The 60948-nt window shown below is 39.9% G+C and overlaps 3 long non-coding RNA genes across 3 annotated transcripts; 2 read left to right on the top strand and 1 right to left on the bottom strand.

Annotated features, from left to right (window-relative positions):
* Positions 1-13887: 13887 nt before the first annotated feature.
* On the bottom strand, positions 13888-16036 carry LOC128444661 (uncharacterized). The gene is made up of 3 exons (XR_008339170.1): positions 15695-16036; positions 14806-15012; positions 13888-14108 (listed from the first exon to the last, which is right to left on the bottom strand). It is a non-coding gene; the product is annotated as an uncharacterized LOC128444661 (long non-coding RNA).
* Positions 16037-16129: 93 nt separating this feature from the next.
* LOC128445089 (uncharacterized) lies at positions 16130-19533 on the top strand. Its single transcript, XR_008339245.1, has 2 exons — positions 16130-17197; positions 17823-19533. It is a non-coding gene; the product is annotated as an uncharacterized LOC128445089 (long non-coding RNA).
* An 11580-nt stretch (positions 19534-31113) lies between these two features.
* On the top strand, positions 31114-32782 carry LOC128445090 (uncharacterized). Its single transcript, XR_008339246.1, has 2 exons — positions 31114-31605; positions 32489-32782. It is a non-coding gene; the product is annotated as an uncharacterized LOC128445090 (long non-coding RNA).
* The last annotated feature ends 28166 nt before the right edge of the window (positions 32783-60948 follow it).

The following is a 60948-nucleotide window of genomic DNA, read 5'->3' as shown; positions in this document are numbered from 1 at the left end:
ACTGATAACTATAGTTTGACTCGTTGGTCCCTGTAACCAGGGTGGTGCCCCACTACGATAAGCATTAATTACAGATTGTTTCATTCTTAATTGATAATTTTATTGTTTTCATTAATTATTTAACCATTATTAATTGATAACCGTATCATTTCTAATTAATTATTTTACTATTCTTAATTACTAGCTTTATAATTTTTAATTATTTTTAACAAATAATTTCTACTTTAATAATCATTTCTCATGATTATTAATAATTAGCCAACGTCAAATCTACTACTACTATTGCACAACACCTTCTCTGCCCATCTTCTAAAACCACTGTCTTATTTAGCAGGCAGAAAATCACTTAGACTAGCTATTTTTGTTGCCCTAGACACAGATAACGGTAGGTTTAATACCGCGATGCTATTTTTAACTGTTGCAGCTTTTGTAGTCGTTTAGCGGATTAGGAAACGCATTGACCAATTGCATGCAAGTTAAGCCATCAAGCCTTTCCGTGATACTACTCAGCCAATCAAGTCTGTTCATTCCAGGCAGTAAGCATTGCGACTCTCTGTGAGCCTGAGAAACGGAGGAGTGAGCCGTAGAAAAAGAGAGAAACGTAAGGAACAAATGGCGCTCTCCAAAAAAAAAAAGTAGAAAGCGAAAATAGAGCATTTAATCTGGCATGGACAGACTCATTTCTGTTCATACTTCCCACTGGGAGTACTAAACCTGTGTGTCTCATATGTTCAGAAACTGTGGCACTTATTAAAAGTGCAAATGTGAAACACCATTATGACACAAAACATAAAGGTTTTGAACAAACAAACCCACTTAAATCTGAAGTGAGATCACAGAAAATAAGTGGTCTTAGAGCCCAATAGTGCAGTTAGTGAAACACTTGAGGGAAAACAAAAGGAAGAGCTTTGTGATAAAATAAGGCAAATACCCATGTCAGCATCATCTGCCACAAAGAAAACTATTAACTATTAACTGAGGATTAGGGGTGCAAAAATTATTCGACGTCGTCGACAGAAAAATCGATGACAAAAATAGTCGCCAACGAATTTACTCGTCGATGATTCGTTGGTTACGCCATAGCGTGTGTTTTACGTGCTGTGCAGCTGAACTAAACGTTGATTTACGGGAGGTGCTGATGGAAGTAGCTGAGGAGTGAGCCATCTCGCTCCCTTCCTATCTCTGAAAGTCGCGCATGTGCAATAGCAACAAAACATGGACCAAGGCGGTGTCCGTTGCAACAGCATCGCGTACCACAAAGTTGAAAGTTCGGGAGAATTACCCTCTTAATATAGCCTGAAAAAAACTACCTGCAATATTTGTACAGCGGACCTGCTTTCCATGGAAGCAAGACAGGAGCATTTGAGGAGAAGGCACATTTGACATTGTAACGTAGTCGATGTAAACTCGCCTCAGGTGGATAGCCTGTTAGCTAGCTTGCTATATAAACGCTAGCTAACAGGCTGTGCGCAGGATTCTAGATTCCATTACAAAAATATGGTTTAAACTTTTTTTTAAATGGTAAATGGTTTTCTATTTATATAGCGCTTTTCAGTACAGTTTTACATTCACCCATTTACACACACATTCATACAGTGCATCTAATCGCAGCACTTTGTATTCTATGGGGGGCCATTCAGGGTTCAGCATCTTGCCCAAGGACACTTCGGCATGCAGTTGGAGGAAAACCACTCTACCCCTCAGCCAAAGCTGCCCCTTTTAACAAGTTTAAAAGCGTAATGTTATCCTATTGCTTGATAAACGTCTTTTTTAATCACAATAATGCAGCCCGAAGAAGACTGTAGTTTAATATGTTGATGTTTTTATTGCTGATACTTTCCCTGTCCTTTTGTTGACAGGAAAAATGGATACTTGATTTTTAATTTATTTTGACTATCAGCACTTGGCCTGTTCTTGGTTCACAGGAAAAAGGGAAACTTCAATTTAAATTAAAAAAAAGTATTAGCACTTTGCCTGTCCTTGGATTTAAATTGAGAAAACTTAATTTTTCGTTGTGTCAACAGTACCCTAATATGCAGCAAAGTTTATAATTTTTTTTTTTTTAATCAAGTATAGATTTTTATTGTCTTTATTTACAGTCATCACATGCCTCGAAGAACCTCAAGCAAAATTTAAAAGCTGTTGGCTAAATAAGAGCAATTGAGAATATGTGTCATCCATAATCCGATCAGCTAAATGAAGCCATGCATAACGCACCTTGTGTAATCAATCATCAATCAATCAAATTTGATTTGTATAGCCCATATTCACAAATCACAATTCGTCTCATAGGGCTTTAACATGGTGTGACATCCTATGTCCTTAACCCCCAGGAAGAGTAAGGAAAAACTACTAAAAACCCTTTTACAGGGTAAAAATACATAGAAACCTCAGAAAGAGCCACATGAGGGATCCCTCTCCCAGGACGGAGAGAAGTGCAATAGATGCCATGTGTAGGAAATCATCATCAAGATTAAAGTTTTTAGCAGCATTGATGAGCGTAAACATTTTGAAGGATAACTTCAATACGATATGTCAAGCAGTCCAGCTGCAATCATAGTCTATGGTCAGCAACCAGCAGGATCATGATCCACCATGCAGATCAGATTCCATTTTAGTCCACAGTCATTGTCCACTGCCTCTTATTACGATTCATCATGAGCCGCTGCCGCGGTCCTGGTCCACCGCCCTTATCTGATGCCAACGCGACACAGGATCCGCCATTACCACTATGCTCAGCCCACACGATATAGAATCCGCCATACTGGATCCACCATTGCGACCTCTGATGCGCGATCCACAAATCGTGCCCTGGATCTGCGGGCGATAAAGCAAAGGGATTCCGGGGAAGGAGATAGGGATGGAGAAGAGGAAGGAGAAGCTCCGTGTGTCATGTGTCATGAATTCCCTTTGTGTCAGGGTTTTTTGCCCTGTAATCAATGATACCATGATACAGGCCGAACTTGAAGCTACACTGAGGCTCAAGGTAAATCTGACCGGCTACTGGTTTGTATGATAGTACGATGAAAACCATGTGGCCCACTCTGTAGATCAACCATCAATACCTCTATGCCTTTTTAGACTAAACGCTTCCTATTTTAGAAAATAGAACAAGTTACGTTCTGCCGCACTAATTAGCTCTAACTATAAGCTTTATCAAAAAGGAAGGTTTTGAGCCTACTCTTAAATGAACAGATGGTGTCTGCCTCCCGAACTGAAAGTGGTAGATTATTCCACAGCAGAGGAGCTTGGTGGCTAAAAGCTCTGGCTCCTACTCTACTTTTAAAGACTTTAGGGACGACAAGTAGGCCTGAATTCTGGGAGCGGAGTGCTCTAGTGGGTTGATTAGCGTTCTGTGAAGACCTGGTAGGTGTCACTCCCCTTCAGACCAGTACAAGATGAGAAGACATCTACCTGGCTATTAAGGAGACGTAAACAAAGAGAGGAATAGAGCCAAAACAAGTGGTTTCAATAACCACAGATGGAGCCCCTGCTATGATAGGGAGAGAGAAAGGAGCTGTAGCAAGACTGAAAGAGGACAATCCTGAGCTCATAGCCTACCATTGCATCATTCATCAATCTGTCCTCTGCGCCTCCCTGTCAGATGAGCATGCTGAGGTGAGGAATACAATGATGAAAATGATACATTTTCTCAGGGCATCCCCTTCCTACCAGCATCACATGCTTAGGGAATTTGATGCAGATGCTGATGATCTTTTGCTGCACAACAATGTGAGATGGCTCAGTAAAGGCAGGCTGTTAGAGCACTTTTGGTCCATCAGGAGGGAAGTAGCAGCTTTTTTGGCAGAGCAAAGAAGTCAGAAGGCAACACAGTTTTCTCTCTTTTTAGAAAATGAGAAACAGATGGATAATGTGGCCTTTTTGTTTGATATCACTTCACATCCGAAGGAACTGAATTTGAGGCTACAGGGCAAGGACAATTCTATTTGTGAACTGATGACAGCTGTCCGCTCCTTTCAGAGGAAACTTGAGATGTTCAAGGAAGACCTGCAGGGAGACTGTGCACACTTTCCAGCAGTGCAGAAACAGGTTCAGGGACAGAGAGATGTGTCTGCTTTTGTTGACTCTATTGATAAGCTGATTGTAAACTTCAGGAACAGTTTAGACAGCTTCAGCTTTGGACAGCCACTCACCATGTTCATTCAGAACCCATTTATCATCACAGATGTCAAGGGGTTCTCAAAGGAAGTCACAAGGCACTTTAAAGGGGTAAACGCTGAGCCTCTCCAGATGCAATTGGTTGATCTCCAAGCAGATTTGGCCCTGAAAGAGCAGTTTGCAAGAACTGACCCTTCCACTTTCTGGCTCCAAAGTAGCCCTGTACATCTTGACCATGTTTGGCTCAACATACAACTGCGAGGCAGCTTTCTCCACAATCAACATTATCAAAAATAAATAACGTTCAAGGCTATCTAATGAGCACCTCCACATGTGTATGAGAATGGCCCTGACAGTGGGATGTAAGAGGGGAAGAAATTAATTCTAAAACTGTTCAATTGTTATTATCTGTGAAATTGGTTGAGAATGTTAGGTCAAATTGTGAAACAGAAAAAGGGACATACAAGCTTTTTGCTTCCTTTATTTTATACTTGAAAGTTTTTGGATTTACTGAATTAATTTGATTTGACAGTCAGGTATTGCGTACATGCAGTTCCTGATACAACTACTAGGCTACTTAAATAGATATCACACTAAATAGTTAGAAATTATGATCTTCCGGACCTTTGCTTCAAGAAATTTTCTCTAACTGGACCTCTTTAAAATTTAGTTGAATACCCCTGTCCCAGATGATGCTCCTCGTGGTTTCAGATAAGAATGATGACCATTCTCAAACCCTTTGTTATGGTGGAAGTCAGGTTCGGACCCCGAAGCAGACACAGACGGGTAAATAGTTGGAGGAAGAACAGAGTTTATTAATGTAAAGGCAGGTGGAGGTTGGAGCGGCCGGGTGCTGGCTGGCTGGGTGATCCGAGACTAAACCAAGAAGTGATGCTGAGCTGAGAGTCACCAGGAGATTCGTAGTGTAGAGAATAATCCGGCACTGAAGTGGTGGAAAGACCAGGCCTTTATGGGGTGGATGATGAGTGGAGATTGATTGCAGGTGTGTCTCGTCAGTAGCATCCAGAGCCAGCCACGCCCCCTGCCACAACCAACCTGCACAGGAAGGAGGAGACAACAACAAAAACACAACAGTACACACACAATCCTCACACCCTTGCTAATACCTAAACTGAAGTTCTAAACAAAGGCTTTAAACCAGGCTACAGTCATCTTGGCATAACTGAGAAGCACTCAACATTGCCAACATTCATGCATAGTTATGCACTTTTGGTACTATTCCTTTTTGGCCAAACATTGCCATAAATTGCCACAAGCAGTATTGTTGGGACAAAAGCAGTATTGCAATATATACAAAACAACACACAGAGGCTCTAAAGCATAACAGGATTAATGTGTCTCCAGATATGAAATACATTTCATTTGATTGTGTGCATTGACTCCATGATTTTAACACTGTGCTCTGGTCCAACCAGAGCTAGGTCAAAAGCTGTGAAACGGCTGAAATCTGAAGCTATTTAAAAAAAGGGCTGAGGAAAAACTGATTCACATAGAAGTTACACTTCTCATTTGAAATCAATTCACATATTCCCCCAAATTATTTGGGGAATTACAGTAGTAGTAGGAGTATTAAGAAGTAAGCTTATGTTGATAGATGAGAAACAGTGTAGCATCTGGACAATATAAATTGCAACTTGCAAACAACTTGACAATAGGGTGTGTGAAAGAGAGTTTCACTTGTGTTGACAATCGCTACTAGAAAACTTGTCCGTAGATGAGGATTTGTTCTTATTTTCTAAAATTGTTTAAACTGTAATGCAAAGAACGCCTTGACCATGATTGACAGAAAGAGAGAAAGGGAGAGTAGTTTTTTGGATATATATATATATAATCTGTAGTTAATAATAACATTCTGATACTGGCCTGACCTGAAGTTACAGATGAGTTTTATTTCACAGTGACATCATTACAGGCCAGGATCAAAATGGTGTTCTTAATTACTGACTAAAATCTGTCATTTATCTGTATAGTTAGTGATAAATCATGGCTGAAAGACAAACACCACTCTTCTCACATCTACTATTCCTATAAATGTAGACCTATATCTTATGGTACTGTATCGTTATTTGTACTGTGTATAAGTTAAGATGATCTTCCTTTCTTCTGTCCTTTTCTCTTCATTTTAATTCTCCAACAATTCTACTAATTAGGGCCCGAGCACCGAATGGTGAGAGGGCCTATTGAAATTGAAAGGATTATTAGGGACCGAGCACCGAAAGGTGAGAGGCCCTATTGAAATTGTAAGGATTTTTATTATTATTAGGGCCCGAGCACCGATATCGGTGAGAGGACCTATTGAAATTGAAATGATTATTAGGGCCCGAGCACCGATTTCGGTGAGAGGACCTATTGAAATTGAAATGATTATTATTAGGGCCCGAGCACCGAATTCGGTGAGAGGCCCTATTGAAATTGAAATGATTATTAGGGCCCGAGCACCGAAATCGGTGAGAGGACCTATTGAAATTGAAAAGATTATTATTAGGGCCCGAGCACCGAAATCGGTGGGAGGCCCTATTGAAATTGAAATGATTATTAGGGCCCGAGCACCGAAATCGGTGGGAGGCCCTATTGAAATTGAAATGATTATTATTATTAGGGCCCGAGCACCGATTTCGGTGAGAGGACCTATTGAAATTGAAATGATTATTATTATTAGGGCCCGAGCACCGAAATCGGTGGGAGGCCCTATTGAAATTGAAATGATTATTATTATTAGGGCCCGAGCACCGAAATCGGTGGGAGGCCTTATTGAAATTGAAATGATTATTATTATTATTAGGGCCCGAGCACCGAAATCGGTGAGAGGACCTATTGAAATTGAAATGATTCTTATTAGGGCCCGAGCACCGAAATCGGTGAGAGGACCTATTGAAATTGAAAAGATTATTATTAGGGCCCGAGCACCGAAATCGGTGAGAGGACCTATTGAAATTGAAAAGATTATTAGGGCCCGAGCACCGAAATCGGTGAGAGGACCTATTGAAATTGAAAAGATTATTATTATTATTATTTTTCTTCGCTCAGTGAATTGGCTTTTTGAGGGCTTTAACGTGCTCAAAAAGTTTCTAAAGTGTACAGTAAATTAGAAATGTGCGCAAGTTTACGTATTCTGAAGTATTTGGGAACGGGTGTGTCAAAACCGCTCAATAGCGCCACCTACGGAAAAGCCCCTCATTTAGCATTCACCGATCATCAAAAAAAACAAAGACTATTGTGTATCATGACTAGATGCACAAAAAAGTCCATCAGTGCATTATGAATAACGCAACAGGAAGCCCGCCAGTTTGACTTTAGTGGCCATTTTGGTCATATTCGATATTTTTTCTTTTAAGTACTCCTCCTACAGCTTTCATCAAATCAACTTACAATTTAGACGATCGTCATCACAACAAAATGGAGATCTAAAGTTATTGAAGGATTAAGTTTTAGCAAAACCGTCTGACCGTGGTGTGGCCTCAAAGTTTGATTAAACGCCATCAAAACACAGGCTCCTGTATCTTGGACATATTTTGTCCAATCGAGTCCAAACTATACACATAAGACAAGAGTCGCGACCTGAAGACATCGGTACAGAAATCGTGACTTAAAATCACAGCGTCCCCTGGTGGCAACAGCAAATGTCTTGTTTTTCTATGTCTTACAGTTTGACTCACTTCTCGTAGGGCCTTCATCAAATCAACGTAAAAATTTGATGCATGTGTACAAAACAAGATGAAGATCTAAAGTTATCAAAATTTAAACTTTTCATCAATCTGTGTGACCGTGGTGAGGCTTATAAATTTGATAAACAAAATGAAAACACCATGTCTGTAGTTAATGGTCCAACACTGCTCTCTAGTGACTTAATATTGAATTACACCTGTAGTGCCAATATTAAGGCACCAGAGGTCAGTGTAACACCATGGTTTGATCAAGACACAAAATGTAACTATTGAAAAAGCCATTTCGTCCCCTCTTCCCCCAATTTAAATCTGTCTGGAGCCGCACAACATATTTGATAACACAGGTTATAAAGTTATATATATATACATATATATATATATTTATTAGGGCCCGAGCACCGAAATCGGTGAGAGGACCTATTGAAATTGAAAAGATTATTATTATTATTATTTTTCTTCGCTCAGTGAATTGGCTTTTTGAGGGCTTTAACGTGCTCAAAAAGTTTCTAAAGTGTACAGTAAATTAGAAATGTGCGCAAGTTTACGTATTCTGAAGTATTTGGGAACGGGTGTGTCAAAACCGCTCAATAGCGCCACCTACGGAAAAGCCCCTCATTTAGCATTCACCGATCATCAAAAAAAACAAAGACTATTGTGTATCATGACTAGATGCACAAAAAAGTCCATCAGTGCATTATGAATAACGCAACAGGAAGCCCGCCAGTTTGACTTTAGTGGCCATTTTGGTCATATTCGATATTTTTTCTTTTAAGTACTCCTCCTACAGCTTTCATCAAATCAACTTACAATTTAGACGATCGTCATCACAACAAAATGGAGATCTAAAGTTATTGAAGGATTAAGTTTTAGCAAAACCGTCTGACCGTGGTGTGGCCTCAAAGTTTGATTAAACGCCATCAAAACACAGGCTCCTGTATCTTGGACATATTTTGTCCAATCGAGTCCAAACTATACACATAAGACAAGAGTCGCGACCTGAAGACATCGGTACAGAAATCGTGACTTAAAATCACAGCGTCCCCTGGTGGCAACAGCAAATGTCTTGTTTTTCTATGTCTTACAGTTTGACTCACTTCTCGTAGGGCCTTCATCAAATCAACGTAAAAATTTGATGCATGTGTACAAAACAAGATGAAGATCTAAAGTTATCAAAATTTAAACTTTTCATCAATCTGTGTGACCGTGGTGAGGCTTATAAATTTGATAAACAAAATGAAAACACCATGTCTGTAGTTAATGGTCCAACACTGCTCTCTAGTGACTTAATATTGAATTACACCTGTAGTGCCAATATTAAGGCACCAGAGGTCAGTGTAACACCATGGTTTGATCAAGACACAAAATGTAACTATTGAAAAAGCCATTTCGTCCCCTCTTCCCCCAATTTAAATCTGTCTGGAGCCGCACAACATATTTGATAACACAGGTTATAAAGTTATATATATATACATATATATATATATTTATTAGGGCCCGAGCACCGAAATCGGTGAGAGGACCTATTGAAATTGAAAAGATTATTATTATTATTATTTTTCTTCGCTCAGTGAATTGGCTTTTTGAGGGCTTTAACGTGCTCAAAAAGTTTCTAAAGTGTACAGTAAATTAGAAATGTGCGCAAGTTTACGTATTCTGAAGTATTTGGGAACGGGTGTGTCAAAACCGCTCAATAGCGCCACCTACGGAAAAGCCCCTCATTTAGCATTCACCGATCATCAAAAAAAACAAAGACTATTGTGTATCATGACTAGATGCACAAAAAAGTCCATCAGTGCATTATGAATAACGCAACAGGAAGCCCGCCAGTTTGACTTTAGTGGCCATTTTGGTCATATTCGATATTTTTTCTTTTAAGTACTCCTCCTACAGCTTTCATCAAATCAACTTACAATTTAGACGATCGTCATCACAACAAAATGGAGATCTAAAGTTATTGAAGGATTAAGTTTTAGCAAAACCGTCTGACCGTGGTGTGGCCTCAAAGTTTGATTAAACGCCATCAAAACACAGGCTCCTGTATCTTGGACATATTTTGTCCAATCGAGTCCAAACTATACACATAAGACAAGAGTCGCGACCTGAAGACATCGGTACAGAAATCGTGACTTAAAATCACAGCGTCCCCTGGTGGCAACAGCAAATGTCTTGTTTTTCTATGTCTTACAGTTTGACTCACTTCTCGTAGGGCCTTCATCAAATCAACGTAAAAATTTGATGCATGTGTACAAAACAAGATGAAGATCTAAAGTTATCAAAATTTAAACTTTTCATCAATCTGTGTGACCGTGGTGAGGCTTATAAATTTGATAAACAAAATGAAAACACCATGTCTGTAGTTAATGGTCCAACACTGCTCTCTAGTGACTTAATATTGAATTACACCTGTAGTGCCAATATTAAGGCACCAGAGGTCAGTGTAACACCATGGTTTGATCAAGACACAAAATGTAACTATTGAAAAAGCCATTTCGTCCCCTCTTCCCCCAATTTAAATCTGTCTGGAGCCGCACAACATATTTGATAACACAGGTTATAAAGTTATATATATACATATATATATATATATAGTTATACAATATATATAAAAACTATAGTTTGTTGCATTTATTAAATAACAGAACGACAATAAAGACAACTGTTGACATTTAACTGGTATTTTTACCTGCTACAAAATAGGAAAACACCATACTCTGACCATGGCGTGGAGTCAAAGTCTGATCACATGCCATCAAAACACGAGCGTCTGTATCTTGGACATATTTGGTCCAATCAACTCCAAACTAGACATGTAAGACAAGAGTCGCGATCTGATGACATCTACAAGGACACCATGACTTAAAATCCTAGCGCCACCTGCTGGCTACAGGAAGTGAAGCGTTTATTCTTGCTGCAGAGCTTAAAACGCACGCAAGGCAGAGACGTGCGCTTGGTCATCGATCGCTCTCTCTTCCCCGACCGCAACAGACTTGAAATTGCCTGTGCTCGGGCCCGTTAGTGCTACAACGTAGCCCTAGTTAGGGCCCGAGCACCGAAATCGGTGAGAGGACCTATTGAAATTGAAAAGATTATTATTAGGGCCCGAGCACCGAAATCGGTGGGAGGCCCTATTGAAATTGAAATGATTATTATTATTATTATTATTATTATTTTTCTTAGCTTAAATGAATTGGCTTTTTGAGGGCTTTAATGTGCTCAAAAAGTTGTAGGAGTTTGCAGTAAATTCGAAGGCGGCGAAAATTTACGTATTCTGAAGTATTTTGAAAAGGGCGTGGCAAAATGGCTCAAGAGCGCCACCTACGGAAAAGCCCCTCATTTAGCATTCACCGATCTTCAAAAAAAACAAAGACTATTGTGTATCATGACTAGATGCACAAAAAAGTCCATCAGTGCATTATGAATAACGCAACAGGAAGCCCGCCAGTTTGACTTTAGTGGCCATTTTGGTCATATTCGATATTTTTTGTTTTACGTACTCCTCCTACAGCTTTCATCAAATCAACTTACAATTTAGACGATCGTCATCACAACAAAATGGAGATCTAAAGTTATTGAAGGATTAAGTTTTAGCAAAACCGTCTGACCGTGGTGTGGCCTCAAAGTTTGATTAAACGCCATCAAAACACGGGCTCCTGTATCTTGGACATATTTTGTCCAATCGAGTCCAAAATATACACATAACACAAGAGTCGCGACCTGAAGACATCGGTACAGAAATCGTGACTTAAAATCACAGCGTCCCCTAGTGGCAACAGCAAATGTCTTGTTTTTCTATGTGTTACAGTTTGATTCACTACTCGTAGGGCCTTCATTAAATCAACGTAAAAATTTGATGCATGTGTTCAAAACAAGATGAAGATCTAAAGTTAACGAAATTGCAACTTTTCATAATACTGTGTGACCGTGGTGTGGCTTCCAGTTTGAGGAATGAAAACATCTATATCTGGCAGATGTGCTGCAATATTTAGTCACTAGATGGCAGTGTCAGACCATGCTTTGTGTTATCTATGCATTAACAGACTGTGTTTACAGGGTGGCCAACTTTAGAGGAGAATTAAACCTTTTACAGCATTGCTCAAACTTTGGTTTTAGTCTCAATCGCTAAGTTCTTCCTTCATGACAACTCTGAGGGGGGTGTATTTTATTTTAACTCCCTCGTTTAAGCGATATAGATGTTTGAAATTCACGTGACGTCACAGTGTAAGCTGTGTTGTGTGTTGTGAGTTCGGCTTCAACCAGGTACAAGTGAACGCCTCATGAAATGGCTTACACCCACATACCCGGTAAATTACACACTTTGATGTTCTGCTCCTCTCCTGACGGTCACGGTAACGATGTCTGCGCCTCCGTTTCTGTGGTAAGTCACGTTAAGTATTTTATTTCGATGTGATTCGCAGGGTGCCTTTGAATAAGCCGTGATATCTAAGGGACGCTAATCCGGGAGCTACATACCAGCTCAGTGTATATCAACGGGTTCGATGCGAATGCCAGCTGTTACCGAAACAACCGCCATGAACCGAGGTCCACCAAGCAGAGATAGGCGTTCGTTTATAAGGATGAATCTGAGACAGGAGACTGTGTGTCGGCTTCTTTTTCGCTAGCGCCGGAGGCTAACTAGCTCGCTAACAAGCAAGCTAACAATATCTTCGCATGGGTGCAGTAACTGCTCTTCGATTCGATTGGGGTTATTACCGACAAACACCGACATGAAACGACATGAGCGGGTCCACCCAGCAGATATAAGCGTTACTTTATGCGGATGACTCTGAGACAGGAGACTGTGTGTCGGCTTGTAAGTTAGTTTCGCTAGCGGGCTAGCGATGCTAACTGAAACCTGAGAAACCTGAGTGTTTAAAGTCACATCTGCATTGCAAGAGCAGCTGTTCAAAGGAGCATTACGTGTCCTAAAGCTCTTTCTTCAGAGTAGTGTTGTAACGTGTTACAGTGAAAAGTAACCGTGTCTCCCACCTTCAGTATTTAAATCGTTAATCTCAGACTGACTTCACTGAATTCTTTTGTTAAATATGAGTAAATCATAGCCTTGTAACTTTACTAGAACAGACAGTGTCATACAGAATTGTAGGCTAATATGCACTACCTATTTCCTAAGCTGAAATGATTATGATCTGATTAACTTTGAATTAATATTTTATTATTACCATGTAAAAGTCTGTTAAGCAGATAACATGGCACATGTATGACTTAACATATCTGTGTATTTGTGTTCAATGTTCCTCTAGGATGTCCAGCGTGAGACACAACTTGAATCCAACCAGACTGAACACTGACTCCAGGTACAGACCTGTTTTCATTACTTACAAAGTATTGCACATAATACATAATGTGTTAAATTATAATGCAATACTTTTAATGTGAAATAGCTCCATACTAAACATTCATTGTCATGGTAGTGCACGTTTTAATCCAAAAGCATATTCAAATACATAGTTGAATATCCACCGAAAATAAGAATACACACTTTGTTCATATGTAACTCTAATAAATACTGTATAAGTTATATTTTGCTCCGGAATTGAACTGTGTTAAAGCGGTTCACATGGAAAATATATGTTCAATTATGTGAAGGGTGATTTTCATTACTATTATACTAATGGAGATTTAGCACTTGCTACACATTGTAAGAGCAGCTGTGCAAAGGAGCACTACGTATCCTAAGGCTCTTTATTCAGAGTCACGGTGTTGATGTCCTGTCACGTGTTACAGTGAAAAATAACCGTGTCTACTAGTGTTTACATCGTTAATCTCAGGCAGACTTCCCTGAATTCTTTTGTTAAATATAAATACATTATAGCCTTGTAACTTTACTAGAACAGACAGTGTTCATAGAGAATTTGAAAATGATGTACACTACCTATTTCCTAAGATGAAATGATTATGATCTGATTATTTTTATGTTTCCTCTCATTTTATTAGGGACGGACGAGCCTGAAGGACACAGCTGTGATGACCAATTGACCATGTTTTGTCTCTTATGGCAAAGCAGAAATATTAAACACTGGGTTCTTATCTAAAGTGTATCACATCAGAAAGCAAAAGATACACATTGTTGTTATAAGTTTTTATTATTTTAACCAACCATAATGAAGATAGAAATTAATTCTTATCCATGCCACTTAGCAATGACTGCCACCACCAAACAGTTGCAGGCCATCTTTATTTAAGGGAGGAATTTAGAAGTGTTGTGTAGCTTCTGATGATTATGCAGTCGTCCACGTGTTGACCACCATGTTGCTGCTGACGACGTCAGGTGCTGCAGTTCCTCATCTATGAAGAGAAGAAACGCACTGTTAAAGAATGTTTTGAGTTGTGTATGAAGCACAACAGATTTCAGATAGAACCGTTGTACTGTGGTCTGGGTTTGTATCCTAATGGTTAAATGCACATATTTTAAGTCGCTTTTGATAAAAGTACTGAAAGAAATACAACATTGTAAAAATAGATAAAATGTCTTTCTACCTCATCTGTAATATTCAAGGTGATAATCTCCCACAGAGCTATTGATAACAGTCCACATCAAGTCTCTCCACTTCCCTCGGTGTGAAAACATAATTATATAATTAATTTGAGAACTGTTTACAACACTGATGTGTGGAGATTATAATCATATCTAAACTGTCATATTCACTGTAAAACTCCATGACAGGCTAAATAAACGCGGTGGGAATAGTAATGGTGGATATAATATATTGTAACTTTACTAGAACAGACAGTGTTCATAGAGAATTTGAAAATGATGTACACTACCTATTTCCTAAGATGAAATGATTATGATCTGATTATTTTTATGTTTCCTCTCATTTCATTAGGGACGGACGAGCCTGAAGGACACAGCTGTGATGACCAATTGACCATGTTTTGTCTCTTATGGCAAAGCAGAAATATTAAACACTGGGTTCTTATCTAAACAATATCATATCAGAAAGCAAAAGATACACATAGTTGTAATAAATTTTTAACCAACCATAATGAAGATAGAAATTAATTCTTATCCATGACACTTAGAAATGACTGCCACCACTAAACAGTTGCAGGCCATCTTTATATAAGAGTAATTTCACAGTGTTGTGTAGCTTCTGATGATGATGACATCGTCCACATTTTGACCAGCATGAAGCTGCAGATCTCCACCATGTTGCTGCTGAGAACATCAGGTGCTGCAGTTCCTCATCTATAAAGAAAAGAACCGCACTGTTAAAGAATGTTTTGTGTTGTGTATGAAACACAACTACTTTCAGATAGATTGGATGTACTGAGGTCTGTGTTTGTGCCCTCATGGTTACATGCACATCTTTTACGTTGCTTTTCCTAAAAGTTCTGAAGGAAATACAACATTGTAAACATTGATAAAATGTCTTTCTACCTCATCTGTAATATTCAAGGTGATAACTCCACAGAGCTGTTGATAACAGTCCACATCAAGTCTCTCCACTTCCCTCAGTGTGAAAACATAATTATATACTTAATGTGAGAACTGTTTACAACACTGATGTGTGGACATTATAATCTTATCTATACTGTCTAATTCACTCTACAACTCCATGACAGACTAAATAAACGATGTGAAAATAGTAATGGTGGATATACCAGCCTGTATCAGAATATTGGTGAAACATAGTTACTATCACATGCAACGTACACGTGTAGAGTATTGATAGTAACTTATTAAAAAAATAATTAAAGTCACAACCAAAACAAGACTGTGGAGTTAACTTGCTTCAATCTGTTCATTAGACCTGATAAATAAACGGTAACTTTTATAACAATTACATATTACACAAAACTTGAGGCATGTAACCATATGATGATAGATAAAGCAATAGGTTATGTTGTATAGTTTGAAGGTTACTTACCTCTAGTTCAGCACCAGCGGCTGGCTACAGGAAGTGGAGCGATCATCCTTGCCGCAGAGCGCAAACGCATGCAATGCGGAGACTAGCGCTTGGTCATCGAACGTTCTCTCTTCATCGACCGCAACAGACTAGAAATTGCCTGTGCTCGGGCCCGTTAGTGCTACAACGTAGCCCTAGTTATTATTATTTTTCTTCGCTCAGTGAATTGGCTTTTTGAGGGCTTTAACGTGCTCAAAAAGTTTCTAAAGTGTACAGTAAATTAGAAATGTGCGCAAGTTTACGTATTCTGAAGTATTTGGGAACGGGTGTGTCAAAACCGCTCAATAGCGCCACCTACGGAAAAGCCCCTCATTTAGCATTCACCGATCCTCAAAAAAAATAAAGACTATTGTGTATCATGACTAGATACACAAAAAAGTCCATAAGTGCATTATGAATAACGCAACAGGAAGCCCGCCAGTTTGACTTTAGTGGCCATTTTGGTCATATTCGATATTTTTTCTTTTAAGTACTCCTCCTACAGCTTTCATCAAATCAACTTACAATTTAGACGATCGTCATCACAACAAAATGGAGATCTAAAGTTATTGAAGGATTAAGTTTTAGCAAAACCGTCTGACCGTGGTGTGGCCTCAAAGTTTGATTAAACGCCATCAAAACACGGGCTCCTGTATCTTGGACATATTTTGTCCAATCGAGTCCAAACTATACACATAAGACCAGAGTCGCGACCTGAAGACATCGGTACAGAAATCGTGACTTAAAATCACAGCGTCCCCTGGTGGCAACAGGAAATGTTTTTTTTTTATACGTCTTACACTTTGATTTACTTGTCGTAGGGCCTTCATCAGGTCAACTTAAAAATTACATGAGTCTCCTCAAGACAACATGAAGATGTAAAGTTATCAAAAAAACAACTTTTCGCCACACCGTCTGACCGTGGCGTGCCCTTAAAGTTTGATGAATAACATTAAAACACGGCATTCATTTTAACGGAGTTACCATGAACGCATCATTAGACCGCATTGTTTTGGTCAACTCACACCTGGAGCTATTTTTATTCAGCCACTTTGCGAAACCATTTCAAACTGTGTGAAATGGGTCTCAAGATATTGATAGTGTAGGCATAAGATTGCTGTGACTTTTCATCATGATGATTAACTGCTTGGCAGCTGAGGTCATCATCTCGACATGAAAAACGAAACTCAATTGAACACAGCTGCAAGTGAACGCATCATAAGACTTTGAAAAAAGTTACAGCGTGACAAGCTGCGGAGCTGTGGGTCACGGGGAACCGGAGGACGGTTGGCGAATCTGGATGAGAGGACGGCGTCGGAGTTACTGTGGACGTTGTTCGCTCAGCAGGTTAGAGTGTCTCCACGCTCTTTTCCCCTCTCCCCTCGTGTTTCTTCCTGTGTGAACTCTGCCGCTGCCTTTCTCAACATCAGCACTGGCTATTAGCTAGCTCCTGCTAGCTCCAACAAAGCATCTCTCAACTGCTACGTAAGTGAAACGGACACTTCTGACTGACTGTGATGATAAGCAAAAGAGACACTGTGGACTGACTGTGCAGAGTACAGTGCGCGGCACACACTCTAAGAACAATTCCATAGCGACAGTGAGACTGCATGCTGGTGCACGTGTGATGTGTTGTACTGCTATTTGTTTGATCTGTTTACTAATACTAGCTCTATTAAATACTGTATAAGTTATATTTTGCTCCGGAATTGAACTGTGTTAAAGCGGTTCACATGGAAAATATATGTTCAATTATGTGAAGGGTGATTTTCATTACTATTATACTAATGGAGATTTAGCACTTGCTACACATTGTAAGAGCAGCTGTGCAAAGGAGCACTACGTATCCTAAGGCTCTTTATTCAGAGTCACGGTGTTGATGTCCTGTCACGTGTTACAGTGAAAAATAACCGTGTCTACTAGTGTTTACATCGTTAATCTCAGGCAGACTTCCCTGAATTATTTTGTTAAATATAAATACATTATAGCCTTGTAACTTTACTAGAACAGACAGTGTTCATAGAGAATTTGAAAATGATGTACACTACCTATTTCCTAAGATGAAATGATTATGATCTGATTATTTTTATGTTTCCTCTCATTTTATTAGGGACGGACGAGCCTGAAGGACACAGCTGTGATGACCAATTGACCATGTTTTGTCTCTTATGGCAAAGCAGAAATATTAAACACTGGGTTCTTATCTAAAGTGTATCAAATCAGAAAGCAAAAGATACACATTGTTGTTATAAGTTTTTATTATTTTAACCAACCATAATGAAGATAGAAATGAATTCTTATCCATGCCACTTAGCAATGACTGCCACCACCAAACAGTTGCAGGCCATCTTTATTTAAGGGAGGAATTTAGAAGTGTTGTGTAGCTTCTGATGATGATGCAGTCGTCCACGTGTTGACCACCATGTTGCTGCTGACGACGTCAGGTGCTGCAGTTCCTCATCTATGAAGAGAAGAAACGCACTGTTAAAGAATGTTTTGAGTTGTGTATGAAGCACAACAGATTTCAGATAGAACCGTTGTACTGTGGTCTGGGTTTGTATCCTAATGGTTAAATGCACATATTTTTATCTAAGTCGCTTTTGATAAAAGTACTGAAAGAAATACAACATTGTAAAAATAGATAAAATGTCTTTCTACCTCATCTGTAATATTCAAGGTGATAATCTCCCACAGAGCTATTGATAACAGTCCACATCAAGTCTCTCCACTTCTCTCAGTGTGAAAACATAATTATATAATTAATTTGAGAACTGTTTACAACACTGATGTGTGGAGATTAAAATCATATCTAAACTGTCTAATTCACTGTAAAACTCCATGACATTCGCAGGCCATCTGTAGTTAAGGGAGCAACGTATGGAGTGATGTGTAGAGGGCAGAAACTTGGACTATGGGCAGAGAAGGTCTCTGGTTCGTCTCCGGTTCGACTCCACGGAGAGACAACAAAAGACAAACCTGGATTGATCTGTCCAAAAATCCAAGAGTCTCCCTACCCTCTCTAGTGCCCCTGAGCAAGGCACCTCACTCCCCCAACATCTGCTCCGTGAGCGCCGTACATGGTCGCTCACTGCTCTGTGTGTCCTGCACCAGATGGGTAAAAAGCAGAGATTAAATTTCCCTACCTGCATGAGTGTGCCTTTGCATGTCTGTGCATGTGTTTGGGACGAATAAATGGATCTTAATCTTAATCTTTTAATCTTAATCAGTTGTCTTCCAGTTGACCAGCATGAAGCTCCAAATCTCCACCATGTTGCTGCTGAGGACATCAGGAGCTGCATTAATGAGGAGCAGAAGCGCACTGTTATGAATGTTTTGTGTTGTGTATGAAGCACCACATATTTCAGATAGAACCGATGTACTGGGGTCTGGGTTTGTATACTAATGGTTAAATGCACATACTTTAAATCGCTTTTGATAAAACGTGAGAAAGAAATACAACATTGTACACATAGATAAAATGTCTTTCTACCTCATCTGTAATATTCAAGGTGATGATCTCCCACAGAGCTGTTGATAACAGTCCACATCAAGTCTCTCCACTTCCCTCAGTGTGAAAACATAATTATATAATTAACTGGAGAAGTGTTTACAAAACTGATGTGTGGACATTATAATCTTATCTATACTGTCTAATTGACTCTACAACTCCATGACAGACTAAATTAACGATGTGAAAATAGTAATGGTGGATATATCAGCCTGTATCAGAATAATGGTGAAACATAGTTATTATCACATGCAACTTACACATGTAGCGTATTGATATTAACTTATTAAAATAAAACAAAGTCACAGCCAAACATACGACTCTGCAGTTAACTTGCTTCAATGTGTTCATTAGACGTGTTAAATAAACTGTAACTTTTATAACAATTTTATATTAAAAAAGCCTTGAGGCATGTAAGTATATGGTGATAGTTAAAGCAATAGGTTTGGTTGTATGGTTTCAAGGTTACTTACCTCTAGTTCATAGAGCCTCCTGCTGGCTACAGGAAGTGAAGCAATAATCCTTGCCGCAGTGCACAAACGCATGCAACGCAGAGACGAGCGCTTGGTCATTGAACGTTCTCTATTCACCGACCGCAACAGAATAGAAATTGCCTGTGCTCGGGCCCGTTAGTGCTACAACGTAGCCCTAGTTATTATTATTTTGCTGTGTCGTTAATGAATTGGCTTTTTGAGGGCTTTAACATGCTCAAAAAGTTGTAAAAGTTTGCAGTAAGTTAGAAAGTCGTGAAAATTTACGTATTCTGGGGTATTTGGAAATGGGCGTGGCAAAATGGCTCAACAGCGCCACCAACGGAGAGCCCCTCATTTACGGAGATGCACCTCATTTAGCATTCACTGATCCTCACGAAATTGAAGACAGTTGTGTATCATCACCAGATGTACAAAAAAGCCTCTTGGAGCATTATGAAAAACGCAACAGGAAGCCCGCCATTTTTGATTTAGTGACTATTTTGGTCATATTCCATAATTTTTTACTTTAATACACTTCTCGTAGAGCTTTCATCAGATCAACTTAAAATTTAGACGACTGTCTTCACATAAATATAGAGATCTAAAGTTATTGAAGGATTAAGTTTTAGCAAAACCGTCTGACCGTGGTGTGGCCTCAAAGTTTGATTAAACGCCATCAAAACACGGGCTCCTGTATCTTGGACATATTTTGTCCAATCGAGTCCAAACTATACACATAGGACAAGAGTCACGACCTGAAGACATCTGTACAGAAATCGTGACTTAAAATCACAGCGTCCCCTGGTGGCAACAGGAAATGTGTTTTTTTTGTACGTGTTATGTTTTTATGTACTACTCGGAGAGCTTTCACCAGATCAACTTAAAAATTAGATGAGACTCTACAAAACAAGATGAAGATCTAAAGTTATCAAAATTTAAACTTTTCATCAATCCGTGTGACCGTGGTGAGGCTTAAAATCTTGATGTGCAAAATGAAAAGACATGTTTTCATTTCAACCATGTATGTGTTTCATGGTGTTATACTGACCTCTAGTGGCTTTATATTGCCGGCACAACCTACTTGTACCGCAATATTAAGTCACTAGAGGGCAGTGTAGGATCATGGTTTGACCAAGGCACAAATTGTGTCACCTAAGGCAGGGGTAGGCAACCTTTACTATTTCCTCCACTCTTCCCCCAATTTAAAGCTGTCTGTTGCCGCACAACATATTTGATAACACAGGTTATAAAGTTATTTATATATATATATATATATATAGTCATGCAATATATATAAAAACTATAGTTTGTTGCATTTATTAAATAATAGAACGACAATAAAGACAACTGTTGACATTTAACTGCTATTTTTACCTGTTACAAAATAGGAAAACACCAAACTCTGACCATGGCGTGGAGTCAAAGTCTGATCACACGCCATCAAAACACGAGTGTCTGTATCTTGGACATATTTGGTCCAATCAACTCCAAACTAGACATGTAAGACAAGGGTCGCGACCTGATGACATCTACAAAGACATCATGACTTAAAATCCTAGCGCCACCTGCTGGCTACAGGAAGTGAAGCGTTTATTGTTGCTGCAGAGCTTAAAACGCACGCAAGGCAGAGACATGCGCTTGGTCATCGATCGTTCTCTCTTCCCCGACCGCAACAGATTTGAAATTGCCTGTGCTCGACCACTCTTCCCCCAATTTAAAGCTGTCTGGTGCCGCACAACATATTTGATAACACAGGTTATAAAGTTATATATATATATATATATATATATATATATATTTATTTTTATTTTGCTGTGTCGTTAATGAATTGGCTTTTTGAGGGCTTTATCATGCTCAAAAAGTTGTAAAAGTTTGCAGTAAGTTAGAAAGTCGTGAAAATTTACGTATTCTGGGGTATTTGGAAATGGGCGTGGCAAAATGGCTCAACAGCGCCACCAACGGAGAGCCCCTCATTTACGGAGATGGACCTCATTTAGCATTCACTGATCCTCACGAAATTGAAGACAGTTGTGTATCATCACCAGATGTACAAAAAAGCCTCTTGGAGCATTATGAAAAACGCAACAGGAAGCCCGCCATTTTTGATTTAGTGACTATTTTGGTCATATTCCATAATTTTTTACTTTAATGCACTTCTCGTAGAGCTTTCATCAGATCAACTTAAAATTTAGACGACTGTCATCACAACAAAATGAAGATCTAAAGTTATCAAAGAAAAAACTTTTCGCCACACCGTCTGACTGTGGCGGGGCGTCAAAGTGTGACGAAACGCCATCAAAACACGAGCTTCTATATCTCAGACATATTTGGTCCCATGGACTCCAAACTACACATGTAAGACAAGAGTCGCGACCTGAAGACAACAACATAAAAATCTTGACTTAAAATGACAGCGCCCCTTGGTGGCAGCAGGAAATGTCTTGTTTTTGGTACATGTTCTATTTTTATGTACTTCTCGGAGAGCTTTCATCAGATCAACAAAAAATTTAGATGAGTGTCATCACAACAATATGGAGATAAAAAGTTATCAAAGAAACAACTTTCTGACACAGCGTCTGACCGTGGCGTGGCGGCAAAGTGTGATGAACGCCATGAAAACACAAGCTTCTATATCTTAGACATATTTGGTCCCATCGACTCCAAACTAGACATGTAAGACAAGAGTCGCGACCTGATGACATCTACAAAGACACCATGACTTAAAATCATAGCGCCACCTGCTGGCTACAGGAAGTGAAGCGTTTATTCTTGCTGCAGAGCTTAAAACGCACGCAAGGCAGAGACGTGCGCTTGGTCATCGATCGCTCTCTCTTCCCCGACCGCAACAGACTTGAAATTGCCTGTGCTCGGGCCCGTTAGTGCTACAACGTAGCCCTAGTTATTATTATTATTTTTCTTCGCTCAGTGAATTGGCTTTTTGAGGGCTTTAACGTGCTCAAAAAGTTTCTAAAGTGTACAGTAAATTAGAAATGTGCGCAAGTTTACGTATTCTGAAGTATTTGGGAACGGGTGTGTCAAAACCGCTCAATAGCGCCACCTACGGAAAAGCCCCTCATTTAGCATTCACCGATCATCAAAAAAAACAAAGACTATTGTGTATCATGACTAGATGCACAAAAAAGTCCATCAGTGCATTATGAATAACGCAACAGGAAGCCCGCCAGTTTGACTTTAGTGGCCATTTTGGTCATATTCGATATTTTTTCTTTTAAGTACTCCTCCTACAGCTTTCATCAAATCAACTTACAATTTAGACGATCGTCATCACAACAAAATGGAGATCTAAAGTTATTGAAGGATTAAGTTTTAGCAAAACCGTCTGACCGTGGTGTGGCCTCAAAGTTTGATTAAACGCCATCAAAACACAGGCTCCTGTATCTTGGACATATTTTGTCCAATCGAGTCCAAACTATACACATAAGACAAGAGTCGCGACCTGAAGACATCGGTACAGAAATCGTGACTTAAAATCACAGCGTCCCCTGGTGGCAACAGCAAATGTCTTGTTTTTCTATGTCTTACAGTTTGACTCACTTCTCGTAGGGCCTTCATCAAATCAACGTAAAAATTTGATGCATGTGTACAAAACAAGATGAAGATCTAAAGTTATCAAAATTTAAACTTTTCATCAATCTGTGTGACCGTGGTGAGGCTTATAAATTTGATAAACAAAATGAAAACACCATGTCTGTAGTTAATGGTCCAACACTGCTCTCTAGTGACTTAATATTGAATTACACCTGTAGTGCCAATATTAAGGCACCAGAGGTCAGTGTAACACCATGGTTTGATCAAGACACAAAATGTAACTATTGAAAAAGCCATTTCGTCCCCTCTTCCCCCAATTTAAATCTGTCTGGAGCCGCACAACATATTTGATAACACAGGTTATAAAGTTATATATATATACATATATATATATATTTATTAGGGCCCGAGCACCGAAATCGGTGAGAGGACCTATTGAAATTGAAAAGATTATTATTATTATTATTTTTCTTCGCTCAGTGAATTGGCTTTTTGAGGGCTTTAACGTGCTCAAAAAGTTTCTAAAGTGTACAGTAAATTAGAAATGTGCGCAAGTTTACGTATTCTGAAGTATTTGGGAACGGGTGTGTCAAAACCGCTCAATAGCGCCACCTACGGAAAAGCCCCTCATTTAGCATTCACCGATCATCAAAAAAAACAAAGACTATTGTGTATCATGACTAGATGCACAAAAAAGTCCATCAGTGCATTATGAATAACGCAACAGGAAGCCCGCCAGTTTGACTTTAGTGGCCATTTTGGTCATATTCGATATTTTTTCTTTTAAGTACTCCTCCTACAGCTTTCATCAAATCAACTTACAATTTAGACGATCGTCATCACAACAAAATGGAGATCTAAAGTTATTGAAGGATTAAGTTTTAGCAAAACCGTCTGACCGTGGTGTGGCCTCAAAGTTTGATTAAACGCCATCAAAACACAGGCTCCTGTATCTTGGACATATTTTGTCCAATCGAGTCCAAACTATACACATAAGACAAGAGTCGCGACCTGAAGACATCGGTACAGAAATCGTGACTTAAAATCACAGCGTCCCCTGGTGGCAACAGCAAATGTCTTGTTTTTCTATGTCTTACAGTTTGACTCACTTCTCGTAGGGCCTTCATCAAATCAACGTAAAAATTTGATGCATGTGTACAAAACAAGATGAAGATCTAAAGTTATCAAAATTTAAACTTTTCATCAATCTGTGTGACCGTGGTGAGGCTTATAAATTTGATAAACAAAATGAAAACACCATGTCTGTAGTTAATGGTCCAACACTGCTCTCTAGTGACTTAATATTGAATTACACCTGTAGTGCCAATATTAAGGCACCAGAGGTCAGTGTAACACCATGGTTTGATCAAGACACAAAATGTAACTATTGAAAAAGCCATTTCGTCCCCTCTTCCCCCAATTTAAATCTGTCTGGAGCCGCACAACATATTTGATAACACAGGTTATAAAGTTATATATATATACATATATATATATATTTATTATTATTATTTTGCTGTGTCGTTAATGAATTGGCTTTTTGAGGGCTTTAACATGCTCAAAAAGTTGTAAAAGTTTGCAGTAAGTTAGAAAGTCGTGAAAATTTACGTATTCTGGGGTATTTGGAAATGGGCGTGGCAAAATGGCTCAACAGCGCCACCAACGGAGAGCCCCTCATTTACGGAGATGCACCTCATTTAGCATTCACTGATCCTCACGAAATTGAAGACAGTTGTGTATCATCACCAGATGTACAAAAAAGCCTCTTGGAGCATTATGAAAAACGCAACAGGAAGCCCGCCATTTTTGATTTAGTGACTATTTTGGTCATATTCCATAATTTTTTACTTTAATACACTTCTCGTAGAGCTTTCATCAGATCAACTTAAAATTTAGACGACTGTCTTCACATAAATATAGAGATCTAAAGTTATTGAAGGATTAAGTTTTAGCAAAACCGTCTGACCGTGGTGTGGCCTCAAAGTTTGATTAAACGCCATCAAAACACGGGCTCCTGTATCTTGGACATATTTTGTCCAATCGAGTCCAAACTATACACATAGGACAAGAGTCACGACCTGAAGACATCTGTACAGAAATCGTGACTTAAAATCACAGCGTCCCCTGGTGGCAACAGGAAATGTGTTTTTTTTGTACGTGTTATGTTTTTATGTACTACTCGGAGAGCTTTCACCAGATCAACTTAAAAATTAGATGAGACTCTACAAAACAAGATGAAGATCTAAAGTTATCAAAATTTAAACTTTTCATCAATCCGTGTGACCGTGGTGAGGCTTAAAATCTTGATGTGCAAAATGAAAAGACATGTTTTCATTTCAACCATGTATGTGTTTCATGGTGTTATACTGACCTCTAGTGGCTTTATATTGCCGGCACAACCTACTTGTACCGCAATATTAAGTCACTAGAGGGCAGTGTAGGATCATGGTTTGACCAAGGCACAAATTGTGTCACCTAAGGCAGGGGTAGGCAACCTTTACTATTTCCTCCACTCTTCCCCCAATTTAAAGCTGTCTGTTGCCGCACAACATATTTGATAACACAGGTTATAAAGTTATTTATATATATATATATATATATAGTCATGCAATATATATAAAAACTATAGTTTGTTGCATTTATTAAATAATAGAACGACAATAAAGACAACTGTTGACATTTAACTGCTATTTTTACCTGTTACAAAATAGGAAAACACCAAACTCTGACCATGGCGTGGAGTCAAAGTCTGATCACACGCCATCAAAACACGAGTGTCTGTATCTTGGACATATTTGGTCCAATCAACTCCAAACTAGACATGTAAGACAAGGGTCGCGACCTGATGACATCTACAAAGACATCATGACTTAAAATCCTAGCGCCACCTGCTGGCTACAGGAAGTGAAGCGTTTATTGTTGCTGCAGAGCTTAAAACGCACGCAAGGCAGAGACATGCGCTTGGTCATCGATCGTTCTCTCTTCCCCGACCGCAACAGATTTGAAATTGCCTGTGCTCGACCACTCTTCCCCCAATTTAAAGCTGTCTGGTGCCGCACAACATATTTGATAACACAGGTTATAAAGTTATATATATATATATATATATATATATATATATTTATTTTTATTTTGCTGTGTCGTTAATGAATTGGCTTTTTGAGGGCTTTATCATGCTCAAAAAGTTGTAAAAGTTTGCAGTAAGTTAGAAAGTCGTGAAAATTTACGTATTCTGGGGTATTTGGAAATGGGCGTGGCAAAATGGCTCAACAGCGCCACCAACGGAGAGCCCCTCATTTACGGAGATGGACCTCATTTAGCATTCACTGATCCTCACGAAATTGAAGACAGTTGTGTATCATCACCAGATGTACAAAAAAGCCTCTTGGAGCATTATGAAAAACGCAACAGGAAGCCCGCCATTTTTGATTTAGTGACTATTTTGGTCATATTCCATAATTTTTTACTTTAATGCACTTCTCGTAGAGCTTTCATCAGATCAACTTAAAATTTAGACGACTGTCATCACAACAAAATGAAGATCTAAAGTTATCAAAGAAAAAACTTTTCGCCACACCGTCTGACTGTGGCGGGGCGTCAAAGTGTGACGAAACGCCATCAAAACACGAGCTTCTATATCTCAGACATATTTGGTCCCATGGACTCCAAACTACACATGTAAGACAAGAGTCGCGACCTGAAGACAACAACATAAAAATCTTGACTTAAAATGACAGCGCCCCTTGGTGGCAGCAGGAAATGTCTTGTTTTTGGTACATGTTCTATTTTTATGTACTTCTCGGAGAGCTTTCATCAGATCAACAAAAAATTTAGATGAGTGTCATCACAACAATATGGAGATAAAAAGTTATCAAAGAAACAACTTTCTGACACACCGTCTGACCGTGGCGTGGCGGCAAAGTGTGATGAACGCCATGAAAACACAAGCTTCTATATCTTAGACATATTTGGTCCCATCGACTCCAAACTAGACATGTAAGACAAGAGTCGCGACCTGATGACATCTACAAAGACACCATGACTTAAAATCATAGCGCCACCTGCTGGCTACAGGAAGTGAAGCGTTTATTCTTGCTGCAGAGCTTAAAACGCACGCAAGGCAGAGACGTGCGCTTGGTCATCGATCGCTCTCTCTTCCCCGACCGCAACAGACTTGAAATTGCCTGTGCTCGGGCCCGTTAGTGCTACAACGTAGCCCTAGTTATTATTATTATTTTTCTTCGCTCAGTGAATTGGCTTTTTGAGGGCTTTAACGTGCTCAAAAAGTTTCTAAAGTGTACAGTAAATTAGAAATGTGCGCAAGTTTACGTATTCTGAAGTATTTGGGAACGGGTGTGTCAAAACCGCTCAATAGCGCCACCTACGGAAAAGCCCCTCATTTAGCATTCACCGATCATCAAAAAAAACAAAGACTATTGTGTATCATGACTAGATGCACAAAAAAGTCCATCAGTGCATTATGAATAACGCAACAGGAAGCCCGCCAGTTTGACTTTAGTGGCCATTTTGGTCATATTCGATATTTTTTCTTTTAAGTACTCCTCCTACAGCTTTCATCAAATCAACTTACAATTTAGACGATCGTCATCACAACAAAATGGAGATCTAAAGTTATTGAAGGATTAAGTTTTAGCAAAACCGTCTGACCGTGGTGTGGCCTCAAAGTTTGATTAAACGCCATCAAAACACAGGCTCCTGTATCTTGGACATATTTTGTCCAATCGAGTCCAAACTATACACATAAGACAAGAGTCGCGACCTGAAGACATCGGTACAGAAATCGTGACTTAAAATCACAGCGTCCCCTGGTGGCAACAGCAAATGTCTTGTTTTTCTATGTCTTACAGTTTGACTCACTTCTCGTAGGGCCTTCATCAAATCAACGTAAAAATTTGATACATGTGTACAAAACAAGATGAAGATCTAAAGTTATCAAAATTTAAACTTTTCATCAATCTGTGTGACCGTGGTGAGGCTTATAAATTTGATAAACAAAATGAAAACACCATGTCTGTAGTTAATGGTCCAACACTGCTCTCTAGTGACTTAATATTGAATTACACCTGTAGTGCCAATATTAAGGCACCAGAGGTCAGTGTAACACCATGGTTTGATCAAGACACAAAATGTAACTATTGAAAAAGCCATTTCGTCCCCTCTTCCCCCAATTTAAATCTGTCTGGAGCCGCACAACATATTTGATAACACAGGTTATAAAGTTATATATATAGATATATATATATATAGTTATACAATATATATAAAAACTATAGTTTGTTGCATTTATTAAATAACAGAACGACAATAAAGACAACTGTTGACATTTAACTGGTATTTTTACCTGCTACAAAATAGGAAAACACCATACTCTGACCATGGCGTGGAGTCAAAGTCTGATCACATGCCATCAAAACACGAGCGTCTGTATCTTGGACATATTTGGTCCAATCAACTCCAAACTAGACATGTAAGACAAGAGTCGCGATCTGATGACATCTACAAGGACACCATGACTTAAAATCCTAGCGCCACCTGCTGGCTACAGGAAGTGAAGCGTTTATTCTTGCTGCAGAGCTTAAAACGCACGCAAGGCAGAGACGTGCGCTTGGTCATCGATCGCTCTCTCTTCCCCGACCGCAACAGACTTGAAATTGCCTGTGCTCGGGCCCGTTAGTGCTACAACGTAGCCCTAGTTATTATTATTTCGCGGAGCGCAATGAATTGGCTTTTTGAGGCCTTTAACATGCTCAAAAAGTTGTAAAAGTTTGCAGTTGGTTAGAAAGTCGTGAAAATGTACGTATTCTGGGGTATTTGGAAATGGGCGTGGCAAAATGGCTCAACAGCGCCACCAATGGAGCTTCCCCTCATTTACGGAGAAGCACCTCATTTAGCGTTCACTGATCCTCACGATTTTGAAGACAGTTGTGTATCATGACCAGACGCACAAAAAAGCCTCTCGGAGCATTATGAAAAACGAAACAGGAAGCCAGCAATTTAGGATTTAGTGGCCATTTTGGGAATATTCCATGTTTTTTTCTATGATACACTTGTAGCAGAGCTTTCATCAGATCAACTTACAATTTAGACGAGTGTCCTCACAACAAAATGGAGATCTAAAGTTATCAAAGAAACAACTTTTTGACACACCGTCTGACTGTGGCGTGGCATCAAAGTGTGACAAAACGCCATCAAAACACGAGCTTCTATATCTCAGACATATTTGGTAAAATGGACTCCAAACTACACATGTAAGACAAGAGTCGCGACCTGAAGACAACAACACAAAAATCTTGACTTAAAATGACAGCGCCCCCTGGTGGCAGCAGGAAATGTCTTGTTTTTGGCACATGTTATATTTTTATGTACTTCTCGGAGAGCTTTCATCAGATCAACAAAAAATGTAGATGAGTGTCATCACAACAATATGGGGATAAAAAGTTATCAAAGAAACAACTTTCTGACACACTGTCTGACTGTGGCGGGGCGTCAAAGTGTGACGAAACGCCATCAAAGCACGAGCTTCTATATCTCAGACATATTTGGTCCCATGGACTCCAAACTACACATGTATGACAAGAGTCGCGACCTGAAGACAACAACACACAAATCTTGACTTAAAATGACAGCGCCCCCTGGTGGCAGAAGGAAATGTCTTGTTTTTGGTACATGTTCTATTTTTATGTACTTCTCGGAGAGCTTTCATCAGATCAACAAAAAATGTAGATGAGTGTCATCACAACAATATGGAGATAAAAAGTTATCAAAGAAACAACTTTCTGACACACCGTCTGACCGTGGCGTGGCGGCAAAGTGTGATGAATGCCATGAAAACACAAGCTTCTATATCTTAGACATATTTGGTCCCATCGACTCCAAACTAGACATGTAAGACAAGAGTTGCGACCTGATGACATCTACAAAGACACCATGACTTAAAATCATAGCGCCACCTGCTGGCTACAGGAAGTGAAGCGTTTATTCTTGCTGCAGAGCTTAAAACGCACGCAAGGCAGAGACGTGCGCTTGGTCATCGATCGCTCTCTCTTCCCCGACCGCAACAGACTTGAAATTGCCTGTGCTCAGGCCCGTTAGTGCTACAACGTAGCCCTAGTTATTATTATTATTTTTCTTAGCTTAAATGAATTGGCTTTTTGAGGGCTTTAATGTGCTCAAAAAGTTGTAGGAGTTTGCAGTAAATTCGAAGGCGGCGAAAATTTACGTATTCTGGAGTATTTTGAAAAGGGCGTGGCAAAATGGCTCAAGAGCGCCACCTACGGAAAAGCCCCTCATTTAGCATTCACCGATCTTCAAAAAAAACAAAGACTATTGTGTATCATGACTAGATGCACAAAAAAGTCCATCAGTGCATTATGAATAACGCAACAGGAAGCCCGCCAGTTTGACTTTAGTGGCCATTTTGACTTTAGTGGCCATTTTGGTCATATTCGATATTTTTTGTTTTAAGTACTCCTCCTACAGCTTTCATCAAATCAACTTACAATTTAGACGATCGTCATCACAACAAAATGGAGATCTAAAGTTATTGAAGGATTAAGTTTTAGCAAAACCGTCTGACCGTGGTGTGGCCTCAAAGTTTGATTAAACGCCATCAAAACACGGGCTCCTGTATCTTTTTGTCCAATCGAGTCCAAACTATACACATAAGACAAGAGTCGCGACCTGAAGACATCGGTACAGAAATCGTGACTTAAAATCACAGCGTCCCCTGGTGGCAACAGCAAATGTCTTGTTTTTCTATGTGTTACAGTTTGATTCACTACTCGTAGGGCCTTCATTAAATCAACGTAAAAATTTGATGCATGTTTTCAAAACAAGATGAAGATCTAAAGTTAACGAAATTGCAACTTTTCATAATACTGTGTGACCGTGGTGTGGCTTCCAGTTTGAGGAATGAAAACATCTATATCTGGCAGATGTGCTGCAATATTTAGTCACTAGATGGCAGTGTCAGACCATGCTTTGTGTTATCTATGCATTAACAGACTGTGTTTACAGGGTGGCCAACTTTAGAGGAGAATTAAACCTTTTACAGCATTGCTCAAACTTTGGTTTTAGTCTCAATCGCTAAGTTCTTCCTTCATGACAACTCTGAGGGGGGTGTATTTTATTTTAACTCCCTCGTTTAAGCGATATAGATGTTTGAAATTCACGTGACGTCACAGTGTAAGCTGTGCTGTGTGTTGTGAGTTCGGCTTTAACCAGTTACAAGTGAACGCCTCATGAAATGGCTTACACCCACATACCCGGTAAATTACACACTTTGATGTTCTGCTCCTTCTCCTGACGGTCACGGTAACGATGTCTGCGCCTCCGTTTCTGTGGTAAGTCACGTTAAGTATTTTATTTCGATGTGATTCGCAGGGTGCCTTTGAATCAGCCGTGATAGCTAAGGGACGCTAATCCGGGAGCTACATACCAGCTCAGTGTATATCAACGGGTTCGATGCGAATGCCAGCTGTTACCGAAACAACCGCCATGAACCCAGGTCCACCAAGCAGAGATAAGCGTTCGTTTATAAGGATGAATCTGAGACAGGAGACTGTGTGTCGGCTTCTTTTTCGCTAGCGCCGGAGGCTAACTAGCTCGCTAACAAGCAAGCTAACAATATCTTCGCATGGGTGCAGTAACTGTTCTTCGATTCAATTGGGGTTATTACCGACAAACACCGACATGAAACGACATGAGCGGGTCCACCCAGCAGATATAAGCGTTACTTTATGCGGATGACTCTGAGACAGGAGACTGTGTGTCGGCTTGTAAGTTAGTTTCGCTAGCGGGCTAGCGATGCTAACTGAAACCTGAGAAACCTGAGTGTTTAAAGTCACATCTGCATTGCAAGAGCAGCTGTTCAAAGGAGCATTACGTGTCCTAAAGCTCTTTCTTCAGAGTAGTGTTGTAACGTGTTACAGTGAAAAGTAACCGTGTCTCCCACCTTCAGTATTTAAATCGTTAATCTCAGACAGACTTCACTGAATTCTTTTGTTAAATATGAGTAAATCATAGCCTTGTAACTTTACTAGAACAGACAGTGTCATACAGAATTGTAGGCTAATATGCACTACCTATTTCCTAAGCTGAAATAATTATGATCTGATTAACTTTGAATTAATATTTTATTATTACCATGTAAAAGTCTGTTAAGCAGATAACATGGCACATGTATGACTTAACATATCTGTGTATTTGTGTTCAATGTTCCTCTAGGATGTCCAGCGTGAGACACAACTTGAATCCAACCAGACTGAACACTGACTCCAGGTACAGACCTGTTTTCATTACTTACAAAGTATTGCACATAATACATAATGTGTTAAATTATAATGCAATACTTTTAATGTGAAATAGCTCCATACTAAACATTCATTGTCATGGTAGTGCACGTTTTAATCCAAAAGCATATTCAAATACATAGTTGAATATCCACCGAAAATAAGAATACACACTTTGTTCATATGTAACTCTAATAAATACTGTATAAGTTATATTTTGCTCCGGAATTGAACTGTGTTAAAGCGGTTCACATGGAAAATATATGTTCAATTATGTGAAGGGTGATTTTCATTACTATTATACTAATGGAGATTTAGCACTTGCTACACATTGTAAGAGCAGCTGTGCAAAGGAGCACTACGTATCCTAAGGCTCTTTATTCAGAGTCACGGTGTTGATGTCCTGTCACGTGTTACAGTGAAAAATAACCGTGTCTACTAGTGTTTACATCGTTAATCTCAGGCAGACTTCCCTGAATTATTTTGTTAAATATAAATACATTATAGCCTTGTAACTTTACTAGAACAGACAGTGTTCATAGAGAATTTGAAAATGATGTACACTACCTATTTCCTAAGATGAAATGATTATGATCTGATTATTTTTATGTTTCCTCTCATTTTATTAGGGACGGACAAACCTGAAGGACACAGCTGTGATGACCAATTGACCATGTTTTGTCTCTTATGGCAAAGCAGAAATATTAAACACTGGGTTCTTATCTAAAGTGTATCAAATCAGAAAGCAAAAGATACACATTGTTGTAATAAGTTTTTATTATTTTAACCAACCATAATAAAGATAGAAATGAATTGTTATCCATGACAATGAGCAATGACTGTTACCACTAAACAGTTGCAGGCCATCTTTATTTAAGGGAGGAATTTAGAAGTGTTGTGTAGCTTCTGATGATGATGCAGTCGTCCACGTGTTGACCACCATGTTGCTGCTGACGACGTCAGGTGCTGCAGTTCCTCATCTATAAAGAGAAGAAACGCACTGTTAAAGAATGTTTTGAGTTGTGTATGAAGCACAACAGATTTCAGATAGAACCGTTGTACTGTGGTCTGGGTTTGTATCCTAATGGTTAAATGCACATATTTTAAGTCGCTTTTGATAAAAGTACTGAAAGAAATACAACATTGTAAAAATAGATAAAATGTCTTTCTACCTCATCTGTAATATTCAAGGTGATAATCTCCCACAGAGCTATTGATAACAGTCCACATCAAGTCTCTCCACTTCCCTCGGTTTGAAAACATAATTATATAATTAATTTGAGAACTGTTTACAACACTGATGTGTGGAGATTATAATCATATCTAAACTGTCATATTCACTTTAAAACTCCATGACAGGCTAAATAAACGCGGTGGGAATAGTAATGGTGGATATACCAGCCTTCAACAGAATAATGGTGAAACATAGTTACTATCACATGCAACTTACACGTGTAGCATATTGATATTAACTTATTATAATAAAACATAAAGTCTCAACCAAACATACGACCCTGCAGCTAACTTGCTTCAATCTGTTCATTAGACGTGTTAAATAAACGGTAACTTTTATAACAGTTTTATATTAAAAAAGCCTTGCGGCATGTAAGCATATGATGATAGATAAAGCAATAGGTTTTGTTGTAGTATAGTTTCAAGGTTACTTACCTCTAGTTCATAGAGCCTCCTGCTGGCTACAGTAAGTGAAGCGATAGTCCTTGCCGCAGTGCCCAAACGCATGCAACGCAGAGACGAGCGCTTCTCATTGAACGTTCTCTCTTCACCGACCGCAACAGACTTGAAATTGCCTGTGCTCGGGCCCGTTAGTGCTAAAACGTAGCCCTAGTTATTATTATTTCCCTTCGGGGGGCTTTTTCAGGGTCTAAACATGCTCAAAAAGTTGTGAAACTTTGCAGGAAATTCAAGGTCTGCGGACAATTTAGTATTCTGGAGTAATTTGAATTGCGTGTGGCAAAATGGCTCAACAGCGCCCCCTGGAACCAGCCCCTAGGTTTCCACATAAGCGATTTTCACCAAAATCGAGACACAGGTGTATCGTGACTAATCATAGAAAAAATCCTCTTGGAGCATTATGAAAAACGCAACAGGAAGCCCGCCATTTTGGATTTAGTGGCCATTTTGGCCAAATTCCACATTTTTACTTTGATGTACTTGTCGTAGAGCTTTCATCAGATCAACTTACAAATTAGACGGGTGTCATCACAACAAGATTGAGAAATTTTTTTTTTGCGCTTCGTGTCACCGTGGCGTGTCGTCAAAGTTTGGTTCCACGCCATCAAAACACGAGCATCTGTATCTCAAAGATACATGGTCCAATCACGTCCAAACTAGACATGTAAGACAAGAGTCCCGGCTTGATGACATCTACACAGAAATAATGACTTAAAATCACAGCGCCCCCTGGTGGCACCAGGAAATGTCTTGTTTTTTGCTTGTCTTACACTTGGATGTATTCCTCCTCATCCACTGATCTCAACCATGTCAAACTGTATCAAATGGGTCTCAAGACATTGATAATGAAGGCATAAGATAACTGACTTTTCGTCAAACGCCATATTAATGGCGTTGCATCAAAGTTCATCACCTCGCCGTGAAGCCCGAAATTGCTTTAACTTCAGTGTTCATGGTTCTATCTCACTCAAACTACATGTGTGCAACAACATCCCCCCCCCTGAAGATTTTCATATGGTTTTAAGGAATGGGCGTGGCAAAATAACTGACTAGCGCCCCCTAACGGGCAGCCCCGGCACTACAATTGGCCGACATGTACAAAAATCGATTTGGGCATGTGTCTTTTCATAACAAACAAATAAGTCTCTTGGATAGATATGCTAGACTAAACAGGAAGCCCGCCATTTTGGATTTAGTGGCCATTTTAGCCATATTCCACATTTTTAATTTGATTTACTTGTCGTAGAGCTTTCATCAGATCAACTTCAAATTCAGATGAGTGTCATCAGAACAAGATTGAGATAAAAACTGATTAAGGGATTTTTTTCCCTTCACACCGTGTGACCGTGGCGTGGCGTTAAAGTTTGGTTACACGCCATCAAAACACGAGCATCTGTATCTCAAACATACATGGTCCAATCAAGTCCAAACTAGACATGCAAGACAAGAGTTCCGGCTTGATGACATCTACACAGAAATTATGACTTGAAATCACAGCGCCCCCTGGTGGCAACATGAAGTGACATGTTTTATTCTTTGATGAACTGCTCCTTGCTGCTTTAAGATATACAGCTCAAATGAGCTCAGTCAAGTCATTGAATCAAGGTCAGAATTGTGACATTTCCTCAAACCATTTAAACGTTGAGGTGGGGCGAAGGATCATCCTTCGCCAAAGGACAAGATGTTTTCATAAGTCCACTGTGCATTGTCCTATCACTACCAAACTTCTGTCACATGATAAGAGTACAAGCCTGAACAGCTCTATGTGTCAATATTTCCTCAGTGTCATAGCGCCACCTACTGATTCGCCAGGAAACAGGAAGTACTTTGTTAATCCACTCTGCATTATCCAACCGGCTCCAAACTACTGACCTATGATCACAATACTGATCTGAACAGCTCCACATATAAATATTAGTTCAGGGTCAGAGCGCCACCTACTGATCAGTGTGAAAATTAAGTTGTGTTAACATTGTCCGATTGACACAAAATTGCTCACGCTACATCAGAGCGCCTACATGAACAGATATATATGTCTGTGCGTAATAATAGTGATGGCGCCACCTACTGGCAAACCTACTGCCGCAGAGCGCAAAACGCATGCAACGTGGAGAAGTGCATGCTCGATCGATGATGTGCGCTTGGTCATCGATCGCTCTCTCCACCGACCGCAACAGGCTTCAACGTGCGGGTGCTCGGGCCCGCAAGTGCTACAACGTAGCCCTAGTTCCTATTATTATTAATTTGCTGTGTCGTTAATGAATTGGCTTTTTGAGGGCTTTACCATGCTCAAAAAGTTGTAAAAGTTTGCAGTAAGTTAGAAAGTCGTGAAAATTTACGTATTCTGGGGTATTTGGAAATGGGCGTGGCAAAATGGCTCAACAGCGCCACCAACGGAGAGCCCCTCATTTACGGAGATGCACCTCATTTAGCATTCACTGATCCTCACGAAATTGAAGACAGTTGTGTATCATCACCAGATGTACAAAAAAGCCTCTTGGAGCATTATGAAAAACGCAACAGGAAGCCCGCCATTTTTGATTTAGTGACTATTTTGGTCATATTCCATCATTTTTTACTTTAATGCACTTCTCGTAGAGCTTTCATCAGATCAACTTAAAATTTAGACGACTGTCATCACAACAAAATGAAGATCTAAAGTTATCAAAGAAAATTTTTTTCGCCACACCGTCTGACTGTGGCGGGGCGTCAAAGTGTGACGAAACGCCATCAAAACACGAGCTTCTATATCTCAGACATATTTGGTCCCATGGACTCCAAACTACACATATAAGACAAGAGTCGCGACCTGAAGACAACAACATAAAAATCTTGACTTAAAATGACAGCGCCCCCTGGTGGCAGCAGGAAATGTCTTGTTTTTGGAACATGTTCTATTTTTATGTACTTCTCGGAGAGCTTTCATCAGATCAACAAAAAATTTAGATGAGTGTCATCACCACAATATGGAGATAAAAAGTTATCAAAGAAACAACTTTCTGACACACCGTCTGACCGTGGCGTGGCGGCAAAGTGTGATGAACGCCATGAAAACACAAGCTTCTATATCTTAGACATATTTGGTCCCATCGACTCCAAACTAGACATGTAAGACAAGAGTCGCGACCTGATGACATCTACAAAGACACCATGACTTAAAATCATAGCGCCACCTGCTGGCTACAGGAAGTGAAGCGTTTATTCTTGCTGCAGAGCTTAAAACGCACGCAAGGCAGAGACGTGCGCTTGGTCATCGATCGCTCTCTCTTCCCCGACCGCAACAGACTTGAAATTGCCTGTGCTCGGGCCCGTTAGTGCTACAACGTAGCCCTAGTTAGGGCCCGAGCACCGAAATCGGTGAGAGGACCTATTGAAATTGAAATGATTATTATTAGGGCCCGAGCACCGATTTCGGTGAGAGGACCTATTGAAATTGAAATGATTATTATTATTCCTATTATTATTATTTTGCTGTGTCGTTAATGAATTGGCTTTTTGAGGGCTTTACCATGCTCAAAAAGTTGTAAAAGTTTGCAGTAAGTTAGAAAGTCGTGAAAATTTACGTATTCTGGGGTATTTGGAAATGGGCGTGGCAAAATGGCTGAACAGCGCCACCAACGGAGAGCCCCTCATTTACGGAGATGCACCTCATTTAGCATTCACTGATCCTCACGAAATTGAAGACAGTTGTGTATCATCACCAGATGTACAAAAAAGCCTCTTGGAGCATTATGAAAAACGCAACAGGAAGCCTGCCATTTTTGATTTAGTGACTATTTTGGTCATATTCCATAATTTTTTACTTTAATGCACTTCTCGTAGAGCTTTCATCAGATCAACTTAAAATTTAGACGACTGTCATCACAACAAAATGAAGATCTAAAGTTATCAAAGAAAAAACATTTCGCCACACCGTCTGACTGTGGCGGGGCGTCAAAGTGTGACGAAACGCCATCAAAACACGAGCTTCTATATCTCAGACATATTTAGTCCCATGGACTCCAAACTACACATGTAAGACAAGAGTCGCGACCTGAAGACAACAACACAAAAATCTTGACTTAAAATGACAGCGCCCCCTGGTGGCAGCAGGAAATGTCTTGTTTTTGGTACATGTTCTATTTTTATGTACTTCTCGGAGAGCTTTCATCAGATCAACAAAAAATTTAGATGAGTGTCATCACAACAATATGGAGATAAAAAGTTATCAAAGAAACAACTTTCTGACACACCGTCTGACCGTGGCGTGGCGGCAAAGTGTGATGAACGCCATGAAAACACAAGCTTCTATATCTTAGACATATTTGGTCCCATCGACTCCAAACTAGACATGTAAGACAAGAGTCGCGACCTGATGACATCTACAAAGACACCATGACATAAAATCATAGCGCCACCTGCTGGCTACAGGAAGTGAAGCGTTTATTCTTGCTGCAGAGCTTAAAACGCACGCAAGGCAGAGACGTGCGCTTGGTCATCGATCGCTCTCTCTTCCCCGACCGCAACAGACTTGAAATTGCCTGTGCTCGGGCCCGTTAGTGCTACAACGTAGCCCTAGTTAGGGCCCGAGCACCGAAATCGGTGAGAGGACCTATTGAAATTGAAATGATTATTATTATTAGGGCCCGAGCACCGAAATCGGTGGGAGGCCCTATTGAAATTGAAATGATTATTATTATTATTATTATTATTATTATTAGGGCCCGAGCACCGAAATCGGTGAGAGGACCTATTGAAATTGAAATGATTATTATTATTATTAGGGCCCGAGCACCGAAATCGGTGAGAGGACCTATTGAAATTGAAAAGATTATTATTATTATTATTTTTCTTCGCTCAGTGAATTGGCTTTTTGAGGGCTTTAACGTGCTCAAAAAGTTTCTAAAGTGTACAGTAAATTAGAAATGTGCGCAAGTTTACGTATTCTGGGGTATTTGGGAACGGGTGTGTCAAAATGGCTCAACAGCGCCACCTACGGAAAAGCCCCTCATTTAGCATTCACCGATCATCAAAAAAAACAAAGACTATTGTGTATCATGACTAGATGCACAAAAAAGTCCATCAGTGCATTATGAATAACGCAACAGGAAGCCCGCCAGTTTGACTTTAGTGGCCATTTTGGTCATATTCGATATTTTTTCTTTTAAGTACTCCTCCTACAGCTTTCATCAAATCAACTTACAATTTAGACGATCGTCATCACAACAAAATGGAGATCTAAAGTTATTGAAGGATTAAGTTTTAGCAAAACCGTCTGACCGTGGTGTGGCCTCAAAGTTTGATTAAACGCCATCAAAACACAGGCTCCTGTATCTTGGACATATTTTGTCCAATCGAGTCCAAACTATACACATAAGACAAGAGTCGCGACCTGAAGACATCGGTACAGAAATCGTGACTTAAAATCACAGCGTCCCCTGGTGGCAACAGCAAATGTCTTGTTTTTCTCTGTCTTACAGTTTGACTCACTTCTCGTAGGGCCTTCATCAAATCAACGTAAAAATTTGATGCATGTGTACAAAACAAGATGAAGATCTAAAGTTATCAAAATTTAAACTTTTCATCAATCTGTGTGACCGTGGTGAGGCTTATAAATTTGATAAACAAAATGAAAACACCATGTCTGTAGTTAATGGTCCAACACTGCTCTCTAGTGACTTAATATTGAATTACACCTGTAGTGCCAATATTAAGGCACCAGAGGTCAGTGTAACACCATGGTTTGATCAAGACACAAAATGTAACTATTGAAAAAGCCATTTCGTCCCCTCTTCCCCCAATTTAAATCTGTCTGGAGCCGCACAACATATTTGATAACACAGGTTATAAAGTTATATATATACATATATATATATATAGTTATACAATATATATAAAAACTATAGTTTGTTGCATTTATTAAATAACAGAACGACATAAAGACAACTGTTGACATTTAACTGGTATTTTTACCTGCTACAAAATAGGAAAACACCATACTCTGACCATGGCGTGGAGTCAAAGTCTGATCACATGCCATCAAAACACGAGCGTCTGTATCTTGGACATATTTGGTCCAATCAACTCCAAACTAGACATGTAAGACAAGAGTCGCGATCTGATGACATCTACAAGGACACCATGACTTAAAATCCTAGCGCCACCTGCTGGCTACAGGAAGTGAAGCGTTTATTCTTGCTGCAGAGCTTAAAACGCACGCAAGGCAGAGACGTGCGCTTGGTCATCGATCGCTCTCTCTTCCCCGACCGCAACAGACTTGAAATTGCCTGTGCTCGGGCCCGTTAGTGCTACAACGTAGCCCTAGTTATTATTATTTCGCGGAGCGCAATGAATTGGCTTTTTGAGGCCTTTAACATGCTCAAAAAGTTGTAAAAGTTTGCAGTTGGCTAGAAAGTCGTGAAAATTTACGTATTCTGGGGTATTTGAAAATGGGCGTGGCAAAATGGCTCAACAGCGCCACCAATGGAGCTTCCCCTCATTTACGGAGAAGCACCTCATTTAGCATTCACTGATCCTCACGATTTTGAAGACAGGTGTGTATCATGACCAGACGCACAAAAAAGCCACTCGGAGCATTATGAAAAACGCAACAGGAAGCCAGCAATTTAGGATTTAGTGGCCATTTTGGGAATATTCCATGTTTTTTTCTATGATACACTTGTAGCAGAGCTTTCATCAGATCAACTTACAATTTAGACGAGTGTCCTCACAATAAAATGGAGATCTAAAGTTATCAAAGAAACAACTTTTTGACACACCGTCTGACTGTGGCGTGGCATCAAAGTGTGACGAAACGCCATCAAAACACGAGCTTCTATATCTCAGACATATTTGGTAAAATGGACTCCAAACTACACATGTAAGACAAGAGTCGCGGCCTGAAGACAACAACACAAAAATCTTGACTTTAAATGACAGCGCCCCCTGGTGGCAGCAGGAAATGTCTTGTTTTTGGTACATGTTCTATTTTTATGTACTTCTCGGAGAGCTTTCATCAGATCAACAAAAAATGTAGATGAGTGTCATCACAACAATATGGAGATAAAAAGTTATCAAAGAAACAACTTTCTGACACACCGTCTGACCGTGGCGTGGCGGCAAAGTGTGATGAACGCCATGAAAACACAAGCTTCTATATCTTAGACATATTTGGTCCCATCGACTCCAAACTAGACATGTAAGACAAGAGTTGCGACCTGATGACATCTACAAAGACACCATGACTTAAAATCATAGCGCCACCTGCTGGCTACAGGAAGTGAAGCGTTTATTCTTGCTGCAGAGCTTAAAACGCACGCAAGGCAGAGACGTGCGCTTGGTCATCGATCGCTCTCTCTTCCCCAACCGCAACATACTTGAAATTGCCTGTGCTCGGGCCCGTTAGTGCTACAACGTAGCCCTAGTTATTTTTATTCTGCCAAAAGAATTGGCTTTTTGAGGGCTTTAACATGCTCAAACAGTTGTAGGAGTTTGCAGTAAGTTAGAAAGTGGTGAAAATTTACGTATTCTTGGGTATTCAAAAAGGGGCGCGGCAAATTGCCTCAACAGCTCCAACGGAGAAGCCCCTCATTTATGGAGAAGTCCCTCATTTAGCATTCACTGATCCTCACGAAAATGAAGACACTTGTTTATCATGACCGGACGCACAAAAAAGCCTGTTAGAGCATTGTGAAAAACGCAACAGGAAGCCAGCAATTTAGGATTTAGTGGCCATTTGGGGCATTTTCCATGTTTTTTTCTTTGATACACTTGTCGCAGAGCTTTCATCTGATCAACTTAAAATTTAGATGAGTGTCATCACAACAAAATGGAGATCTAAAGTTATCAAAAAAATCAACTTTTCGTCACACCTTTGCCGTGGCGTTAAAGTTTGATGAAACGCCATAAAAAAACGAGCTTCTGTATCTCAGACATATTTGCTCCAATCGACTCCAAACTAAACATGTAAGACAAGAGTCGCGACCTGAAGACATCTACACAGAAATCGTGACTTAAAATGACAGCGCCCCCTGGTGGCAGCAGGAAATGGCTTGTTTTTGCTACGTCTAACATTTTCATGTACTAGTCGTAGAGCTTTCTTCAGATCAACTTCAAATGTAGATGAGTGTCATCACAACAAAATGGAGATCCAAAGTTATTGAAAAATTTACTTTTTGTAACACCGTGTGACCCTGGCGTGGCATCAAAGTTCATCAGCTCATCATGACACACGAAATCGCTGTAAATTCCATGTTCATGGGTCCATCTCCCTCAAACTATGTGTGTTCATTGACAGCCCCCCCCTGAAGATATTCAGATGGTTTTAAGGAATGGGCGTGGCACAAAAACTGACTAGCGCCCCCTAAAGGGCAGCCCCGGCACTACGATTGATCTACATCTACAAAAATCTACAGGGACATGTGTCTTTTCATGACAAATAAATAAGTCTCTTGGACAGGTATGCAAAAACATACAGGAAGTCCGTCATGGACATTTTGGCCATATTCCACACTTTTACTTTGATGTACTAGTTGTAGGGCTTTCATCAGATCAACTTAAAATTGAGATGAGTGTCATCACAACAAGATGGAGATAAAAACTGATTTAGGGATTTTTTTTTTCTTCACACCGTGTGACCGTGGCGTGGCGTTAAAGTTTGGTTACACGCCATCAAAACACGAGCATCTGTATCTCGAACATACATGGTCCAATCAAGTCCAAACTAGACATGTAAGACAAGAGTTCCGGCCTGATGACATCTACACAGAAATTATGACTTGAAATCACAGCGCCCCCTGGTGGCAACATGAAGTGACATATTTTATACTTTGATGAACTGCTCCTGGATGCTTTACGATATACAGCTCAAATGAGCTCAGTCAAGTCATTGAATCAAGGTCGGAATTGTGACATTTCCTCAAACCATTTAAACATTGACAAGGATCATCCTTCGCCAAAGGACACGATGTTTTCATAAGTCCACTGTGCATTGTCCTATCACTACCAAACTTCTGTCACATGATAAGAGTACAAGCCTGAACAGCTCTATGTGTCAATATTTCCTCAGTGTCATAGCGCCACCTACTGATTATCCATGAAACAGGAAGTACTTTGTTAATCCACTCTGCCTAAACCAACCTGCTCCAAACTTCTGACCTATGATCACAATCCTGATCTGAACAGCTCCGTATATAAACATTAGTTCAGGGTCATAGCGCCACCTACTGATCAGTGTGAAAATTACGTTGTGGTAAAATTGTCCAATTGACACAAAATTGCTCACACTACATCAGAGCGGCTACTTGAACAGATCTATATGTCTGTGTGTAATAATAGTGATGGGGTCACCTACTGGCAAACCTACTGCCGCAGAGCACAAAATGGATGCAACGCAGAGACATGCGCTTGCTCATCGATCGCTCTCTCCACCGACCGCAACAGGCTTCAACGTGCGGGTGCTCGGGCCCGCCAGTGCTACGACGTATCCCTAGTTTCCTTTATTTTCTTAAAAAGCCTCCTGTGAACAGGTGTTGCAAATTAGCATATTGCTACCAACACTACATGCAGTGCGTCTGGTGCCTGTGCATTATTGTATTTGACAGCTCCAATTCTATAGTAATGTCCACTTCAAATAAAGTAAACAAACTAAACTATTATGGCCATTACAACACATAATATCTTGATTAATAAGCCTTACTTGGATATAAGTTCACACATGTATTAAAGGGGACATATTTTGAAAATTCCACTTTTGTAGTGCTTCTACATGTTAATAGCAAAGCAAAGCAGCCCCAGAACATAACCGAGCCTCCTCCATGTTTCACAGTAGGTACAGTGTTCTTTTCTTTTTATGGTTAATTTTTGCGTCTGTGAACATAGAGCTGATGTGACTAGCCAAAAAGCTCCAGTTTTGTCTCATCTGTCCAAAGGATATTCTCCCAGAAGCTTTGTGGCTTGTAAACATGCATTTTGGCAAATACAGTTTCGTTTTTTATTATTTGCTTTCAAATGTCAAGTGTCATTCTTGGTTGTCCCTAATGAAGTCCACTATAGCGCATACAACGAAGGATGTTGCAGTCTGACACTGATGGACCTTGACCTTTTATTCTACAAAGATTAATACTACAGAGAAAAAATACAAAGAAAACCTTCACATGTCCATTTGGAGGTAGACCCGGTGAATGAGAGACCAGAGCCCAGTCTGCAGGCCTCTTAAGTAGTGGTCACCCCAGGTGTGCCACATCCCTGCTGATCACTAGGGTCTGACTCCGCCTACAGGAGCCTGAAACACAAACACAAACACAGCAGACAAGTCCAGGGTTGTCACACCTGCGATGCTAATTAGGGGACACATCTTAGTTTAACATGTCCCTATGATCAACTTATTTTCAATATTTGCCAGGGGTAACATCATTTTTGTCCAGTCCATTTTCATTTGTTTTTGTTTTTAAATGATTCTGTTGAACCATAATTCATAAGCAATGTCTGATTTTCATAATTAATTTTCAGTAAATTTGTATTTATTATTTCTTTTGTCAGTTTAAAGTTATTTCAGTGACCATTGTGGGGTTTTCTTTCTTTAACGGTAGGGTAGGGGATGGCGGGGTAATGTGGGACATCGGGTAATGTGAGACACCACCTGTATCTAGGCAACGGAATACATTTGTGGTCATTTGACCATTATGTTTTCAAGCCCCTCCCATTCCCCCCTTACCATGAAGGAGAAGTTGGTGCTGGTGCTGTGGAGAGTAAGTTTTTTTCACAAAAATGTGTTTTTTTGCATGTAAAGGTAAATTTCTTGCTTTGAACTTAATCAACTGTTGTGTCAAAACAAATTGAATCAGGTACAAAAACTTATATCATACATGTTGGTGAACTTCCAACATATAAAACCATGTGACTGATGCTAGTTGAAGATTAGCCTGAATTGCTAAGAGATGTTGTTTTTTCTAAAACGGTGGCACCATGAAGCACAAGTTAAGTTTAGTCTTAAACATATTTTTGTGTTCAATTACATTATATATGTTTTTTTTTAATGTCATAAGCATTTTAGAAAAGCCATCATGCAAAGAAACTATACAGCCGTGGCCAAACGTTTTGAGAATGACACAAGTATTGGTTTTCAGAAAGTGTGTTGCTTCAGTGTTTTTAGATATTTTTGTAGGATGTTACTATGGTATACTGAAGTATAATTACAGGCATTTCATAAGTGTAAAAATATTGTATTGATAATTACATTGAGTTCATGCAAAGAGTCAATATTTGCAGTGTTGACCCTTCTTTTTCAAGACCTCTGCAATTCAACCTGGCATGCTGTTAATTAACTTCTGGGCCACATCCTGACTGATGGCCGCTCATTCTTACATAATCAATGCTTGGAGTTTGTCAGAATTTGTGGGTTTTTCTTTGTCCACCTGCCTCTTGAGGATTGACCACAACTTCTCAGTGGGATTAAGGTCTGGGGAGCTTCCTGGCCATGGACCCAAAATGTTGATGTTTTGCTCCCCGAGCCACTTAGTTATCACTTTTGCCTTATGGCAAGGTGTTCCATCATGCTGGAAAAGGAATTGTTCGTCACCAAACTGTTCTTGGATGGTTGAGAGAAGTTGCTCTCAGAGGATGTTTTGGTACCATTCTTTATTCATGGCGGTTTTCTTAGGCAACATTGTTAGTGAGCCCACTCCCTTGGCTGAGAAGCAACCCCACACATGAATGGTCTCAGGATGCTTTGCTGTTTGCAAGACACAGGACTGATGGTAACGCTCACCTTTTCTTCTCCGGATAAGCTTTTTTCAAGATGCCCAAAACAATCTGTAAGGGATTCATCAGAGAAAATGACTTTACCCCAGTCCTTAGCAATCCAATCCCTGTACCTTTGGCAGAATATCAGTCTGTCTCTGATGTTTTTCCTGGAGAGAAGTGGCTTCTTTGCTGCCTTTCTTGACACCAGGCCATCCTCCAAAAGTCTTCGCCTCACTGTGCATGCAGATGCACTCACACCTGCCTGCTGCCATTCCTGAGCAACCTCTGCACTGGTGGGGCCCCGATCTTGCAGCTGAATCAACTTTAGGAGATGGTCCTGTCGCTTGGTGGACTTTCTTGGGCGCCCTGAAGCCGTCTTCACAACAATTGAACCTCTCTCCTTGAAGTTCTTGATTATCAGATAAATGGACGATTTAGGTGCAATTTTACTAGCAGCCATATCCTTGCCTCTGAAGCCCTTTTTGTGCAAAACAATGATGACTGCACGTGTTTCCTTGCAGGTAACCATGGTTAACAGAGGAAGAACAGTGATTTCAAGCACCACCCTCATTTTAAAGCTTCCAGTCTGCTATTTTGTCTCAATCAGCATGACAGAGTGATCTCCAGACTTGTCCTCTTCGACACTCTCACCTGTGTTAACAAGAGAATCACTGACATGATGTCAGATGGTCCTTCTTTGGCAGGGCTGAAATGCAGTGGAAATGGTTTTTGGGGGATTAAGGTAATTTTCGTGGCAAAGAGGGACTTTGCAATTAATTGCAATTCATCTGCCACGGCTGTACTATCCAATCCCTTCACTGGCTAAACTAGCCCCATGCACAGACTTTACAACTACATATTCTTATATATATATTTATATATATATATATAAATATATATATATAGTTTTCTGCTGTTTTTATATATATATATATACATTTTATATTTTACTGTACTATCCACTCCAGCAACACAAGAACACTTTCCTACTGGACACTGACACAATCACATCATTGCATCCATTCCTCTATCTGTAAATTTGTTCTCCGTATGTGATTTATGTATGTATGTTAGTGATGTGTTAAGTGTACAAGCTACTGGATGATCTGAATTTCCCACGGGATTAATAAAGTATCCATCTATCTATCTATCTATCTATTTATCTAAAGTAGGCCTATCTTGTCTTCTTGTCTGCAAGTGTTAATTTTTCACAGATTTTTCATTTATATTTCAGTAATTGTAACTGCGTTACTTGATTTAAAAAAATACTTTGTTACATGCTCGTTACGCTAAAAGTAGTGGAATTACAGTAACGCGTTACTTTGTGTTGTGTCTTGTCCAACACTGGACAAGACACAGGTTTACTGTAACATATATTCACTGCATTTATCAACATTACACTGGTTTATTGGGACACCATGACTTGAATTAGCTTAATAATTTAACACAAGAATACATAAGGATTTATACCAGCAATAAATATTATCAGCAACCGTCCCCTGGATAGTCTCCTTCAAAATTAACGAAATTAAATATGGGCATGAAAACTGTACAAATGTACAAAAGGACAGATAAGCTCAGCATACACAGATACACCTGTTTAAAATATACGTAACCCTAATCAGAAAAGCATTTGGCAGCAGTGAAGAGTATAAAATCATGCAGATACAGACCGGAATCACCAGTTAATGTTCACATCAGACAGAATGGCAACATGTGACCTCAGTGACTTTGACTGATATTATGTGTGTGTGTTTGTGAAACTGTTGACGTGACGTTTTTTACCCCCTCTTTCCAAACGCCAAAAACAGAAAACACCAGTGAGCAGTAGTTCTGTGTTGAGAGAAGTCAGAGGAGACTAATCGCAATGGTTGCAACTGACTGAAAGTCAACAGTTACTCTTGTAACCACTCTTACAACTGTAGTGAGCAAAGCTTTTCAGATTATTTCCATTTACTGAATCTGAGGCTGCATGACACAGACTCACTAACCCAGGTCAGATAAAGACTGAAAAACGTAGCCTGGTCTGATAAATGTGGATTTGTGCTGAGGCTGCAGATGGCAGAGCCAGTGTCTGGAGTCAACAGCATGAATACATGAAGTCAACATGCCTTTTGTCAACAGTCCAGGCTGCTGTTAGTAGTGTGAGCATGAGAGGAATGTGTTCTTGTTACACTTTGGGCCAATAACTCCAATCAGTCATGGTTTGAATGTCACAGTCTATCTGAAAGCGCATCACGTTTTTATCCCGGCCCATAAAGCCTAGCTACAGCACTGTGCTGGAAGTCTAACCTCAGTTAATACACAAATTTCTTCAGAGGCTCTAGTGTGTTTTATAGGCCACCAGAAGTAGAGTAGGCTAATTAGCATTCAGCCTTAATATAGACCAGCAACACACCCTGCATGCTGTTGGAATATTAGAATTTACAGACAACACAATAGAAAAAATCAGCTCTGCATATGTTTGGGAACTATGTTATGGTTTTATATCAGCTTCACAGCTGATATAAAAATTGCACAAGAATCAAGCTGCAAAGATTAACTTTTGCCCTTACTAGAGCCTAATTTACGATGTGTCAACATATGTAGTTTAGTGGGTTACAGATAGATTTTCAGAACATAAGGGCTCATACACAAACGCCTGAGCTGTTAAGGCTATACATACTACTCAATAGTCAATCACAATAGTCTATTTAACATTTATGCTTCATCAAAAACAGTACAAATGATTTCGATGCCAACACCAAGTCAAAGATGCAACAGTGTTAGTTTTACCATTTTCTTGATTATTTTGAGTCTTTATGTTTAGCTGTAATTTATGTAAAATTTTCTTTCCTTTCCTCCGTTTTCTGTCACGCTGTTTCAACCATTTTTTTTATTTTTTAAAACACATTTCCATAGAATGAGTTTAAAATGTGGTGGCAGGGACAACACAAGGGTTAATGACAGGGCAATCCAAGAAAACATGGTAATGGTTGGTATTTAAGTTTCAACAGCTCTTACAGCCAACTAGGGAGTTACCGTCATAATGTGATACCTGAGAGGGCATTATAAAGTACCTTATAAAGCTTTGCAGCAAAGCTACCTCCAGTTTTGAGAACTGGTACTTCTCCGTTGGTATATCCACACTGTTCTCCATTTTTCCTCGGTTATGATTATCCTTCCTTCCTTCTCCCATTTTGTGTTAATATACAAAGTTGAATGTTTTTTAAGATTGGATAACCCTTTATACAAGTAAAAGATGATTCTACTGTACAGCAGTATTAAGAGTTACATGCTTTACTGAACAATCCTGTTAAACCTCTGCTTGGCTCTGTTACATTCTTCACCTTTCTGTTAAAAAATTGCTTTGAAAAAAGTCTTGTTTTTGGTCAACATCTATCGGCAGTGTCTGAAATATATATAGCAATCTTGGCAAGATGTTCATTTTAATAGATTCAATTCTTGAGCTGAGACTTAAATTCCATCTCACTGTGTCCTCCCAAATTTTTGTATTAATAGGTGAATAGTTGCATTTTGGTAGTTCTGCAAGATCTTTGGATTATGATGCCCAGATATTGGAAATTCTAAGGGGGTTCATGCCAAGGGGGTACTATTTTTAAATTCCACTGGTGGACTATGGTTGTATGAAAGCAGATGTGTTTTTCCTATGTTAAATTTGTATCCTGCTAGTTGACCATATAGCTCAAGTGATTGCATCAAGTTAGGTAGAGAGTTGGTTGGTTTCCCTAGAGCAGGGGTAGGCAACCTTTACTATCAAAAGAGCTATTTTTCCCCCTCTTCCCCCAAATTAAGTTTGTCTGGAGCCACAAAATAAGCCCAACACAAATAAACAGAATAAAACAGTATGCATAAAGTGGCAGGTGTAGCAGTGAGTTACAGTAAAAGTGAATGCACGTACGAACAAGTTCTCCGTTTAGGATTACAGCTCCACAACACATCAAACAAATCGTATCGCATTTGTCGGTCCTGTAAGAACTTGTTAACACGGTTCGAACGCGACATTCCCGTGTCCCATCTACTTCGCGACCATCGGGGCCAGCTGATAGATTCAACTTTTTCCGAATCCCGTAGGAAGGAAGGCAAAAACATCTTTGCGATCTACAAATGCCTTGATCGCGTTTCTCTGTTCCTCTCCTAAAACAGACTCAATGGCAGCATCTACACATCTCAGCTCTCCAGCAGCAGGCATGTTTGTTGAAAACAAAGTCAACCGCTCTTTGATGACGTAGTTGATTACGTTACCGTTGATGATCTGTCCATCATCGTATAAAGCACGCCCTGACAATCTGATTGGTCCGGTCGATTTCGAACCAAGCATAATTTCTCCCCAACGGAGCGACTCCAGACCGAACTTCCCGACCTCAAATGTTGTGGGCGGGGCTAAGTTCGTCTGGCATCCAGGCTAGGAGAGCGGGGTAATGTGAGACACTTTCTACATTTGCTCCCCTCTAGAGGAGCTAATATGATATATCAGTAATATGTACACATTTCCCAATAATTCAGGATGTTTCCTGGCAATGGAAATGATCAGAATGTCTCCAGGACAAAGGGCAGTGAAAATATGATTGTTTATTAAAAAGTAGTCTTGTGTCACACTTTATCCCAGCTAAGGGGTAAATGAGACAGACCAGAGAAATCAAGGGGGTAAAGTGATCCACGAAACTACCATAACAACACATGTTGTAATAGCTAAAATCCTGACAGCTAGATTGACAAGCACACATTCCAAAACTAATATCGGACTAGTAACAGAATCATGGGGATTGGTCAATTAAGCACATTTATGATTATTATGATTCATGTGATCTCTTGCACACCCTAGCTTACCTGCACATTGTTTCTCTGTCCAATTGGCAGGGACAGGGATATTGTTTTTCTCTGCGTATTCAAATGCCAGTTCACGGCACTTAACTGGAGCAAGGCCATGGAACTGGTCAGCTAGTTGTTTCAAGTGTTTAGCAAACTCCTCTTCCATCTCATCTGTGAATACTCTATTTGCCTGAGCTACTGCACCCCATTTTACTTCCCCTTTCTCTTTTTTCTTTATGAATCTTTTGAGGGTTGTCTGGTCAATATTTCTATCCCTTCCAGCTTTTCTTAAGGACATCTTTCCTTGCATGACGTCAGCGGCTGCACTCTCCATCTCTGCGAGGGCTGTTTGGCCACAGGTTGTCTCCCTGGTGTAGTTTCTTGGCATGATGGCTTTTCTACAGTGTCTCACTTTACCCCACAGCATTTGTCTCACTTTACCCCACAGCCACCCTTTTAGAAAAACAACATCTCTTAGCAATTCAGGCTTATCTTCAGCTAGCATCAATCACATGGTTTTATATGTTGGAAGTTCATCAACATGTATGATATAAGTTTTCTACCTGTATCAATTTTCTTTTGACACAACAGTTGATTAAGTTCAATGCAAGAAAATTCACTTTTACATGACAACAATTTTTTTGGGTGAAAAAACATTCTTACCACAGCACCAGCACCAACTTCTCCTTCATGGCAAGTGGGGAATGAGAGGGGCTTTCAAACATAATGGTCACATGACCACAAATATTTTCCGTTGCCTAGATACAGGGGGTGTCTCACATTACCCGATGTCTCACATTACCCCGCTGTCCCCTATTCCTGATTTCAATGTATCCTGTCTGTTTGTATTTTTTCTCCCTTATTCTTTTAATTTATTCTGTAGGTCCTCAAATTTGTTATTCCTTAACTTTTTTCTTATGCAAAGTAATAGCTATAATTTCCCCTCTTAATACAGCCTTCAAAACGTAGGGTGACCTCTCCGTTATCAATAAGATGTAAATCTCACTTAGCTCACTTAAATCTATTGTACCAATACCACGTGTATATTTTATCTATATTTTTTTCAAATGTTAGAAACTTATCTATTCTCGAGAAGGGAGAGCAGAGTGTGATCTCTACATTAGGCGAAAGGGCTCACCATATATCAATTAGAGAACCTCTTCAAAAAGTGTGTTGACTTACTTTCTTAGAGCCTAGTATCACTTTTTTTCCTATTAGATGAATCAAGCTCAATATGTAAATGTATATCTAAGTCCCCCCCACAAATCAGCAGGCCTTCCTTTCCGTCACCAAGATTTTGATAATTTTCCGGGAAGAAACTGATGTCACTTCCAGGGTTGCAACTCCTCTCCTTCTTCAAGACTTATAGGAGAAGAAGAGTTTAGTTTTTCATGTTCCTAATCACTAAGGTTTCCTTTTAAATATACTATATGGGCCTACTCAACTGCTTATTACATTAAAGAAGATAATTTTTATATTGGCAGTAACCATTGTATAGCTTTGTATGTTTTTGAAATAAGAAAATAAGACATATTAGATCTAATCTCAGAAAAAAACAAGAATAGACCATTTAGAAAGGTAGGGGTCTCTCATAGATGACCCTGAGATGAGCTCGAGAAAACATCTAGCTGTGGATGAAAGCCTCTCTCACCTGTAGACTGAGGGCCCCCAATGCAGCATCCCAAAAGAACAAAAATATTTCAAATAGATTACTTTTGTAACCTTTTCATTTAGAGACGGGAAGGGCTTGGATGTAACAAATAAAAATATTAACAGTAATAATAAAGCATCCTCCGTTTTAAGTCCCGCTCAATAGCATATTGAACATATCAAGAGCTTAAAGCTTGGGACTGTCTCCTGAAAGCCTGTAGTTTCTCCCTAATATCCTTCTGTCACATCCTGTCTGTCCCCTGCTGTCTGGAGTGTCTCACCATCTCCCAGGCATAGTGAGACAGCTGTTCAACCATACACTCTTATGGTGTGACAACTTTGACAGGCAGTCCTCTCTGCTTCGGTAGTCACTTCTTTCACCTTCTGTTAAAGCCGTTTCTCTTCATCATAGAATACAAGTAGCTTTTTGGGGAACAGTCTGGAAGCATATCTTGTTCTGAAACACACCTCAAATTATTATTTTCGCTTCAACAGAACTGCCAGGTGTAGTTTTGTTCAATTATATTAATCTTCCGTTCCAAAAGACCTGTTTCTTACCCTAGGCCTTGCATAGAATATCATTTTAATTTTGTAGCGGAGGAATCTAACTTCTATTCACCACGGGTTGTCTCACACATTTTTAGGGGGTTCAGGGCTAGTGCCCGGTGCGCTCTTTTGATATGGAGCTCCAAGTGTGTCCCGTAATAATATTTCCACAAAGTGCAACATAACCGGTCCTTCCACTCCTTCGTGAACATTATATGTACTCTCATCTAGATCTGGCCTCTTGGTCAAGCACTTTTATGACTTTAGTCAGCACCTTCTAAACATTTTCTTATCCTCTGCGATTTATTGAGTAACGTTGGTGAGCTCATCAGTTAGCGTTTTTTTTTGTCTCTTTACGAAAGTCCTGTATCTCCTCCAGGTATTAGGCCAAACTCACGTCTTTGTGATGCGGATAACTGCTATCTTCGCATTTGTTGGGATTTTAAATTTTAGCTTGTCTGTGTTTCTGTCTGCCAAGATGTTTATGGAACTGCACTCTAAATAATAAAGAAAGGAGGGTGGGGGCAGGAGCAGTTTGGGGAAGATATTAGGCCTTCACACAAATGATTTATAATAACCTTTGTTGCTTTGTGTTAATCTTGAAGTTAGCTAGAAATGTGTGTAAGTCACAATGCTGGTCAGTCTCACACCTGTCTTGATAAAAGGTCTGATATGTCCTGGGGGACAGACAGAGTGGCGTTGTTTTTGTTTAGTTGTTTTGAATGTTTACACAAACAGACATGCAGCCGATAGAGCAGGAACACATGAATAACACGAATATTCTTTACTCCAATGAACAACAACATCAACCCACAAGGCGTCAGCTGTGTTAAGGCTTGTCAAGTGAACATTTTGCCCAGCAACCGCAGAGGAGGAGCAAAACGGAGCTGCTCTTCACTTCCTGATTCCATTGCCAAGAGGGTAGACTACTCATGCGCACCATCAAGGAAGAACCAAGTCTCGACTCCCCTTTATTATTGACCAATCAAATTATACCTACTGTTATAAAATATTACAGACGCTGTCTGTTTGATGCGTCTCGTGACTGTCCGGTGCTGCTTGAGTGCCGGGGCTGTGCTTTGGCTGCCCATTTGCTTTGCTGTAACTTGTAATACTTTTCATTGCTTCTAAATAAATACTGGATTGAGCCAAACCAAGACCGGCTCCTCTCATATTTAGGATAAACGAACATGCAACAACGTGATCCTGAAGAGAAGTTTTGACTGAAGTGATCCTTAAGAGACATTTTTACCAGAGAGACCGGAGACCCAAAGGTCGAGGCTACTCCGATCGATTCTCCACATACTCAAACCAAAAGGTAGGCAGAAACCTACAAATTCTGTATTAGTTATATAGGCATTGATATAGATTAGTGAGTATGCGCAGAGGAGAAACGAGGTAATATAATGTGTAGTGTTTTGGGGAAGCAATGAAGGGGTACAGCAAAGCAATGTAAATCAAGGGAATGAACAAAGGTTGTTTGAAACAGAAATACGTCTTAACAATGCAGAGTCTTGGCACAACAGCTAAGTCTATTGCATGAATCCTGAAAAAATTCAGATTGGAGAAGAGAAACACTGTTGATCGGGCCTAAAAGAAGATGGGCTACTTGAGCAATTGTTGCATCTCTACAGCCTAAGTTAGTTGGGGTGGGATTGTGGAAGAAGAAGCAGCTTACACTGAAGTAAGGTGCTGGACTAGCCACAACCACCGTTGCTTAATTCGCTCATAAATTAAATACACCGAGATCATAAAATATTATTGTGACTCTGGAGGAAGGGGCAGGACTTACGAGACAGCAGCTTTACTAGCCAGACTAGGGATGGGTATAATTAATTGACGATCGATTAATTGATCATTAAGAATTTCGTTGATGACATTATTTTTTCATCGATAAAACTATTGAATGTTCGCTATGTGGCAGGAGGTCGGAATATCCGAGTTGCCCTGAACACAGCACATCGAGGATGTTAGCAGCTAAAGGAAGCAGCCCGTAACTAGCCTCCGCTGCTCAGCTTCATGTTCGATCACGGACCGTCAATCCACGGGGAAGGGTACCCGGACAGACCCGGGTCTGGGTGAGGGGTTCCGGGAGTGAGGGCGTGACAACAACCGGACTGAGAGGTCGAGAACCGTCAAATCGAGCTGGCTCTCAGCGGCTAGCTGCTCTCTCAGCGGGCTTAAGAGTACAGCAGCGCATATTTTCAAGTGTAACCATTGAACAGATCCCCCGTTTAACTGCCACAAGAGTTGTTCATCTTGTAATAAAGATCTCAATGAGGAAACATGCTGTGTTTTTTCTATTTTCACTGCATTTTAATATAGCCTATAAATAGTGGATTTTAATATAAAAATATTAATGATTAATCGATCGTTAATTCTCCCGATGATCGATTAAGACAATTTAATCGAATGCCCATCCCTAAGCCAGACACACCATTGTTTCAATTAGGCACAAGTAACGGAAGGCTGTTAGGATTAAAGACTTTGGAAGAGTGTATGTGTTGAAAACAAGAGAGGAGGAGATAAAAAAAGGGTGAAGGTTAAACGACTGACCAGGAAAAAGGACTCCCACTCCAGTGGGAAAATTGAAAATAAAATAGAATACAACTAGCGGCGGATAAAGGGTATTTGGGAGTGAGGAAGCCATCTGTGGAAGGCCAGTTGGACCTGACAGCTCGGGTTACAACTGGCGTTGACATCATTAAGAGGCTCGTTTGTGTGTTTGTTTTCACTATTGCTTCATTCAGAAGTAAATAAATTCCAAACGGAATTGTTAAAATTACACTTTTTGGTGCAAATTTGTTGATATCAGATTTTTCCAATGTATCTAATCCATTAGAGCAGTGGTTCTCAAAGTGGGGGGCGCAAACACTCTCCAGGGGGGGCGCGATGTCACAGACGCCTCAGTGGCGAAATGCAAGGGGCTGGACTGACACAAACAAATCAAATACTGTTTCGTTCCTGATCCACCAATCAAAAGAGGAGTGTTATCATTTGAATGGGAGGTGCACGTACGCTTCCGAGTATAAAAGTAACCGCAGGCATGGTCAGCGCTCACCCTCACTGAGACGACACCCTGCAGAGTTTGTGTGATTGCTCTTGTTTCCTCTATCATTCAGATATTCATTGCTTTATAAACAGTCTTTTTAAAGACTAACTCCTTCTTTAGTTATACCTTCCTGCACTTGCAGCAGGCCTATTCGTAGCCTAATCTAAGGAGTAATTTGCTCCACTTTCTAGAAAGCTTGTAGCCCCAAGGGCTAGCCTTCTAGCTAGCTAACTTCTTCCAACTGCAGCTAGCCCTTTTCTCCTTAACGCCGGGTTCACACCGGACGCGGAAGCGACACCGAAGCGTGGCGTAAGCGCTAATCCCTGGCGCGCCGGTGCTTGGCTGGTCACACCGGACGCGGTAGCGCCGCCGAAGCGCCGCTCATTACTAATAATATCACATACTTCTGCTGTTATCAGCCTGCAGTAAAAACGGCATTTAATCATTTTTTTCAAGCATATACTTACTTGTTGCTCCAACATTAACTGCAACAGCGTCCCAACATGTGTCTTTTTTGGTGTTGTCTTTATACAACATATGTTAAGAATCATACAACTCAAGTTACTTCTCCACTTCAATTATTAATTTAATGTCATCCATGTTGAAGAACTTCTCCGCTGTTAGCTCCGTTAAATGTCGGGTGTCGAGGGTAAATTACGTATTCTCCACTCAAGCCTATGTGGAGAATACCTAGCCCCCCCCCCCCCCCCCCCCCCCCCCCCCCCCTCTTTTTATCTGTATGACTGCTTGTGTGGCCGTAGTGGATGGGCAGAGGGGGACATTTAATAATGTGGTTGGTAAAAGTGGTAAAATTAAAACTCCAGGACAACAGAAGGGGAATTCAAAGTATGGGATGCATATTTGATAATTTATATCATATAAAATATGTCATCTATATCGTTTATAATAATTTTTCAGTGTGTTTCCTGTCACGATACGCTCGCGTCAAGCGGAAAAAATAGACTCGACGCTGAAACGATCGCTTCGCGGCGTGGCGCAGCGCTTCAGTGTCCGGTGTGACCGGCACAAAGGTTTAACATGGGAGTGGATGGGAGCCAGAGGCTTGGCGCTGCGCTTACGCAACGCTTCTGCATCGCTTCCGCGTCCGGTGTGAACCCGGCGTAACACCTACCTGTACATCTTCAATCATCCACCGTGTTGCGGTTAGGAACCATTGCCTAGCACAGCCTTATTCATTATTCGTGTGCAAGTCACAGCCACACATACAAACACACTAACAAGACCACGACGTTGCAATTAGAACTTTGTCAACTTCACACAAACTGTATCAGCAAACAAACACAACTATGGACAAGTTTCTGATTCGTAAAAGTCAGGCAACCGATGCGCCAGTTGCGAAGAAACAAAGCTTCGCAAATATGGCGAGAGCTATTTGCAGTCGGGTTTCACCGTCACTGGCACGACTGAGCAACATCCTCAGTGTGTTTTGTGTGCCGAGGTGCTGGCAATTGACAGCATGAAGCCATGCAAATTAAAAAGGCACCTCAACACCAAACACCCTGACTTGAAAGAGAAGCCTGTTGACTTCTTTAAACGTAAACGTGATGGCCTCCCGCAACAACAAACCAGCATCTCCAAGCAGAGCACTGTCTCCAAGCAGTGTCTGGAGGGATCGTATGTAGTTGCTCATAGAATTGCTAAGCTTGGCAAACCCCATATAATTGCCGAAAACTGATTTTGTCCGGACGCGCAAGACAGAATAATAATAATAAATAGCAAAATAGTAATATTGATTGTCTGTATGGGCCTAACAATAGTCTAACCTTGACATGTCAGGCCTATCAATAACAATATGCCATCCATCCATCGTGGTGTAGTTGAGGGGGGGCCCAACTACCCCTAACCAGCTTTGGGGGGGCCCAGCTTACAAAAGTTTGAGAACCCCTGCATTAGAGAAAAAGTTAAAAGGTTTTGGCGTCCAATTTTCTACATAAAATCCAATCATTTAAATATCTTATTTTAATTTGTCAACATACATACAAACACCTTCACACAATTTATTAATTTGATTGTAATATAACTTCAATGATGAGTGATTAACCAAACCACAAAAATCACATTAATGTGTCCTTTAAAAGCACATCTCTAGTACAGTTAATGTGCTATGTTTTTTGTTTTTTTCTTTCTCTGTTTTTAATATTTTTGAGCCATTTACACCCTTATATAAGTTTCATCCTCAACTGTGGCTTTGTGACAATGAAGATAATGACAATGTTTTAGTTTTTAGTATGGAGAAGTTGGTGCTCTGATGCAATGAGCCCAGTTAAGCTAGATAGAGCTGGTCTGTTTTGCTTTGCTCAGGTCTGATGTGAAGGGGTAATCTATCTGTTTTCTTTGGAATACAAATAAATATTGTACACCTTTTATCTTATTTTATTTGACAAAAATGTATGTTGAAACAATAATCAATTATTTCTGTGGGCATAATCTAACAAGTGTTGCATATCAACTGAAAGAAAAGGATTATTGTTTCAAAGGAGGGATTTTGTTTGTGTCTTGTTATAATGCCGTAATACTGACTTTTATTTCCTAGCACTGAATTCATTCATGTGCTTTCAATGTGAGCCAAATCAATCATATTAGGATGAGAAATTCAAACTTAACTTTAAACTTAATTCTGTGCTGCCTGGAATTAGGTGAAAAAATTGCCTAATAGACATTTGATCGGCTGGGGGATGAGGCATGTTTTCCTTCGTCAGAGCCGTGGTGATGATTCTATTTAGCAAGTTCAGAGTCTGCAGCCATGTCCTGTGTCTTGGTGCGTAAGGTGGAGAGGGCTCTGGTCACCCAGCCATCAGGGGCGGTATTGTTGGGGAGTGATGTATTTCAAGAACTTCCTATCATAGTGCACACACCACCCTTTTCTACCAGGTCTAGGGCCATTCGGTTCTGTGTGACCATAAGTAACGAAGGGGCGATCCGTTCGGATATCAGCCCCTGTCAGAACTACTCCAAAAACAAAATTATAATGACTTGTCAGTGCGGCTTTTTCAGTCAATTTGTTATAGTGGAGTTTAAGAGTCAATGATCTGGATTTTAGCCTTGTGGAGATCATTTTGTGGAATTGATACTCGCCTACGGGCCCGGTGTTAAGCTTGCACTGTAATGAGCCGGGGGTAGGGGTGGAAAAGGTGAAGTTGTCACTGGATGACAACAGAGGAGTAGTATGGAGTCATGTTATGGTTTTTCTGTTGTTTTATTACGTCTGAAGGAGGGCTCACTATTGACTTCAATTGTACTGTATTCTGCTCTAGCAAAGTTTACCCCTGAGACTCCAGAAGTGTTTTGTGAACTTAAACACTTCACCTACCCCTCCATCTGCATAGAGGTGAGTAGATATTGAGAGAATTTTCATTTTTGGATGAACTATCACTTAACCTTAAATCTAACCATATAAAAAACATAAAACATCAACTAAAATCGACTTGCTTTTGATCCCATAAAAAAGAAATAAGGATGATAATCATAATGTGATTGTGTAAACAGATTTCAAGGGACCTAAATTTGTTGAGATTTAGATCCCCACAAAATGAGAATAAACACATGTTTGCACTTCTATCTTCTTTGAGAACAATCATTGACAGAATACATATCCTAGCCCCTTACCCTAACCTTAACCATCCAAACTAAATACCAAACCATGATCCTAACCCAAACCTAATACCAAGTTTTAACCCTAAAACAATCTGTTCAAAAATGTTGTATTTGCCAAAATGTCCTCATAAATCATAAACCCATGTATTAATCATCTAGATGTGTTCCTGATTATTTTGAAACTACTGTTGACCAGCCTTTTTACAAAGAACCTGCTTGTGATCCCTCTGTACATAATAATTACAGATCTTCCTTAAGCTTCATTTTAAATAATATAATTGAGAGAGTTATTTTTTTTTTAATTCAGCTTATATAAGTACTGATCAATAAGAGAAACAAGAGATATGTAGTCAGGTTTTCAACAACAACACAGCACAGAGATGCCCTTGCAAGAGTGATCAATGATATTATGATGAAGAACGATGCAGATATTCGTTCAACTCAGGTTCTGCTATGATCCTGGTGCTGCTTAGAACATGGGTTGGTATTTCAGCCTACAGTGGCTCTCATTACACTATACATTGATTGTTGATGGCTTTGCCTTCTCTCAAGCACTCACTAACTTACTTTTATAATACAGAAGCTCCCTGTGGCAGTCGCTACTGAGGAGCACCGCTCCACACCGCCACCTGTCATCCCTGAGGAACCCATGCAACTTGGTAGAGCCAAACTGTCACCAAAAGAAAAACAGAGCTGACTGTGGGAGGGGCAGTGTATCTACTGCAGACAGCTGGGCCATCTTTGACTTTCTGCCAAGTAAAAGACAAGGCTCACCAGAGATGCTACTCTTCCTCTCCACCTCCAAAGAGTCAAATGTTTTCCTGTGTCACCCCCTCCCCTCTATTCTATGTTTTTGTGTGCTGTCGTTGTGGTTTCTGTTCGGTCTTAGAACAATCATTTCTGTTCTTCATGCAGACTTAAATTACTGTTCGGTCGCCTGACCTTATAATTTCATTATATAATGACAAATGACGGTTTATTGAAGTTTTGTCCTTTGCTGACCTTTTATTTCTTTCTACGTCATACATCCCTCATTCAACGTGCACTATATAACTCACTAGCTCTGGTTGCGCTAGTAACATAAGCAACTTTTCCAATTTCAATTTGCACTTTCTACTAATAGTATAATGAGGAAACGAAGCATGTGCATGAAAATCACAACTATTCAACTCTTCTCTCAACTTCCTTGGCTGACCCTTCACAGTAAAAGTCCAAAACAGATACACTGCTTATGACAGGACTCTTGCTCTTTGAGCAAGATTCTACTTCGGATGACTTCTTTATGAGTTGAGTGATACAGAAAATCA

This window comes from Pleuronectes platessa, chromosome 7, assembly GCF_947347685.1.
Source record: "Pleuronectes platessa chromosome 7, fPlePla1.1, whole genome shotgun sequence".
In the NCBI taxonomy this organism is placed as follows: Eukaryota; Metazoa; Chordata; class Actinopteri; order Pleuronectiformes; family Pleuronectidae; genus Pleuronectes; species Pleuronectes platessa.
Note: the sequence above shows the minus strand (reverse complement) of the source record. Positions and strands in the feature narration are given on the sequence as shown.